At 52.8% G+C, this 60,948-nt stretch overlaps 2 protein-coding genes across 2 annotated transcripts; both read right to left on the bottom strand.

Annotated features, from left to right (window-relative positions):
- Positions 1 to 3,038: 3,038 nt before the first annotated feature.
- SLC22A12 (solute carrier family 22 member 12) lies at positions 3,039 to 11,188 on the bottom strand. Its single transcript, XM_059883154.1, is given in 12 exon segments — positions 3,039 to 3,216; positions 3,720 to 3,895; positions 3,934 to 4,037; positions 4,040 to 4,078; positions 4,566 to 4,804; positions 5,744 to 5,859; positions 6,031 to 6,154; positions 8,264 to 8,385; positions 8,387 to 8,421; positions 8,493 to 8,647; positions 9,135 to 9,238; positions 9,833 to 11,188. Coding segments are annotated over 12 exon segments (1,794 nt in total). The 5' UTR covers positions 10,235 to 11,188.
- Positions 11,189 to 39,673: 28,485 nt separating this feature from the next.
- On the bottom strand, positions 39,674 to 57,359 carry SLC22A11 (solute carrier family 22 member 11). Its single transcript, XM_015461318.3, is given in 11 exon segments — positions 39,674 to 41,437; positions 42,593 to 42,796; positions 43,692 to 43,800; positions 44,926 to 45,140; positions 48,026 to 48,138; positions 50,292 to 50,415; positions 52,353 to 52,455; positions 52,458 to 52,520; positions 52,637 to 52,791; positions 55,366 to 55,469; positions 56,910 to 57,359. Coding segments are annotated over 11 exon segments (1,647 nt in total). The 5' UTR covers positions 57,303 to 57,359; the 3' UTR covers positions 39,674 to 41,373.
- Positions 57,360 to 60,948: the final 3,589 nt, after the last annotated feature.

Raw genomic sequence — 60,948 nt, 5'->3', positions numbered from 1 at the left:
GCAGGCATTCCTTGGTGTCAAGAAGGGAACATCCTTACTCCAGAAATTTCTAGAGTGGCCTCGAACAGTCTATCGGAGTAGGGGATCAGAAAGAAGGACAGTGCAGGACTTGGAAGATGGACTCCCTTCTGAGTCATTGCCGTGTGGCTGTGCGATTGTGTTTTGCTCTCTGTGTGAGGCAGCTAAGAGCCCTGCCGCCCAAGGACTCAGTAGTGAGGAAAGACTCCTGGCCTCTGCCACTCACTCAGTGTGCTTGTCTGTAAGAGACAGTCCCCTTGGTCTTAACCCCTTCATCCTGTGCATCTGATGTTGAACTTACCGCCTGGGCCTGACCTGGGCTCCTGGTGTCTGGCTGGGCTGGCAGTGACCCCCAGGAGAGTCTGAACAGCATGGGGATGGGTGAAATTCTGCGTACCCTGCTCCTGGACACTGATACTTGCAGGGATGTGTCAGGAGATTCTAGGGGGTGGGAGGGGAGAACAAAGGACGGGGTTGGGGAAGAAGCTTACAGTGAAGCCTGGCTGACACCTTTGACTGTGAAGACCTGCACTGGCCAGGCAGGCCCCCAGGTGTGGGAACGCAAGCTCCGCCAGCGCGGGGGCTTTTTGGGCACGAGGCCCTCCTGGCAGTGGATGTGGGGCCTGTGTGGCCGGCGCTGCCCCTCTTCACACACCTCCCGGGTGAGCTGCAGGCCTGGCTGGAGGCAGGAGAATCGCCAAAGTGGGTCTTGAGGCATTTTCCTGTCCCCGCTGCCTGGGGCTTCTACTGCTATGATGGGGGGAGTGGGGGAAGGAGACTGAAGGGGCGCCTGGCAGGGGTGCCCTGCAGGGTGCCTAGCAGCTGCTGGGCCAGAAGCTCCCTGTGATGGATATCAAGAGGGAGGGTGCATCCCAGGTGAAGGCCTGCCGCTCGGGTGGCAGAGCCCAACTGATTGCAGGCCTGTGGTTGCTGCTGAGGGAGGCCCCTTTGCCCTTGGCAGGGCACTCACTCCGCCATGGTGATGACACTTTCTCCCTCACTGCCCCAGAGGGCCAGGGCCCTGGGCCTCCCAGCGTCCGGGTCCTGCTAAGTGAGGCTTCCCAAGTGGCGCTAGTGGTAAAGACCCTGCCTGCCAATGCAGGAGATGTAAGAGACGTGGGTTTGATCCCCGGGTCAGGAAGCTCCCCTGGAGGAGGAAATGGCAACCCACTCCAGTATTCTTGCCTGGAGAATCCCATGGACAGAGGAGCCTGGTGGACTACAGGTCATGGGATTGCAAAGAGTTGGGCACAACTGAAGTGGCTGAACACGCACACACGAGTTAAGTGAGGAGTGCCATGTGGGCACTAGGTGGGCCCCCCTGGGTCCTGGCAGGCTGAGACCACCTGGAAGGACCAGGAGCAAGGCCCTTCTGAATATGGGCAGACAGACGGCTCTGAGCACTTGCTGAGCTGGAAGACACACTCGGGGAGACGAGGAGTCATCTTCCACCAGCCCTGGGGTCTGCCTTCTGGAAGCCTCTGGCCACCCTGGGGCCCTAAGGAATGCTAAGCAAGGGGAAGTAAGGCGGCGGGGGCTCAGTTGGGCAGCAGGTGGACAAGACAGAAAGTCCAGGGCAGGGGGCACAGCCTCATCTTTGGGTATCTTTACCAATGCGATCCCCGCCCCATCCCCTTTGTCCTGGGGTCTTCACTGGAGGCAGATAGCTAAAGGTCAGGACCTCCCAGAGGCCCAGGCAGAGAAGACCAAGCCAGGGAGTGAGCCCATCTCCTGGGGCCAGGGAGCTGCTTCCTGATCTCCCGATAGCCTTCTCATGTGTGTGCCCACGTGTGCGTGTGTACACACCACTGATGTGTGTGTGTAGAGGTGTGTGGCGCTCTGCTGAGGCACCTGGAAGCAGAGACACAGGCAGACCAGAGAGCACCTGAGCTCAGGTCAGGGGAGGCTCAGCAGATGGCATGGCTGCTGGAGGCCTGCTGGGCACCCACGTGTGTGTGAGCTGGGCCATGAGAGCTCAGGGGTCATCCCTTTCCATCTGAGCCCTTGTCCCTGGTTTCCCTGTAAGTGGTGCCAGTGCAGGGGTTCTGGATGGTTCTCAGATGGTGTCTGTGCCCTCCAGAAGCTTCACCAAGCGCCGGGATTGTGAGGCCTGAGCGCAGGCTGGAGGGTAGTGGCCAGAGCTGGCTCCGGAGACCTTCGGACCTGGCTCGACTGCTGACGCTGCCCCCGTTTAGCTCGGTGTCACGGCAGTCAGTTTCTGTGAGCCTTGGTTTTCCCGCACGTAAATGGGGCCACATCTGCCTCAAAGGCTTCAGGAAAAGATGCAACGAGATGATGCCTTGAGGCGTCCAGCCTGGTCGGTGCCTGGTCCACAACAGAGGCTGGAAAATGCAGCCCCTGGCTGGCACTCAGGGCAGGAAAGCTGGCCTGGGAAAGGGTGGCCCCAGCAAGGAGTCCCCACTTCCCCTTCCAGGCAGACCCTGGGGCACATCACAGAGCCGGAGAGGGGCAGTTGTTCGTTCCTTTATTCGCTCTCTCATCTCCCTCGCACCACTGCCCCTCTGCTCTAGGGGAGCTGGGGACATGGGGACACCCCACCCTCTGGGAACTCACAGGCTGGTAGGCTGGGGGACAGGTGTGTGGTCACAGCCATGTGAGAATTTCACTAAAGCCCTGTGTTGGGCCCTGGGTCTGGGAGGAGGCGGGGGTTGTTGTCAGGGAGAGAAGGTGGCAGAGGCTATCCAGACAGAAGACATGGCCGGGTGGCTGGAGTTGGGAGGGCGTGGGAGGGACTGGAGCCATCTTTCTGATGAAGCTGAGGATATGAGACTTCACTGTTGCTCTTGCAGAGCCCCTGGGGTGCAGTGAAAAGCTGGCGAGGTTGTGAGGGGCTGGCGGTCAGCCTCCCAGCTCAGGGGCAGTGAGCGGTGAGGAAGCACGTGGTTGACTGCGGGCTCTGCTCCTCTCTGCGGCCTTGAGGGAGGGGCGGGTGACGGTGTACCGGGGAGACTCCTGCCAGTCACACCATCCTTTGCCCTTTCTGTGTTGGAGGCGGCTCCTTAGTGCCAGGCCAGGCTCAGCTGGAGGGGCAGCCCCCAGGCCCTCTGGAAAGGAAGGCCATTGCTGTCCTTCTGCCGAGAAGTCATCCCATCGCAGGCTTCCCAGGAGGCCCAAAACCCTGTGGATTTCAGGACAGGGTGTCCCTGGAAGCGTGTTGCCTTCTGTACCACTCTGTTCAGGAAAGACACGGAGGGGTTGTGTCTCGTGGGTGCAAGTTACTACTCCTGACCTGTGTCTGTCCTGAGGACTCGGGAGATACGGCTGCCCTGCTCTTGGGCACGTGATGGCGGATGGATGGGGAGTGACGCCCCCGATAGGCATCTCGGGGCTTTAGGAGTAGAGTCTGGGGCCCATGAGAATGTCCAGTACCACTACCACACCCTCAGCTCTCCACCTCACAAAATGCTGCCCCCTTGACCTCTCTCAAGGTGGAGCTGGGGATAGGTGGGCCACTCAGGTCTCAAATGGCGGAATGAAGGGCAGGGGAACCAAGTCCACACTGTCAGCTGGGAGACTGAGCCCTGGGTCTCTAGTCTCCCAAAGAGGCGCTGTGTGACTCCAGGCCAGTCCTGTCCCTCTCTGGGCCTCTGCTTCTCCCTTTGTCTGGCAATGGGGGTGGGTGGCCAGGCCTGCCCTGTTCTGGGGCTCCAGGGAGGGCGGAGGGAATGGTCGGGGATGCGTCCACTCACTGGATGGTGTTGGGCAGCGGCAGGTTCTGGGTTTCGGGCAGCACCAGCAGCGCAGCCAGGCCGCTCCGCACGGGTACCACCCCGCACACCAGCAGGGGCAGGGAGTCGCCATAGATGCGCAGTAGCCGGACTAGAGGCCCCAGGATGGCTCCTGCTTGGGTGGCCATCTGGCACAGGGCCCCAGGGGAGGCCACGCCCACAGCACCCTCCCAGCCCGGAAGTCCCGCTTCTGTGGGCCTCACCTGAGCACAGTGGGGAAGACCTCGGCAGTGTAGATGGCGAAGCAGGTGAAGGCAACCCCCACTCCCCGAGCCCCAGCACGGCGAGGGCTGAGCATAGGGCCCCCATCTCTGTGGATAGAAATGGGGTTGGCAGGCTTGTTGGCGGGGGTCCCAGGCTTTCCCCATGATCTTCCAAATGTCTGCTTGTCACCTCCACCTGGGTGTCCCCAGACCTCACACATGCACTGTGTCCTAAGTGACGACATTCCCTGCCCCACCACCCCCCGCCCAGTCTGCTCCCACCCAGACTCCCAGATCCAGACCCTGGGAGTCCTCCTCCACCCCCTCCATTTCTCTGCCCTTCCCAACACGCCTCCCCGCCAATCCCAGCAATCTATCACAGTTATTATTCTGTCTCCACAATTTTTCATGATGCTGTCCAGTGTGGACCGCCACCATCTCGTCCAGACGGCCCAGCAGCCTCCTTCCTAAGTGGGCCCTACTCTAGTCCAGTGCCCTCTTGATGGGGGAAAAAGAGGTCTCTTTTCGTGGCCTAAGCTCTCGCAGGTAGGGAACCTCTGGCTGCAGCCACGTGCATCCAGGCCCGCCTGCTCACCGTGGGGCACCAGCACATTGGCCAGGATGCAGAGCCCCGCCAGCACCAGGATCACAGCCTGTGTGGGCCGGCGGCCCAGGTGGCCCAGCAGCAGCAGGGTGCCGACCTTAGGGGGGATGTCCGGGACCACAATAAGGGCTTGGAGCAGGAAGATGTTGCTGCCTAGGGCCTGCAGGTCCAGGATCAGGCCATAGAAGGTGAAACCAAGGGCAAACTTGAGGGTGGGGGTGCGCAGGTGAATTCAGGCTGGGGATGGGGCAGCTGGTTTGCTCTCCGACCTGCTTCCAGCCTCCCCTGCTGGCTCTGTACCCATTGGTGGGGTGGTTGCTATGGACTACATTTCCCAGGTTCCCTTGCCAGTGCCGCGTCTCCTGAGCTTTGGCCAATGGGAGGCACTGGGGAGAGACTGGAGGCAGGACTAGGGCAAAGCTGAAGTGTTGCTCCCTCTCCGGGCACCTTGTTGCCAGTGGCTGCGTCCTCTCCATGGCTCCAGCTTCCACTGACCAGCCCCTTTCTCTGTGGTCCTGCCTCCTGGTCTCTGATAACCCCTCTCCCTCCTCTCTGGTTCTTCCAAACTAGGGTGCGTGCGTGCATGCTAAGCTTCATCAGTCGTGTCTGACTCTTGTGATCCTATGGACTTAGCCCACCAGGATCCTCTGTCCATGGGATTCGCTAGGCAAGAATACTGGAGTGGGTTGCCATGCCCTCCTCTGGGGAATCTTCCTGACCCAGGGATAGAACCTGGGTCTCTTACGTCTCCTGCATTGGCAGGGGGGTTCTTTACCACTAGCGCCACCTGGGAAGCCCCAGGGTAGATGTGCCTTTCTGCCGCTGAGTTCTCCAACTGCCTCCTCTGTCTGTTGGGCTCTGTGGTTCTCCCAGCAACTTTGCTATGTATCCTCCTTGCTAATCTCTCCTGTTGACCTGTCCCGGCCTGAGTCCTCCTGGCCCTGGGCAGTTTCCTGTGGGAGCCTGATGGAGGGAGTCGGTGCTGCAGGCCTGGTCTTAGAGGCCCTCTCAGCCAGTGGGGCCAGTAGAAGAGTCAGCAGAGCCAGTGGATGCCAGCAGAGCCCTGACTCCAGGCTCCCTGGCTGCTGGTGGCCCGAGGGTCAGCCAGAGGCGGAGGTTGGGGCCGGGTGGGGTGGGGGTTGTTAAGCGCACATTAGAGGGGCATCTACCCGCACAGGATGAAGACACAGGTCCAGAGGCCCAGTCCAGGAGTGTGGAGCAGAGCGACCAGGCTGCCAGGAGTCTGGCTCACACTCAGCTCTTCCTGCTTGGCTGAGCGCAAGACCTGGATGGAGGGTGGGGAGGGTTGTCAGCATGCGGTCAATGGCCTGGCCCTCCTCCCTACGACCCCCATCCTGGGGGCCTGGGGCCCTCCATCCGTCTGCCAGGGACCCTGTTCAGGGACAGGAGAGGGTCTGAGGGTTGAGCCCTGGGGGAAGGCCCAGCCTCGCCTCACCTCGATGGTCAGCGCGTCCCCCACTGCCCTCTTCCCGCTGATGGTGGCCACCTTCTGTAGCTCCCGCAGGCCCCGCTCCAGCCTGCCCATAATAAGGAGCCATCGTGCCGACTCTGCCAGCCACCTGGGGTTGGGGAGAGGGAGGAGAGCAGGAGGTCTCTGCCTGTGCCCCCCAGGGCCTGGCCTGCACGAGCCTCTCTGCCCCTTCTGCCAAAGGAGTGGCCTCACTGGCTGCCCCAGGCTCAGGGTGGCTGAAGTCGGGGGGCAGGGGGGTTGGCAAGCAGCAAAGGGCGCTGGCTGCGGGGGCCAGGTCCTTTCTGCCTCCTCCCTCTCTTGGGCTGGGGTTGGGGGTCCCTGTCCTTCCTTCCTGCCTCCCTCCTGACCCCGAGGCCCTTCCCCCGGCCTCACCTGGGAGCCAGGGCTGGGAGGGCCTGTGTGCAGTGAACACGCCCCTGATGGCTCCAGGACCGCCGTCCTGCAGGCCCACCAGGGGCCCCACTGTCCAGCCCTCCTGAACGTCACAGGGCCCTCCTGCCCGCCTTTCACCCCATGGCCACTCCTTCCTGCCTGAGCTGGCCCCTCCCCTGGAGCCCCTTCCTGCAAACATCCTCACACCCATGGTGGGGCTCAGACCCCCTCCACCTGCACCGTTAGTCACCAGCGCCTGTCGCCTCTAGCGCCCCCTGCAGGCGACCAGCCCACGGCCCTTGCCTCACTTTTGGCCCATTCGCCCATGCCAGGCAACAGTCACCACCTCCTGGGTGCCAGTCAGCCCCACGCCTCCCAGCACCCCCTCCCTGTGGCAGGACCTAACCCCTAACACTAGTTTGTCTCCCAGCCCCTCAACATCAAGCCCAGACCCCCTGCACCATCCAGGCTTCGGACCCCTTTCTGTGCCCAGCACCCTGCACGGGCTCCTGCCGCTGGACACAGGTGCCCCAGCCAGACACGCTCCCCCCGCAGCAGGTGGGGCCCTGAGGTCCTTGGGGGTTTGCAGAGCCAGAGAGGGGGATTAAAGCGCACATCAGAGGTAGAGTTGACAAGACCCCGTGACCTGCTGGACTAGGTGTGCGGGAGCCGTGAAGGAGAGGGAGGTGTCAGGGTGACTCTGACTCCAGTACCTGTGGGTGGGGGCTGCTGTCAACGCTGGGGAGGCCCCGGGGAGGAGCGGGTCTAAGGAGATGCCACGTTTGTGATGCTGAGACAGTAGAGATGGGGACGTCACCCAGGTGGCTGGAGGCCGTGGAGAGGCAGGCTGGGGCGGGGTGGGGGCCTGCAGCGTTTGGAGAAGGAGAGCCATGGGCACAGGGGCGGTCCTGGGAGAGGACAGTTGTGCCCTTTCATGGGCTGCAGGGCCCGAGCGACAGGTGGCCGGGCAAGGGTGGCGGGGTCATTGGCGTGGGTTGGCATGTGCAGACGTGTCTCACGATGAGAAATTGGGTTGGAAGAGAAGCAGAGAAGCTGGTGGGAACTGAGCGGCCATGGGGTCCCCTCCTCAGATGGGCCCCCTAAACTGAGTGGTCTGTGATACTCTGATGTATGGGATTTCTCTCCTGCTCATCGCTGTCTCCCCGGGCACAGCCAGGGCCCCGACTGTGCTGGTGCTCAGTGGCCATTTGTTGGAGTGATGAAGTAGCGGAGTCACAAATGCACGTGTGCCCATAGCCCCTGCGTGGGCCTGTCTGCCAGGGCAAGCGGGCCAGCATCAGCACCGGGCCCTGGAGTCCGCCTCACTGACCTCTGCCCTTCACTCTCGTGATATGGGGGCCAGTCTGCCAACCCCGAAGGCCGCTGGCTGGGTAGAGGTACCTCTGCTCAGAGCTGCTGCATGAGATGTGATTGCCTCCTGCTCTGAGGAGTGACTGTGTTCTCGGAGTGCTGTGTGTGGTGTGTGTGTGTGTGTGTTGTAGCTTTGCATCCCATCCGCCCCGACCTGGCCTAGTGCTGCCAGGCCTGGCACAAGGGAAGGGCTCAGAACACGTGCCCGGAGGCACACATGCCAAGGCAGGCAAGGACAGGGGAGGGGACGGGCTGAGAGGTGATGGGCAGGGAGGGGGAGGAGACGCCTGGGAGGAGCAGGGGAAGGAGAGGCCCTGCCTCGGGGTGTGGGGGGTGGGGGGAGCTGGGGCCATGCCAGGCTCCTGTGGCTCCCCTCTGGCTTTCTGCATCCCAGGCCTCTGCACCCAGGGTGGAGGGTGGGTCTCCTGCAGGGAGGGAGCTGGGCGGCACCCACCAGGAGTACACAAAGCAGAGGAAGCAGGGAACGGAGACAGCCAGCTGCTGCAGCACGCCATAGGCCACCGCAGCCAGGAGGACCCGGCCGAAGGTGTAGCCCAGGGAGTTCAGAGTCACCACTGAAGACGCGGGCTTGTGCTGACATCCACTCTGCCACTGCAAGACCAAGTGGGTTGGCCTGGGAGCCCGCACTAGCCTCCCCTGCCCGGCCAGGGTCGGGGACCTACGGAGAATGAAGGTGTTCAGCGTGGTGCCCACCACGGTGAAGGCCGTCAGGAAGCGGAAGAGGCAGTACATGGAGAAGGTGGGGGTGAAGGCAGCCGCCGTGGCTGCCATGGCCACCCGAAGGTGGATCCAGGTCAGCACCCGCCGGCGCCCAAACCTGCGGCATGCATGCGGGGAGGGCGGCTGGGTCCACGGGGTGCCACGGCGCTGGCCGTGGGGGTCTGGACCGCTGGAGCCCGCCCTCTGCTTGCCCACTGAGCGACTCCCGGGTCCAGACCCACATTCTGCATCCACAGAGAGAGGGCTTGTGAGCACAGGAAGCGGCCCCTGAGGCACTGGGCAGGGGGTGAGCTCCCCGTCAGCAGTGGCAGCCAAGCAGCAGCTGGTCAGCCAAGCAGCAACCTGTGGCTGAGCAGGCTTTAGCAGTGAATGTTTGATGAGAACAATGACCTTTCATGGCCCCAGAGGGGAGTCCGTGAGGCCGAGGCCCAGAGAGGGACTGAGCTTGCTCAGCGGCACAGCTGGAGGGTCTCAGGAGAAAGACCCACATCAAATGGAGTTTTCTCCCCAGACCCGCCAGCTCAGGGCCAGTCAGGGCCCGGAGTCTTGGGGCGCAGCGGCAGCGAGGGGACCAGGCACCTCACCTGTCAGAGACTTGGCTCCACACAGCCGCTCCCACCGGGTTCCCGGCCAGGTAGATGGACTGCGCCATGGGCCTCAGGGCCTGAGCGTCACACACCAGGTCCCACTGGTGGGAGAGGAGTGGACCGGGGATCTGAGCTCAGGAGGCGGGAAAGGGGCCGGCGAGGGTGCTAGATGGGAAGGCCCAGGGAGCTAGGGCTGGGTGTCCGGCCCGGTGACCTTGGGGGTCATCACCCCTTGCCTAAGCCCCTCCTTAGCTCCCTGTTGCCCCAGGTCCGGGGTCAGGCCCTCTCTGGGCTCATCCGCCTCCTTGCCGGGCCCTTCTACAGTAGCTACCCACGCTGGCGCCTTCTCCCGGCTTTCAGAGGCCGCTTCCCTCTGTTTCATAGAGTCCCCTTCCTGCTTGCTGGGTGGGCCGCCTCTCCTGTCTCCCACATCCGCTGGAGGTTGCCTCTGGGAACCCAGTGACTCTTTGTGGACTGCCCCTGAGGTTCCTGCAAGCTCATTCCTGCCATCAACCCTGGTAGGATGATGTGGCCAAGGAGGAACTGGAAGCTGCCTGTGAATGTGGAGGCCAACAGTGGTGGGACTCCCCCTGCCGTCCCTCAGGACTGGGCCATTTTGAATCCAGCCGACTGTGATCTGTACCTTGGCCTCTAGGGTGTCAGGACTTGGGGAGGGTCTGAGGGGAGGCCCCTGCCTTGGTCACGATGGTGGAGGTGAAGGCGCTGCGGTCGCAGACCCAGCTGTCCACACACGGCTCCGTGTCGGCCTCGCTCCAGTTGGTGGCCGTGGCGTTGGGGTCCAAGAGCTGCCACTGTGGGTGGCGGAAGCGGCGACACTGGTGGGGCCCACGGCTGGGGCCTGGTGGGATGGAGACAGCCAGGAGGGCCTGGGGGTCCAGGGCCCTGGGGACACTGGCCTGGGCCATGCTGTTGTCCAGGAGGGGCACCCAGCAGCGGTGGCTGGGCGCGGCGGCTGAGAAGTTCTCCAGGACATTCTGAGGGGCGAGCCACGTGATGGGGACCACCAGGGCCACCATCTGGGGAACCTGGAACCGGCCCCGGCTGCCCCCTCGGTCCAGGAGTTCAGAAAAAGCCATGGAGCCTGCCTGGATGCGCCCACCTCACAGAGGCTGCCCAGGGCATGGCAGCAGTGCCCGCCATGCAGATTCAGCCTGGGGGGTGTCTGGGCGCCGTCACTCAGGGTGGCTCTGGCTGGGACCTAAGTCTATGAGGTGTGACCTTGAAGCCACCAGCACCTCCCCAGAGACACAGCTGCCCCTGGACCTCTGGGAGAAGCTGGACTGGGGAAGTGGGGAAAGAGGAGGCTGAAGTCACTCAGGCTGGGGTCACTGTGACCAGGTGACGAAGAGGGCTTCGTAGTCACTTCCTCGGGTAAAGTTTAACCCAGCTCTGGGGGAGGGACAGATTCAGAGGTCCCGCAGCTCCCACCCTGCGTGGGCTGGGCGGCCTCAGCTCTGCCCCTCTGCACCCCTGCCGCCTCGTACCTGCCTGTGCCAGGGGCACTGAGGGCTGACCCAGGAGAGGCGCTGCCCGGGGTCCTCTCAACCTGGGGGCTGGCGTGAGGCTGGAGCGACATCCGTGCTTTGTGAGGACTCTGTGTGTGTGTGTGTGTGTGTGTGTGTGTGTGTAGCCCGAGTCACCAGCAGGCATCCAAACCCCATGCGTCCCAGCCAGCGCCGTGGCCCAGCCCCCCGCCCACGGCCCCTCCCTTCCACATGTCTGCCGTCATTAATGCCCTCCCCTCCACCGCTTTGCTCTCTTGAGTCTTTCAGTGTCTCCAGGCACCCCGTGGGTTCCTCAAGTTCAGCATCACCCCAAGATCTCTGCCCCCTCCTCAAATCCACTCCTCGATCCCTAATCTTATTTCACATCTCCCGCACCCCACCTGTCAACCCCTCCAGTGGCCGAGCCCTGCTAACTCCTCCTCCCTCACCTCTGTGTCTCTACAGCTGTCCCCTCCCTGGTCTCCCTGCCCCTGTTCCTGTCCCTTCAGCCCATCCCCACACTACAAAACCCTCCTGTTGAATCCTGCTTAAAAGCCAGGGGCCCCCCTCTCAGCAGTGCAGCAGGAGCTGGCCAACCTCCCACAGCCGAGGTGGGGTGGGGAGCAGTGCACGCTGGGTGGGGGACTCAAGAAAGATTGGACCCGAGCCAGGAGAGACCTCCTTGGTTGCAAGGGGGTTGATTGTCCAGGTTAAAGCCAGAGGCCACATTCCCAGGTGGTGTTAGTGATAAAGAACCTGCCTGCCAATGCAGGAGATATAAGAGATGTGGGTTCGATCCCTGGGTCGGGAAGATCCCCTGGAGGAGGGCACAGCAACCCTCTCCAGTATTCTTGCCTGGAGAACCCCAGGGACTGAGGAACCTGGGGGCTGTGGCCCATAGTGTCACAAAGAGTCGGACGTGACTGAAGTGACTTAGCATGCTTGCATGTATACACGAGTACACAGATGCATGTGCCTATGTGTGTACACGAGTGCACGGATGTGTGTGCACATCTATGTACGAGTGTATTCAAGTACGTGTGTGACATCTGGCAGGTAGATGGTAGGCAGTGGAGCAGCGATGGTGACCCAGCTTGTTCTCACGTGTTTTGGGTGTGAGACCGCCCCTCCCCCACCCACTACTTCTTTCTGTCTTGCCCACTCTTCCCTCTGCTCATTCATGTAGTTCACAGGTACAACCTCTTCACCTCCCTGGCCTCTGTGCCCCAACCTACCCACTCCCACGAACACCCTGTATTGGCCCAGTGGGCTCCTGCCATTGCTCAGACAGTGCCCCTAGCCTGAAATGCGGTCTCCTGGCTCACCCTGGGCCACATCCTGCCCGTACCATAAGACCCTCCTCCTCCAGGGAGCTCTCCTTGCTTACTCCTGCCTCCCCCTGGAGCTCAGAGTGGGCAGTGGAGCCCCATCTTCACACCGTCCTGCACTTTCTGTTATTGTCCAGCTGGCCTCATTTCCATCTGGTTCATGTTGGGCAGAAACCCTTCTTTAGAGCATTCTCGGAACCCAGGTTTGGACAGCAAACAAAGGTTCCATGAAGACATGCTTCAACTGGTTTTAAAAATAACTTCTTCCCCCACCCCCCATAATAAAATTAATGTATGCACCTTCCAAAAAATTCAGAAAATATTGAAAGGTAATAAGAAAACGAAGATCACTCCTAAAGTCACCAACCATGATCACCACTGGTAACACTTTGGTGTGAATACTTCCACACACTATTTTAATCAATGTGAGTTTGATCCCTGAGTTGGGAAGATCCCCTGGAGCAGGAAATGGCAATGGCACCCCACTCCAGTATTCTTGCCTGGAAAATTCCATGGACAGAGGAGCCTGGCGAGCTACAGTCCACGGGGTCACAAAGAGTCAGACACGACTGAGCGACTGAGCACAGCACAGCACGTTCTGCTTCAGAAGCTTGGAATGGAAACTAAGCTTAACATCTTTTGTAAAATCCAAGCGAAAGTGTTACGAAGGTTTTTTTTTTTTTTTCCATTTTCATCTTATTCATGATTAAAAAAAAATTATTGGAATATAGCTGATTTACAATGTTGTATTAGTTTCGGGTGTACAGCATAGCGATTCAGCTTCATATATATATATACTTATTTTTATACAGATTATTTTCCCTTACAGAATATTGAGTAGCGTTCCCTGTGCTGTGTAGCAGGTCCTTCTTGGCTCTCTATTTTATATGTACTAGTGTGTATGTTAACCCCAAGCTTCTAATTTATCTTCGGCCCCTCTTGCATTTCTTCTTAGGTCACCCTAAGTCTGTTTTCGAAATCTATGAGTCTTATCCATTTTGTACGTAATGGATAAGATTATGTACATCCATATACATGCATTGGAAACCAAAGTCCTAACTACTGGACAGTCCCAACTTAGCTCTTTTAAAAAATATTTATTTTTCTGCGATGGGTCTTGGTTGTGGCACACAGGATCTTCAGCCTTCATTGCGGCCCTGGGCCCTAGTTCCTTGATCGGGGGTGGAACCCGGGCCCCTTGCGTTGGGAGTGCTGCGTCTTAGCCACTGGGCCAGCAGGGAATCCCTTTTAGTGCTTTTCTAAATGTGAGAAGGTGCATGAGTTTGAGTTCATAAAAAATTCCTCCTGAAAGTAGCTAATTATCAGAATGCCTTTTCTGCAAGGTTTCCAGGGCATAAAGTACCTCATGTTGATCTTTGGCCTCAATTTTTTTTAGGACTATTGTAGGTCCGAGACTATAGTGGCTAATGACTTGATTCTTGTAGAACTGGACGGTAGGCAACATTCTTTATTTTACAGTCCCTTCCCTTTCGATCCTAATTCCGACCAAGGTTTAGGAGGCGTTCTGTGTCCAGTTTGTCCAGCCACGCTAGGAATGCTCATTTCAGGGTCAGGCAAGGATTTTGCTGATCGGCCTCTCAGTGTGCTATTCCTGGATTAGGCCCTTCTGGTGCCTGCATGCCCAGTCGTGGCCAACTCTTTACAACCCCGTGGACCCGCCAGGCTCTTCTGTCCATGGGATTCTCCAGGCAAGAGCACTAGAGTGGGTTGCCACTCTCTTCTCCAGGGGATCTTCCTGACCCAAGGACTGAAGCCCCGTCTCTTGTATCTCCTGTATTGGCAGGTAGATTGTTTACCACTGAGCCATATGGGAAGCCCTAGGCCCTGTTAACAGTAGCCAAAAGCCTCTGTCTTACTAGTTTCTGTGGTTCAGGAAATGGTTCTGCCTTGTTGCTTCTTCCCGTGTTTAGTCGCACTACCACTGATCTTATAGAGCTGGATATTTTATGTATCGTTTCAAGGCCTCTTGTGTGCTGTGGGTTCCGTCGTGTCTGACTCTTTGTGACCCCTTGGACTGTAGCCCACTAGGCTCCTCTGTCCATGGGATTTCCCAGGTGCTGTGGCCCCACAGCAAGTAGGCATCGAAAGTGGTCGACGCACAGTCTGGGAAAAAGAAACTAGAGACAGAAAGAAAGTTTTAAAGATGGGACTCGGGGACTCCAGACCTCTTGGATCAAGAGCCCTGTTCCTCGGAGCCACATCCCTTTTATTTAGTTTCTTGGCAAGCAGAAATTATCTGCAGTGCTACAATGAAGTCAGCCTCCTGTGTCCCCAGTCACGTCTCCCGTTTTATTGATTACTTTAAACTATCTTTGTTATTTTCTTGTACAAGGGCTATCACCTGGCTGGAGGTCATAGACCCGCACATGCCTTGGGCAAACATCTTAATGTGTGCACAAGCAGCGTTCTGAACTTGCGCTGACCCGGCGTTCCAAGGTCCACACTACGTTTTTCCTTAGCAGGGCATGACAACTCCAACTGATCAACCTGATATACTTTTATTTGGGTTATGCTGTACTGCTATATTTTGCTTTTATTCTTTTCCCATGGTGATTTTCTCATGGCTTAGCCAGAGCAACAGGCGGCTGACTATTAACCCCTGCATATCTCCCTTTTTGTAGCAGAAGATATGTTGATCTTGCAACATCTTTCTTCAATAGTTCTTGGAGGGTTTTTTGCATGCATCTGAGGACTAAAGACAAGATTATAGTGAAACAGCAAAACATAGCTAGTGTTCCAATGAGACCACCTCTGATACCTTTGATCCACTTGAGAAGACACAATGCCAGGAGTGTTCAGATTGGTTATATTCCTGGGGGGTTACACAGAAAGCAGTAATGTTCCAGTCACATTTTAATGTACTTGTAATTTAAGATTTTGTACTTCTTCTTCTAAGAGTAGGACTGCAGTTCCTAAATCCACTAACCTGTTGTTAATCTCCTTATCTATGTGAGATTTGTCTCCCCAAATGGAACTGGCATTTTTACACCATTTCTGCACAAAAGTGGTGGTTTGCACCATCTGACAGAGAGCCAGTTCTGCCACTGGCGCTGTGGTGGTGATGGCAATAATGTCCATTATGGTGGCAATAAGGAGCCCAATTTTCCACAGTTTGTTGTGATCCACACAGACAAAGGCCTTGGCAGAGTCAGTAAAGCAGAAGTAGATGTTTTTCTGGAACTCTCTCACTTTTTTGATGATCCAACAGATATTGGCAATTTTATCTCTGGTTCCTCTGCCTCTTCTCAATCCAGTTGAACATCTGGAAGTTCACAGTTCATGTACTGTTGAAGCCTGGCTTGGAGAATTTTGAGCATTACTTTTCTAGTGTGTGAGATGAGTGTAATTGTGCGGTAGTTTGAGCATTCTTTGTCATTGCCTTTCTTAGGGATTGGAATGAAAACTGTGGCCACTACTGAGTTTTCCAAATTTGCTGGCATATTGAGTGCAGCACTTTCATAGCATCATCTTTTAGGATTTGAAACAGCTCAACTAGAATTCCATCACCTCCACAAGCTTTGTTCATAGTGATGCTTCCTAAGGCCTACTTGACTTCGCATTCCAGGATGTCTGGTTTTAGGTGAGTGATTACACCACCTTGGTTATCTGGGTTATTAAGATCTTTTTTGTATAATTCTTCTCTGTATCTTGCCACCTCTTCTTAATATCTTCTGCTTCTGTTAGGTCCATACCATTTCTGTCCTTTATCGAGCCCATCTTTGCATGAAATGTTCCCTTGGTATCTCTAATTTTCTTGAAGAGATCTCTAGTCTTTCCCATTCTATTGTTTTCCTCTATTTCTTGGCATTGATCACTGAGGAAGGCTTTCTTATCTCTCTTTGCTATTCTTTGGAATTCTACATTCAAATGGGTATATCTTTCCTTTTCTCCTTTGCCTTTAGCTTCTCTTCTATTCACAGCTGTTTGTAAGGCCTCCTCAGATAACCATTTTGCTTTTTTGCATTTCTTTTTCTTGGGGATGGTCTGAATCACTGCCTCCTGTACAATGTCATGAACCCCCGTCCATTGTTCTTCAGGCACTCTGTCTATCAGATCTAATCCCTTGAATCTGTTATTTCCACTGCATAATTGTAAGGGATTTGATATAGGTCATACCTGAATGGTCTAGTGGTTTTCCCTACTTTCTTCTATTTAAGTCTGAATTTGGCAATAAGGAGTTCATGATCTGTGCCACAGTCAGCTCCTGGTCTTGTTTTTGCTGACTGTATAGAGCTTCTCCATCTTTGGCTGCAGAGAATATAATCAGTCTGATTTCGATATTGAACATCTCGTGATGTCCATGTGTGATTTTCAACAAACTGTGGGAAATTCTTAAAGAAATACCAGAAAGGAATACCAGATCACCTGACCTGCCTCCTGAGAAATCTGTATGCAGGTCAAGAAGCAACAGTTAGAACTGGACATGGAACAACAGATTGGTTCCATATTGGGAAAGGAGTACATCAAGGCTGTATATTGTCACCCGGCTTATTTAACTTATATGCAGAATACATCATGTGAGATGCTGGGCTGGATGCACACAAGCTGGAATCAAGATTGCTGGAAGAAGTATCAATAACCTTAGATATGCAGATGATACCACCCTTATGGCAGAAAGTGAAAAAGAACTAAAGAGCCTCTTGATGAAAGTGAAAGCGGAGAGTGAAAAAGTTGGCTTAAAACTCAACATTCAGAAAACGAAGATCATGGCATCTGATCCCATCACTTCATGGCAAATAGATGGGGAAACAATGGAAACTGAAAAACTTTATTTTGGGGGGGCTCCAAATCAGTGCAGATGGTGACTGCAGCCATGAAATTCAAAGATACTTGCTCCTTGGAAAAAAAGGTTGTGACCAACATAGCATATTAAAAAGCAGAGACATTACTTTGCCAACAAAGGTCAGTCTAATCAAAGCTATGGTTTTTCTAGTAGTCATGTATGGATGTGAGAGTTGGACTATAAAGAAAGCTGAGTGCTGAAGAATCGATGCTTTTGAACTGTGGTGTTGGAGAAGACTTTTGAGAGTCCCTTGGACAGCAAGGAGATCCAATCAGTCCATCCTAAAGGAAATCAGTCCTGAATATTCATTGGAAGGACATGCTGAAGCTGAAACTCCAATACTTTGGCCACCTCATGCGAAAAACTGACTCATTTGAAAAGACTCTGATGCTGGGAAAGACTGAAGGCGGGAGGAGAAGGGGACGACAGAGGATGAGATGGTTGGATGGCACCACCAACTCAATGGAGATGAGTTTGAGCAAGTTCCGGGAGTTGGTGATGGACAAGGAGGCCTGGTGTGCTGCAGTCCATGGGGTCGCAAAAAGTTGGACACAACTGAACGACTGAACTGAACTGAAAGAGCCCAATAAAACATTTGGATCTTTTCCAAATAGTATTTAGTACTGTGAGCAAAGTATGCATGTCAGGGGAGAGTTCCCAAGGCCTATTTTGAGATATTGGCAGCCAAACTCCTGAACATTTATGCAAAATCACATAGGAATGGTTTGAGTTAAATAATGAACTGTTCAATCAGGTATACAGTTTGCAATCTTGGCAGGTCAGGTTCCTTTCTGTCTGATTAATTGTTTTAGTGCCAATCATAAGCACGTACGGCTCCCTAACACAACCTTGAGTGTAGTGTCCAATTTGTTGATGTATTGAATGACAAAGTATAACTCATGGAGTAAGAATAATTTCCATCCCAAATCTGATATTTTGTCAGGCTTTGGCCAACTTCCACATTTCTGTTTGAGCCCTACCTAATTTGAGCTGCTGTTGTGGTGGAGACATGCCACTGTTATGCCAGATAATGGGATATTTGGAATGTGTAGTAATATTAGTGTAATTGTGTACATACATATGCCAATGCTAATTCCTATAAGGATTGCTGGACGAGTTATGGTGTGAGCAATGAGAGACTGCATACCCCATAGGGGGCCAGTTCCAGACAATTCCGTAGGAACCATTAAGTAAGATCACCCCTTCAATCCCGCGACCATTATCCCAGTGTATTTGATCTTATCGGCTGGCCCATATGTGTCTGCTCTCATACAAGGTTCTATCTGGCTTGGTTAGATTAATTTGATCAGTCTCTTGATATCCAGAGCTCAATCCAGAAAGTAAATGCAGTTGAGCCTTAGTGTGGTTTCTGTTCAAAGAATTTACAGAAAGCCAAGCCTGCATTGATAGGTTAAGACAGCCCTGATCAGCACTTAGGCAAACAGGTCAAGTGTCAAAATCCAAAGTACTATTAAAGGGGGTCCCCTCTTCTTTTTTATGAACGGGCAAACGCTTGGTCTTCTGGACCAGGGATCCAGGAGGAGTCATTAACATAAACAGGGATAGATCCTTCACCCTAATTAACAGGCCTTAGCAATGGGGGATTAGGTACATAGGCCCAGTAGGTATAATTCTTTGCTTCTGCTGAAGCCAGGGGTATACTCACTCTGATGGTTATCAAGGCAAACAACCATGATCAGGTTGCCTGGAATCACTGGTGTTTTCTGCTCGGTTTACTCTACGAGCTGGAATCCACACAGGTTCTAGACCTTCTTCTGGGGAGATACAAGCAGACCCTCTTCCCCATGTAATTAACTTCCCTGGTGACCAAGCGTTTGTTGGTGGATCTTGCCACCGGATCACAGCCTTAGGTGTATTTGTGGATGTAGCCTGAAAATGTCACTCAGCTGCAGTTTCCATAGTTTGTGCTGCAATATTTTAAAAAACTGAGAGTAAATAAAGCTTTATTAAATACTGTTTTTTGTCCTACGGCACCTCCCCCTTTTTGTTTTTGTATAATATGTTTCAGTGATTGATCAGCCCCCTCCACCATGGCCTGTCCTTGTGGATTATAGGGAATGTCAGTAGAATATTTTATAGACCAAATTTTAAGAAATTGCTGGAATGCTCTACTGGTATAAGCAGGACTGTTATCAGTTTTTATGGTTTTTGGTAGTTTTATAACAGCAAAAAACAGCATCTAAATGTCTTTGTATGTGTTTTGTACTCTCACCAGATTGAGTTGTGGTCTATATATATTGAGAGAATGTATCAATAGTCACATGTACATCAGTTCAGTTCAGTTCAGTTCAGTCGCTCAGTCGTGTTCGACTCTTTGCGACCCCATGAGTCGCAGCACGCCAGGCCTCCCCGTCCATCACCAACTCCCGGAGTTCACCCAGACTCACGTCCATTGAGTCAGTGATGCCATCCAGCCATCTCATCCTCTGTCGTCCCCTTCTCCTCCTGCCCCCAATCCCTCCCAGCATCAGAGTCTTTTCCAGTGAGTCAACTCTTTGCATGAGGTGGCCAAAGTACTGGAGTTTCAGCTTTAGCATCATTCCTTCCAAAGAAATCCCAGGGCTGATCTCCTTCAGAATGGACTGGTTGGATCTCCTTGCAGTCCAAGGGACTCTCAAGAGTCTTCTCCAACACCACAGTTCAAAAGCATCAATTCTTCAGCACTGAGCTTTCTTCACAGTCCAACTCTCACATCCATACATGACCACAGGAAAAACCATACCCTTGACTAGACGGACCTTTGTTTGCAAAGTAATGTCTCTGCTTTTCAATATGCTATCTAGGTTGGTCATAACTTTCCTTCCAAGGAGTAAGCGTCTTTTAATTTCATGGCTGCAGTCACCATCTGCAGTGATTTTGGAGCCCAAAAAAATAAAGTCTGACACTGTTTCCACTGTTTCCCCATCTATTTTCCATGAAGTGATGGGACCGGATGCCATGATCTTTGTTTTCTGAATGTACATAAGAGAGTTTACCAAAGGAAGATATATAGTTACATCCATTATAACTACGGCTTTCATGTGGAACTATATTACCATCATTATATCAGTGGCTCAGGCACACCCTTGACAATGTGAGGGACAACAATTTTGAAATAGGCAATACAGAAAACAGTATAGTTAACAGTAATAGTAAAATCGTAAGTAAGACCTTAAGTCAAGAACTTTCATTAGGTATAGCCCAGTGACATCTTTGAGTCACTGACTTAGTTTGTTAAATGACTATAGCTTGCTGTTAATTTCCTGGCTGTTCGACTGGTTACTGATATAAGCTTTAGAAACAATCTTAGAGTGTCTTTTTTAATGAAGGACCTTTTTAATTTAACTTAATGAATGTCCTTTTAGCAATGTAACATAACCACAGGGAACTATCTAAGTGAGTCTTAGTAAAAACAGACCTGAATTAACAAAACTAGAACTTAATATTTAGTGGAACATATTAGATATCATAGGCCTGACATCATTTAGGTGGATTTTTTTTTAGAGCTACCAGTATACTCTGAGATTTTTGTATATGTCTGGAGACAGTTCTTTTTTACCTTGGTAAGGCTGTTTAGAACTCAAATGTCTCCAATTTTAGGGGAGATGAGGCAGAGAGAAAAGAAAAATGTGTTAATTTTACCCACAGGCATAAATCACTAAATTGTTTTAAGCCATCAGTGACTTGAGGAGAAGATCTTTTTTATATCTGAAAACAAAGATTAGAAGCCAGTAATACATCAGACAAAAAGTCATGAAAATTGTAATCATATTTAGCAGTCTGTTCAATCTCATGTAACCAATCCCTTTGTTTTGTGATCCTTGTCTGACGACAAAGGACATCAATGAATGTGACGGTTTCCCAGAGGCTCATGAAGCTTTTGCCAGTGTCTGTATGACCGGTCCAGCAAGGTGGGTGCCCTGATCACTGGATACTGAAGAAAGTGCATTTTAACCATTTTTTCCATTGTGAGATATTAACCCTGCAGCTAGGAAAGGCTTTATCCTATCAAATAAAAGTGAGGTTTGTAAGGGAGCCAGGAAAAGTCAAGCGGCCATCTTGGACTTCCCATAGCCTTGACTGTTCGGTTTATAGCCACTGTTTATCCGTTTTAAATTTCCTGATGAGGGTTAATTTTGTAGAAGCAGAATGAGCTTTGTCTATGTGTGCCATAGTTTCCACAGATCGTTGTGAAATAACAGTTATTTTATCAAACTAACAAAAGATTTTAAAAGCAAGTATGAATCATTAAAGACAAAGAAATTTACATAGTCTGTTATCAAAAGCTGTATTCCAAGAAAACTTTTTTTTAATAGAAAGAGAAAACCAAATTTCAGATTGATACCAGCTTATATTCATTGTGAAACAATAATTATTTACTTAGTCAAAGTAAAAATAAGACTTCAAAGGCAGTTTAATGTCTTAAGAAACTTGTACCATGCACAAAACTCTTTTTTCACTTGTCATAAGCCCTTTCTTACATTTTCTGGAGTCATCACTTCATTTATCTATTTAGAGAATAGCCACCTATATGTATAGATTTACTTTCTTTTTTTTTAATAGACTGTAATTTTATTTTTCATATATTTTTATTATTATTAAAAACATAAATCTTATTTTCCATAAACAACCATGAACTGTCTTGTATATTACCATTTTCTAGGTTGGTGAATATAAATACTAGTTTTAATTTTTTAAAAACATTTGCTTTTTTTTCTTTTTTAATAGAGAATATCTCAGGATGACACCGAACATATTTATTAATAGTCTAAAATCTCTTTAGTTTCTCTGTAAGAGGAAGTTAGTGTTTAGTAATTAATGTTTCAAAATCTTATTTTATTTGGAAATGACCTAGCTATTTAATAAACTTTTACCATTTCAGTTCAGTTCAGTCACTCAGTCGTGTCCAACTCTTGGCAACCCCATGAATCGTGGCATGCCAGGCCTCCCTGTCTATCACCAACTCCCGGAGTTCACCCAGACTCATGTCCATCGAGTCAGTGATGCCATCCAACCATCTCATCCTCTGTCGTCCCCTTCTCCTCCTGCCCCCAATCCCTCCCAGCATTAGAGTCTTTTCCAATGAGTCAACTCTTCGCATGAGGTGGCCAAAGTACTGGAGTTTCAGCTTCAGCATCATTCCTTCCAAAGAAATCCCAGGGCTGATCTCCTTCAGAATGGACTGGTTGGATCTCCTTGCAGTCCAAGGGACTCTCAAGAGTTTTCTCCAATACCACAGTTGAAAAGCATCAATTCTTCTGCGCTCAGCTTTCTTCACAGTCCAACTCTCACATCCATACATGACCACAGGAAAAACCGTAGCCTTGACTAGACAGATCTTTGTTGGCAAAGTAATGTCTCTGCTTTTCAATATGCTATCTAGGTTGGTCATAACTTTCCTTCCAAGGAGTAAGCGTCTTTTAATTTCATGGCTGCAGTCACCATCTGCAGTGATTTTGGAGCCCCCAAAAATAAAGTCTGACACTGTTTCCACTGTTTCCCCGTCTATTTGCCATGAAGTGATGGGATCAGATGCCATGATCTTCGTTTTCTGAATGTTGAGTTTTAAGCCAACTTTTTCACTCTCCTCTTTCACTTTCATCAAGAGGCTTTTTAGTTCCTCTTCACTTTCTGCCATAAGGGTGGTGTCATCTGCATATCTGAGGTTATTGATATTTCTCCTGGCAATCTTGATTCCAGCTTGTGCATCTTCCAGCCCAGCATTTTTCATGATGTACTCTGCATAGAAGTTAAATAAGCAGGGTGACAATATATAGCCTTGACGTACTCCTTTTCCTATTTGGAACCAGTCTGTTGTTCCATGTCCAGTTCTAACTAACTGTTGCTTCCTGACCTGCATACAAATTTCTCAAGAGGCCGGTCAGGTGGTCTGGTATTCCCATCTCTTGAGGAATTTTCCACAGTTTATTGTGATCCACACAGTCAAAGGCTTTGGCATAGTCAATAAAGCAGAAACAGATGTTTTTCTGGAACTCTCTTGCTTTTTCCATGATCCAGCGGATGTTGGCAATTTGATCTCTCGTTCTTCTGCCTTTTCTAAAACCAGCTTGAACATCTGGAATTTCAATATAATTTCATTATAGGGGACTGGAATGCAAAAGTAGGAAGTCAAGAAACACCTGGAGTAACAGGCAAATTTGGCCTTGGAATACGGAATGAAGCAGGGCAAAGACTAATAGAGTTTTGCCAAGAAAATGCACTGGTCATAGCAAACACCCTCTTCCAACAACACAAGAGAAGACTCTACACATGGACATCACCAGATGGTCAACACCGAAATCAGATTGATTATATTCTTTGCAGCCAAAGATGGAGAAGCTCTATACAGTGAACAAAAACAAGACCAGGAGCTGACTGTGGCTCAGACCATGAACTCCTTATTGCCAAATTCAGACTGAAATTGAAGAAAGTAGGGAAAACCACTAGACCATTCAGGTATGACCTAAATCAAATCCCTTATGATTATACAGCAGAAGTGAGAACTAGATTTAAGGGACTAGATCTGATAGATAGAGTGCCTGATGAACTATGGACTGAGGTTCATGACATTGTACAGGAGACAGGGATCAAGACCATTCCCATGGAAAAGAAATGCAAAAAAGCAAAATGGCTGTCTGAGGAGGCCTTACAAATAGCTGTGAAAAGAAGAGAAGCGAAAAGCAAAGGAGCAAAGGAAAGATGTAAACATCTGAATGCAGAGTTCCAAAGAATAGCAAGAAGAGATAAGAAAGCCTTCTTCAGCGATCAATGCAAAGAAACAGAGGAAAACAACAGAATGGAAAAGACTAGAGGTCTCTTCAAGAAAATTAGAGATACCAAGGGAACATTTCATGCAAAGATGGGCTTGATAAAGGACAGAAATGGTATGGACCTAACAGAAGCAGAAGATATTAAGAAGAGATGGCAAGAATACACAGAAGAACTGTACAAAAAAGATCTTCACGACCCAGATAATCATGATGGTGTGATCACTGACCTAGAGCCAGACATCCTGGAATGCGAAGTCAAGTGGGCCTTAGAAAGCATCGCTATGAACAAAGCTAGTGGAGGTGATGGAATTCCAGTTGAACTATTCCAAATCCTGAAAGATGATGCTGTGAAAGTGCTGCACTCAATATGCCAGCAAATTTGGAAAACTCAGCAGTGGCCACAGGACTGGAAAAGGTCAGTTTTCATTCCAATCCCAAAGAAAGGCAATGCCAAAGAATGCTCAAACTACCGCACAATTGCACTCATCTCACACGCTAGTAAACTTTTACCATTTAGTTTAGTACAACTCTAGAAATTTAAGTTACCCTAATTCTCAGAGATTATTTTAAGTAGACATTTCTAAAATATAATTATTTTTAATAGAGTTTATCTAAAAGTTTTCATCTCATTTATATATATTTATATATATAAAGAGTTACTTTCTTTGTTGGCAAATTTAGTTTACCTTAAACCTCGGCACAATAAAAGTTTTACACAATGTTGATGACTTATGACATGTCTTAATTAGATTAGCAAACAAACATTAATGTTAGATATTTAATATTGAATATTTTTCAGTTCACATGAACCTGAATTTAAATAAGGCTCATTTATAAATTAACCTCATATTATCCAAAAACAAAGACACACACTGAGATACAGATAAATTTAGACAGACAGACAAAGATCTCATAGTTTTCCGCTTGAAATTTGAAATGTCTCTTTGCCCCTTCTTTTTTTTTTCTTAGTTTGAGTTCTACCAATTTGTTCAGGGCTGGAGTCCCAGACAGAGTGGGCTGTGTATCCCAAGGACATGATAAGAGTTAACTTCAGGTGTCTTTCCCAGGCCTGTTTTTGTTTTTCAGGCAGAATTGGAGCTCCAAAAAAGTATTGTAACAAGTCAAATTTTATCTTAATTGTATACGCAAGAAGAACTGGTTTTGCAACGTCAAAAAATAGTTTATTTTAAACAGTTTTCTCTGGAGCCTAAAGAATATCATGGCCATTCAGTGTCAAAAACGTCATCTCTGTTTTTTGTAGTCATAGTTTTATAGCTAAAAATTAAACCAGGGAATGTTCAAATTGGTTCTGATGACAGGGGTGGCCTGACTGATAAGATGTTGTCCAAGCAGGGATTGTCTCTCTGGGGAGGTGAGGTCTTCTTCTAAAGTAAAGAAAGCCTGTCCTTTAACCTCTATTTTCTCCCAGGCTCTTATACAGTGTCGCCTAACCTGTTCTATAGCCTGGTCTTCCATAAGCACTTGATCTTGAGTTCTCCCCCAGTTTCCACTGCCTATCAATTGATCTAAAGAGATGGGAATCTGCCTGGCTTGGTCATGAGCCACCATAGTCCAATGGGAACCCTCAGCTAGTCCCTGAACTATTCCCAAGGTAAAAGGAGAAAGTGTTAGTCGCTCAGTCGTGTCGGACTCTTTGCAACCCCGTGGACTGCAGCTTGCCAGGCTCCTCTGTCCGTGGGATTTTCCAGGCAAGAATACTGGAGTGAATTGCCATTTCCTTCTCCAAGGGATCTTCCCAACCCAGGGATTGAACCCGGGTTTCCTGCATTACAGGCAGAATCTTTACTGTCTGAGACACTAGGGAAGCTTACTCAGTAATTCTGAACAGCTTGCTTAAGTTCTTTTAGTATTTTGAAGGGAATCTGTGTACAGCCTCAACACAGCCCATTAGGATTATTAGGATCTGTCGCAGGAGCTATCCGTTCATGTATTGTCACTGGAAATGCCATAGTCATAGCCTCCAAATCACCGTTCTGCCGAGTCTGACAAATGCCTTTCTGGAGGGGCAACAGAACTGCTGTCTGTTGTAAGGAAGGAAAAGCTTGAGCCTCTCCAGCAGTTAAGACAGGAGGGGAATGATGACCCTACATGCGAGACAGCAAAAGAGACACAGATGTAAAGAACAGACTTTTGGACTCTGTGGGAGAAGGCGAGGGTGGGATGATTTGAGAGAATAGCATTGAAACATGTATATTATATGTGAAACAGATCACCAGTCCAGATTTGATGCATGAGACAGGGTGCTCAGGGCTGGTGCACTGGGATGACCCTGAGGGATGGGATGGGGAGGGATGCAGGAGGAGGGTTCAGGATGGGGGACACATGTACACCCATGGCTGATTCATGTCAGTGTATGGCAAAAACCACCACAATATTGTAATTAGCCTCCAATTAAAATAAGTAAATTAATTAAAAAAAAAAAGGCGGAAGAGGGGGAAGAGGAGGTAAAGGAAATTCATTTTCCTGAAAAAAAGGTGCAGAAGGAACTGCAGCTTTAAGAGCCTCATGCTTTTTTTGTTCTGCCTCCTTGGGCTCTGCATCAGAGGGTCCTCCCTCTAATGGGGTTTCATTTCACATTCATCTTCACTCCCTTCTGAGCTTTCCAGGGTCTGAAGAGGTTCCTAAATGGACTTTATCAGTGTCCAAATTGACCAGAGAGACATAGGCAAGGGCACTCCCTTGCGAAGAGGTTTCGCTAATTCACTACCTACCTTCTTCCATGTTCCTGAATCTAAAGTACCTAGAGGAGGGAACCATGAGCAATATTTCTCAATGGTTTGTAAAAGCTCCAATAGCCGGCCCTCGTTTGTTTTTGTTCCCCCTGCTTTCAAAAGCTGCCTTAAGAGGCATCTATACAGCCGGTATTGTTCGGAGCTTTCTGAACTTTCCATGTTTAACCCCGGTTTCAGTGCCTGAGAGTATTACTTTCCACAAAGGGGGATTTTCAGAGGCCTCACCCCACTCTTCTCCAGGACCGAGTGCTGTTATTTCAGCTGCAACTTTGCTCTCGGTGATCCTTCACTTTTGAGCCCCACGTTGGGCGCCACTTGCTGCAGCCGGCACAGCAGGTAGGGATGGAAAGTGGTCAACGCACAGTTTGGGAAAAAGAAACTGGAGACAGAATAAAAGTTTTAAAGATGGGACTGGGGGATTCAAGACCTCTCGGATCAAGAGCCCTGTTCCTCGGAGCCACATCGCTTTTATTTAGTTTCTTGGCAAGCAGAAAGTATCTGCTGTGCTATGATGAAGTCAGCCTCCTGTGTCCCGGTCACATCTCCTGTTTTATTGATTACTTTAAACTATCTTGGTTATTTTCTTGTACAAGGGCTATCACCTGGCTGGAGGTCATAGACCCGCACATGCCTTGGGCAAACATCTTAATGTGTGCACAAGCAGCCTTCTGAACTTGCGCTGACCTGGCATTCCAAGGTCCACACTACGTTTTTCCTTAACTTAGGGTATGACCACCCCAACTAATCAACCCAATGTACTTTTATTTGGGTTATGCTGTATTGCTATAGTTTGCTTTTATTCTTTCCCATGATGATTTTCTCATGGCTTAGCCAGAGCAATGGGCAGCTGACTATTTACCCCTGCACCCAGACAAGAATACTGGAGTTGGTTGCCATTTCCTTCTCCATGGGATCTTCCCAAGCCAGGAATCGAACCCACATCTGCTGCACTGGCAGATGAATTCTTTACCATTAACGCCACGTGGGAAGCCCATCAGTACTAATTTTATCAGAGGCTCAGTTATACATTTGGGAAAGCAAGTAATCTTATAATATAGGCAGAATATGAGTAATACAGTCAGTAACCTTAATAAGGTTGTAAGTAAGTATTTAAGCCAAGAACTTTCCCTAGGTGCAGCCCTGTGTACCCCCACAGGACATCTGACCAGTCTGTTCTGGGCCATACAAGGTGAGTGGTGGGTGATGGTGACTTCTTACAGAGTTGAGAAAAGAATGTTGTCTTCTACAGAGTTACATGGCTGGTGCCAGAGGAGAAAAATGGATCTTCATAGTTCAGCAGTTATGTCTGCCATTGGGGAGGTCTGGTTAAGGCGTAACGTGGATGCACAATGCACACCAGAGGGGAGAGGGGAAGCCAAAGGGCAGAGACAAAGTTTTATGTTGATATTTTTCCTGTCTTGCCTTAAGATGTCAATTTTTATTTTGTCGACTTCCATTAGACTGTGTCACTTCTGTGCTTCCTCAGCGTTCACAGAGTGAAAGCCAAAGTCCCTTTCAGCCTCTGCAGCCTCTGCAGGCTCCTCTCCTGTCCCTGCTGCTTCCACACCAGCCCCATTGGCCTCCGCTTGTTGCTCCACGGCTCTGTCTCAGGGCCTTTGCATCTGCTGTTCCTTCTGCTAGGAGCCCTCTTCTCCCAGAGACCCACATGGCTCACTTAATCCAAGTCTTCGTGAGGAAGTCTCATTCTCTTTTGACTTCCCTGGTGGTACAGTGGATGACAGTCCACTTGCCAGTGCAGGGGACCTGAGTTCGCTCCCTGGTCCGGGAAGATTCCACATGCCGCAGAGCAACTAAGCCCTTACACTATAACTGCTGAAGCCCAAGCGCTCTAGGGCCCTCACGCTGCAGCTACGGAGCTCACATGGTGCAGCTCCTGGAGCCCCTGCAACGAGAAGCGTATGCACTGCAATGAAGAGCAGCCTCCACACAACACAACTAGAGAAAGCCTGCGCACAGCAGCGAAGACCCAGCACAACCAAAAATGAATAAAGTCATTTTCACTGAGGCCCTCCCTGGGCCTCTATTTAAATGTTAACTGCCTTCACCTTTACACTCCCCAGTCCTTTTCCTGAAAAGAGAGAAGTCCCTGCTTCCTCTTCTCTCCATTGCACTTCCTATCATCCAACACCTTTTGTCTTCCACTCATAGATTTCCTTGTTATCTGTCTTCCCAGCACTAGGATGTAAGTTCAGTGGGGACCTGGTCAATTTCAGTCACTGCTTATTCACATCACCCAGAGCAGGGCCTGGCACTTGGGAGGTATTTGTTAAGTATGGTTTGACTGAATGAATGAATCAGAAAATACTTGGAATGCACGCGACAAACGCACTCCAGAATTCATCAGAATCGGACTCCTCCTGATGGGAGGTATTCCCCTCCAGCATCCATCTCACTAACTTTCTCTTTCATTGAATGCATTCTGCTCTTCCGCCCTTCAGCAGAGACTCCGATTTTCCAAATCATGGGAATTTAAATTTCAGGATTTATACTTCTTATTTCAAAATTACTAGTTGGTCCTTCCTACAACGGCCTGTTCTTGTTTCCTAACTTCCACTTCTTGTTTCATGGGTGGCATCATTTCCTTGCTCTCCTGGGGCATGTGTGCCTTAGTCTTATTATTGTGGAGATTCATTCATTCACCAGGCAGATTTTACCAAGGGCTAATTATGCACCAACTACTACTTTTGGCAGTGGAGACAAAGCAGGGAACAAACAGTCTAAGTCCTTGCCCTTGTGGTCTATAGAAGCCATGATGGTGGGGGAGGGGAAGCAAACCAAGAAATAGATGAGTGTAATCCAGTGATGAGCAGCGATCATGCCATGGTGAGAAACAAGGTGGCAAAAGGGGTAAGACTGAGGGGGCTCCTTTAGACACGGCAGTCGGGGAAGACTTGGAATATATAGGTTTGGTTGGGGTTGGGTGTGGTTGCTGAGAGGGAAGGCAAGGATGACACTGGTCTGGTGGGTGAATGAGGGGCAATCTACCGAGATGGAGAACACTGAGGTGAGCGAGCTGTTGTTGTAGAGTTGCTAAGTCATGTCCGACTCTTTGCGATCCCATGGACTGCAGCACACCAAAATCCTCTGTCCTCCACTATCTCCTGGAGTTTGCTGAACCTCATGTCCAGTGAGTTGGTGATGCTATCTAACCATCTCATCCTCTGCCACCTACTTCTCCTTTTGCCTTCAATCTTTCCCAGCATCAGGGTCTTTCCCAGTGAGTCGGCTCTTTGCATCAGGTGTCTGAAGTCTTAGAGCTTCAACAAGTGTGGGGGCGGTCAATCCTTTGGCTTTGGGTGTGGTGAGACCAAGCTGTCTGTTGGCAGAGGCGTGTGGAGTGAGTTGGTCTTTGGGGATCAGTAGGGCTGAAAGGCATTACAAACCCAGGACACACTGAGCTCGCCTAGGGAGTGACCTTTCACAGCAGGGAGAAGAGGTCTGAGGCTGAGCCCTTGGTCTCCAGTTTTTAGCAGCCAGGAAGATGAGGCTCCCATGAAAGGGACTCTAGATCATGACCATGGGGCTGAGCAGTGGCTGGAGAGAAGGTCAAGAAGAAGAGAGGTTGGGCAATTGGGCCGAAAGGCTTGGGGTCTTCTCTCCAGAGCCAAGTCCTGGTGAATATCAGGGGAAAGGACCAGTGAGATTGCGCACTTTCCAAAAATGGGCACAGACAAGCTGTTCAGCAACACGTTCTGTTTTGTGGACCTGGGGAGGCACTGTGGACCTTTCTGGCCGGATGGCACAGGAGGGCTTTTGTGATTCTTCCCAGCCCCTCCATGTCCTGTGGCGACAGCAGCTGCCTCTGGTCCCAGGCCAGGCGGGAGAAAGGCCGGTAGACATGCTTACCGTCAGTGACTCAGCAAAGTCTCCGGTGGCCCACAGGGCTGGCTGCGTCCAGGCAGGCGGCTGGAGGAGGCAGCAGCCACAGCCCGGGTTGCTCATGCCTCTGGGGTCCCCCAAACTCGGAACATAGTATGAGGTAACATCTGAGCTCTGCTGTGCTCCCCTCCTCCCTCATCTGCTTTGAGACAAGATGACCGGGAGAGCAGTCTGGGTTCGTCCCTCTGAAGGTATCCGCCAGCCTCCGGCTCATCGCCCTTACTCAAAGCCACTGATGACTTCCTAGAGCTTCAGGAACAAGGCCAAGCCAGCCAGAGCCCCCCTGTCCCAGCCCGTCTTCAGGGCCTTCCCTTTGCTACTTCCTTCTGTCAGGGCAGTGTAGTCTCCTTGGTTCTGTCTCATCTCAACAAAAATTTGAAGTGACGGACGTTAAAGCCCTCGGCATGTCACAGCTCTCAGACAGACCGTGTTATAGCTTTCGGGTCTCGGACAGACCGTGTTATAGCTCTTAGACAGATCAGTGTTACAGCTCCGTGTTATAGCTCAATTTTATTTAGAAAATAGCAGGAAAATACATCCTGGTATGAGGGCATGCCAACCCAAAGTCGCGAAGAGGAGAGAGAGCCCCGGCCCTTTGGCTCTTCTTTTTATGTTTTTCCTCCCCTGGGCCTGCCCTACGTACATTGGGCCAGCCAGGAGTGCTGTTTGTCCCACCTGAGGTCTTCCCTCCGGTCCTCGGACCTTCCTTTGTTCTATTTTCCCGGGCTTTTCCCTTTCTTGTCTTTTAGCCACTGCCATTCTGGACTCCTGTTTCCTGTCCTAACTACCTAGCACTTCATGTGGCCCATCTTTCCTTTTGGGCCATTTCTTCTGAGGGCTGTTGCCACCATCCCACCAGTCCAAACCCACCCCTCCCACTAGGCTTCTGCCTCTTGTCCCTGCCCGTCTCCACCACAGCCCCGCCCATGGGCGGAGCCTCGAGCTCTTCCCTCAGTTGGGTGATGGGCTGCAGGCGTCCCAAGGGCTGAGCCTGTGTCATCATGTCCCCCACGGTGCCCAGAGCTGGATCCAGCATGCACACCAGGGCCCAGGCAGGACATGGGGGTGCCACGCAGTCTTCATGGTCTCAGTCTGAACTGGAGATCTCAGGGGTTTTTTCCCTCGTCTGTAAATAGAGCATCATAATCCCTGCTTTGCAAGGTTTTTTTTTCAGGACAAGAAGTCATGGTTCTCACCTTCCCCAGTCACCCAGAGAATCCAAGTAAAGATAATTCCTTACTTGTTCCCAACACACGTGATGCCTGAGTTCCAACTCCTCCAGAACCTCTGAAGAGCTGGTCTCCTGGGTGTTACTTTTTCCAAATTGTTCTTCCAGGCAATTCTGAAAGTCTCAGCTACCACCTTCCTAGAAAAACGCACTGGCCCCCACTCTTCATTGCTACCAAATGTGCCCCAAATGTGGCCACAGGCTCAACTCAGAATTCCCCTAGAACAGCTGAGGGATGCCTCAAGGCTGAATGAAGATGATGAGGGTGATGGTGGTGAGGCTGGTGATGGTGTTGGTTATGGTGAGCAGGATGATGGTGATGGAGAGGATACCTAATGGTCATTGCTGCTTCCCCTCCCACCAGCTTCATGGAAATATATCTGACAAATTACATTGTATAAGTTTAAGGTGTACAGTTTGATTTGATACATCTGTAAATTGCAAAATAGTGACCATGGTATATTAGCAACCACCTCCATCCCATCACATAATTACCATTTCTTTTTTGTGTTGAGAAAGTTTAAGACCTACTCTTTTAGCAATATTCACATATACGATACAGTATTTTCAGCTATATCACCATGCTGTACCTTAGACCTGAAAACTTGTTGATCTTATAACTGGAAGTCTGTACACATTTAACCAACATCTCCCCTTTCTCCTATGCCCCCAGCCCCTGGTAACCACCATTCTATTCTGCTTCTCCAAGTTTGTCTTTTTTAGATTCCACGTATAAGTGATATTCTGAGTCTTAAAAAAATAATAATTGTATTTGTTTATTTTGCCTGTGCTGGGTCCTCGTGCAGACTGTTCTGTAGTTGCTGTGGGCGGCGGCTGCTCTGCAGTTGTGGTGAGAGAGCTTTTGAGTGTGGCAGCTTCTCTTCTCTAGGGCACTTGGGTTTCAGTAGTTGTGGTTCAGGAGCTCTGTAGTTGCAGTTCCCAGGCTCTCAAAAAGCATAGTCTCAATAGCTGTGGTGCACAAGCTGTTCTGCAGCATGTGGGGTCTTCCGGGACCAGGGATTGAACCCTTTTCTTCTGCCTTGGTGGGCATATTCTTTATCACTAGGCCACCAGGGAAGTCCTCTATTGAGTCTTTATATATGTTGACCAAATCTTGAGTCCTCTTCCTGTAATAATTCCTTTAATCCTTTTGACAACCCTTCTAAGTAGATACATGCTTCTTATACCTATTTTTGCAGATGTGGGAACTGAAGCTCAGAGAGGTGAGTCTGGGTCACGCAGCTACTCTGTGGCAGAATCAGGACTCCAGTCCATGTCGGCCCAGCTCGTGTTTATGTTTATCGACTCCTGGAATAGGCTGAAGGCTTTTGGATTGCAAAGAAGGACTCCAGGGAGTGTCCCTGCCTCAACACCCTTGCCTCTCTCCCTGGGCTCCTGCTCCATCAGGTCAGAAGCTCCTTCCCTCACATCCTCTTATCCCTGAGCCCAAGGACCCCTTACCTAGCTCAGAACCTCTGTAGAAGGAGCCCCAAGTCAATCATTCTCACAGCCCTTCAGCGCCCAGGAAAGAGATCCATTTACTTCCTGATGCTGCCAGCTCACCCTCTCTCCTTCTGGACCAGATTCTAGCTTTCCCTGTGTGTAGCCAAAAGGCTCCATAAAAGGTTTCACCAGACAGAAAAGCAGCCTACCTGCCAGGCTAACTTCCAGAGTCACATGTTCCCACCTCTGGGGCACCGTGTGTGGCACCTGCCAGGAACCCAGTGGGCCCTCATCCACAGAACCCCTGCTTCCTTCCCCTGGCATACCTCCAGAGCAATCACGGGCATTGGTTACATTTTCCTCTGGCTTCAAGGCTGCTGACCCCTGGGAGCAGGCAAGACCAGGCCACCTGTGTGTACCCACCGCCCACACAGAGGCTGAGCAGTAGCAAGGGGGGCGATCGTGAGTGGCGGGCTCAGCGGTATCTCAGGCAGGTGGCCGAGGTTTGGGGGTGAGTGTATCATGGCTTTAATTGGCCCCCTCGTGCAGGCTGCCAAAGCCCTGGCCACAGCCCCCTTTGTTTCGGCTTCCCAGGGCCCCCGCGCCCGGGTTCCTCTGGCCCATTGAACAAATCGGCTCTAAGTAGGTCAAGGAGAGTGCTGGGCAGCCACGGCTCCCGTTCCTTCCCTTTCATGTGCCTGGCGGCTCCTGCAAGCCTGGCCTGCCTGCACCAAAGGGACTGCACTCTCCTTGCTGCGTCAAAAAGATATTTCATGTTAAAATTCAACAGAGAGATGTTAACCAGCCGTCAGAATAAGGCTCGTCAGAACCCGAGCTGCTCAAACAGGCTGAACTTTGCCCCACTCTGCAGAGGGTCTCGCCCACAGCTGGCAGCGACCACCTGGCACATTTTAATAAGGCTGGATGCAAATGCTGCCCCCTCCCTCAGCCTCTGCACCCTTTCCCTGGAACCCATGCCACGGGGCCCCTGTTCTGGGGGTCTGGACGCTGTGGCTGGCCCCCCTGATTCTCGGCCTTTAGGATTTCAGCATCTTTGCAAAGTCGCATGCTGGTTTAGCTGCCTGGTCCTCTGGCAGAGCGCTCCTCTCTTTTTGTGAGTTTCAGCCTATTGTTAAGAGGAGTAATTTTAGGTGGATGCATGGAAAAGCTGGGGGGGAGTGTAAAGGGAAAGCATGACGTGGATTTTGGCAGAATCCCTCTCATTTCACCGGAAAACGCAGCAGCAGGATTTGGCCGGCGGTATGCAAACAGCCCGTGTGATCAGAAGCTTTCCTTTCCGCTTCTGTGGTTGAGACACGCATGGCCTGGGTTCGTAGTACCCAGTGCCAGCCACAGTTTAACAAACCCACAAACTCTTCCTAAATGGGAGGCCCTGTGGCTCTATGGTTACTCACACAGACTCAGGAGAGGCTGTCTAGATTTGAATCCCTGTGCTGCCCAATCCATGTAGCCTTAGGAAGGACATTAAGCCTCAGTTTCCTCCTCTGCAAAATGGGGACAATAATAGTTCTAATCTCATAAAGCCCCTATGAGGACTGTGTGTGTGTGTGCTCAGTCATGTCTGCCTGTTTGCAACCCCGTGGGCTGTAGCCTGCCAGGCTCTTCTGTCCACGGGATTGCCCAAGTAAGAATACTGGGGTGGGTGCCATTTCCTTCTCCAGGGGATCTTCTTGACCCAGTTATTGAACCTGTGTCTCCTGTATTGGTAGGCGGATTCTTTACCACTGCGCCACCTGGGAAGCCCCCTGTGAGGACTAAATAATTTTATTAATACCATCATCATCATCATTTTTTTTTACCATAAGGACTGTGGGAGACACAGAGGAGCCCCCAGACTGACTTGAGGAAGTCCAGGGTCAGGTCAGGCAAGGATAGATGTTGTCTGAAGGACAAGCACCCAACTGTACACCCCGGAGTGAGGCTGGTGCAAATCCGAGTCAAAGTGTGATTCATCTTTTCACAGATGATTGGTGGTGCTTGGAGGTTTTAACAAAGCGCTCTTAGTGTTCAAGGAAGAACACCTGTAACACAGATATCAGGGGGGCAGGGCCTCTGGGCTGTATCCCCGTCCATGTGATTTGAGCAAAGCGTAGGAGTGTTTTTACGGGGAGGGTAAGGGGGGGTGGCGTCCGGCCTCCTGGTTACTTCCCATCCTGCTGGAGTCTCAGCTACAGGCTTGAGATTTCGTGTGGTTCTGTCCTGGCTGGATCTGCACCTGGAAACTGAACGTCATCCCCTAGCCTTTATTTACACAAACACACACACGTGCACGCGCACACACACACACACACACACACACACACATCATTTGCCTAAGTCCTAGAGGCTTAAGGAGACAAGGCAGTCGTGAGAACATCCTGCCTGGATGTAACAGTCTTGCTCGCTGGATGCCTCTGGCCTCTGGTTCACCAGGCAGCCTCCACCCTACCCTCCCTCCTCGACTTTCTCCTGTCCCAGGATCATTCCAGGCTCTCCTTTGCTGCAAAGACTGATAGTGTGTTCAGGTCTCATTTTGGCCCAGGTGACCTCGCCAAAGGAGTTTCCTAAGCCAAGACAGTGGTGCCCCTGAGAAGTCAGTTCTCAGTGGTGAGGACTGTGAGTGCCCCATCTAACTGTGCTCTGCTAGCACCTCCTCGGGGACCCAGGCAGACACGAAGCCTCACCAGGCCCCCTGCCAGGCACCGAGCCTGAAGGCTCGAACGTGGCTCCTGTGCGTGCTCTGCTCCCACCCTCTGTGCCAGGCCCAGGACCCCAGCGCAGCATCACCAGGCCTTGGGTTGAGATGGACACTGTCTCAGCTTGCCTGAGATCAGGGGGGTGCATTGGGGCCGTGGGGGCGGTGCCCCTCCTCTGACCCTCTCTTGGCTTCATTCTTGCTGCAGACCTGATCTCCTCCACACAGGGACTGCCATCGCCCCAAGATGTCAGTTCTTGCTGCTCCTGCCCAGAGAGTCTGCTTTTCGTTATCCATTTTCCTTAGAAATGTCAGGCAGGGAGGGCGGGTAGCAAGAGCAGGTAGCAAGGTCTGACATCTGTGCATGGAGGAGGGGGTGGGAAAAGGAGTGTTCGTGGCTGGGTGGAAGGCCCCCCTCTAACCTGCAGGGGTGCTCAAGCCTATCACCACAGACCCAGGAAGGGTCGAGCTTTTGGCGGGTGGAGATAAATGGAATGGAAATACCACTGGACGGGGGGCTCTCTCTTAGGCCCCTTTACTCTCATCTCTCTCATTCATTCATTCGTTTGCTCCTTCTGTCATTCACGCACTCCAGCCTGCCGAGTGCTTATCAACAGGCCTGCCCACCACCAATTTCGTGGAAACAGATCAAAGGGTGATGAAGGAAATCAAGAGGGCGTGGGGGCAATAAGGAGGAGTGGGAGGGACCCCCCAGCCGGTGGTCAGCATGGCCTGGCCTAGGAGGGATGAGCCTTGTGTCCAGGCTGTGACGGAGCTGAGCGTCAAGGCTGGTGAGGCTGGCAGGAGAGTGGATTGGCCCCTCCAGACACCTTTAGCCCGAATGCTGTGTTTTAAACAATGGAGCTGGCATTGAACATTTTGGAGATTTTACATAAAAATGCTGGCCTCTGACTGATTGACACCCCTGGGCTCACAAGCTCCAGTGGTTGGGCCTGGTGGCTACTGCCTCCACCCCCTTGGGGTCTCCTCAGGTTTGTGAGTTTGCCCTCCCCTTGGGGAAGAGACATCACCTGTCTCAGTAAAATGTCACCAGGGGGTCATTCAGACCCAAAGTCTCCTGGGCAATTCCTCTTTCAAATTCCACCCTAACCTTTCAGCAAATCCAAAGGATTCTTCTCACAAATCAACCCCCTGCCAACTTCTCCCTGTGGGGTACTGGGTACCCCTGGCACCCAGCCAAGCCAGTCATCTCCTGCCTGACATAAAACATCGAAGCCCTGAATGGGTCTCCCTGCCCCAGTCCCCCGCCTGTCATCCATTCCACGCTCCCAGCCAGAGCATCTTTCCAAATCAGGTCAGATCCCATCAGCCCTCCACTCAAACCTTGCATGGCCCCTTCCTACCCAGAGTAACTAGAAAGTTCTCAGTCTTTCACCATTAAGTATGATGTATTAGTCTTTCAGTCGTGTCCGACTCTTTGCAATCCCACGGACTGTAGCCTTCCAGCCTCCTCCATTGAATTCTCCAGGCAAGAATACTGGAATGGGTTGTCATGCCCTTCTCCAGGGGATCTTCCCGACCCAGGGATGGAAGCTGGGTGGGTCTCGGGCATTGCAGGCAAGCCATCTGCTACAGTCTATGGGGTTGCAAAGAGTCGGACACACCTGAGTGACTTTCACTTTTGTCTCAATAGATAATAGAATATCCATTAGACAAAACTTAACATTCATTCCTGATAAACAACATTCAGCAAACTAGGAATACAAGGGAACTTCCTCAACCTGCTAAAACCTAGAGGGAGCATCATACTTAGGGCTTCCCTGACGGCTCAACCCAGGGATCAAACCCAGGTCTCCCGAGTTGCAGGCGGATTCTTTACCAGTTGAGCTACTGGGGAAGCCCTCTATTGAGATGATCATATGGTTTTTCTTCTATAGCTTGTTAATCTTGACTTTGAACATATATTGTTGGATTCAATTTTCAAAATATTTATTATGAATTTTTGTGTCTATGTTTATAAGAGATACTGACTTATGTTTTATATGCTCATCATGTCTTTTTCTGACTTTGATATCAGGGCAATGCTAGACTCACATGAATTGGGAAGTTTTATAATTTTCAGTTTGATGGAAGCTTTTGTATAGAATTGATATTATTTCCTGTTTAAATGTTTGGCAAAGTTAACCAGCAGAGCCATCTAGGCCTGGAATTTTCTCTGGGAGAAGGTTTCCATTTCCTTAATAGTTACAGGGCTAATGATGCTATCTATTTTTTCTTGAGTGAGTTCTAGTGGTTTGTATTCTTCGAGATACCTGTTAATTTTATCTGTGGTCAAATTTATTGGCCAAATATTCCTCATAATAGTCTTTTATCATTTTAATATCTGTAGGATTTACAGTGCTATTTCCTCTTTCATTCTTGATATTTTGTGTGTCTTTTCTCAGTGTGTGTCTTTTCTCTCTCTCTTTTCTTTTCTGATCAGTATGGCTAGAAATTTATAAGTTTTATTGATATCAAAAAAACAGCTTCAGGTTTCAATGATTTTCTTGATCATTTTCTATTTCTCTGATTTCTGCTATTATTCCCTCTCTTTCAGCTACTTTAGTTTTAATTCATTCTTCTTCTAGTTTCTTAAGCTGAGGTATTTGATTTGAGACTTTCTTCCTTTCTAATGTAAGTACTTGATGATATAACTTCCAACAAAGGTCCGTCTAGTCAAGGCTATGGTTTTTTCTGTGGTCATGAATGGATGTGAGAGTTGGACTGTGAAGAAGGCTGAGCGCTGAAGAATTGATGCTTTTGAACTGTGGTGTTGGAGAAGACTCTTGAGAGTCCCTTGGACTGAAAGGAGATCCAACCAGTCCATTCTGATGGAGATCAGCCCTGGGATTTCTTTGGAGGGAATGATGCTGAAGCTGAAACTCCAGTACTTTGGCCACCTCATGCGAAGAGTTGACTCATTGGAAAAGACTCTGATGCTGGGAGGGATTGGGGGCAGGAGGAGAAGGGGACGACAGAGGATGAGATGGCTGGATGGCATCACTGACTCAATGGACGTGAGTCTGAGTGAACTCTGGGAGTTGGTGATGGACAGGGAGGCCTGGCGTGCTGCGATTCATGGGGTCAAAAAGAGTCGGACACGACTGAGCAACTGAACTGAACTGAATCACTGCTTTACCTTCATCTCACAAATTCTGATACATCATGGAGAAGGCAATGGCACCCCACTCCAGTACTCTTGCCTGGAAAATCCCATGGGCGGAGGAGCCTGGTAGGCTGCAGTCCATGGGGTCGCTAAGAGTCAGACACGACTGAGTGACTTCACTTTCACTTTTCACTTTCATGCCTTGGAGAAGGAAATGGCAACCCACTCCAGTGTTCTTGCCTGGAGAATCCCAGGGACGGGGCAGCCTGGTGGGCTGCCATCTATGGGGTCGCACAGAGTCGGACACAACTGAAGTGACTTAGCAGCAGCAGCATACCCAATCTTTGGGTATTCATGAGTTCTTGACATGTGTACTCAAGGAAATGGGCACAGAAAGCTTATTGCAATAAAATATTTTTAGTTGTAAAAGCCTGGAACCAATGTCCATTGGAAGAATGAGTAAATAAATTGTGGTTTGTAGAATTTGGCTGTTAAAATGAATTAATATAAGGTATGTGTATTAACTTTACATCTCAAAAAAAAAAAAGACTTAAAAATGGCCAACTGATATGTATTGTGTAAGATTTAGTAGTTTGAGAACATGAAAACAAAGTTTGATGTATATACATATTAAAAACCTGTATGAGAATGATAAACCCCCAAATCTGGCTTGTTTACCTCTAGAGAGGTAAAAGGAAAATGGATTGAATATCTGTTAACTTGTTACCTCATTAAAAAGCATCAAACTTGAAAAAAAAAATTCTGATACATCATTAAAAATTTTTTTTCATCCAGCTCAAAATATTTTATAATTCCCTCTGTGATTTCCTCCCTGACCCATGGGTTATTTAGAAGTGGGCTTTTCAGTTTGAATGAGTTTTCTAGATGTCTCTGTCACTGATTTCTAGTTTAATTCCATGATGATCCAAGAACACACTTTGTGTGATTTGACTCCTTTAAAATGTATTACATGCGAAGTAACGCTGGGAATCCACAGGGGCCTGTTGGCGGGGGAAGTATGATCTTTATTACGAGCCACCAGAGGGATTTAAGCAGACAGGGAATTTGATCTGCCTCAGGTCTGATGTGCATCAGCTGTGAAAGAGGAGAAATGGGGTGCCTGGGATGGGGAACCTGGGGCCTGAAGTTTCTCTGAGTTGCCCCAGAAGAGTGGGGAGTCCCCTAAAGGGTCTGGATCTCCAGGGAGGGGTGGGACTTTATGACAGTGCTGTAGATATCAGAGCATGGAGAGGTGCAGCTGAGGACCAGGAGCCTGGTGTTCTGAAAAGAGCCCTGGCCTGGAGTCAAGCCGGGGTTCAGCTATGTGTCTCTGGGCATGTCACTCTGCCTCTCTGGGCTTTCGTTTCCTCACCTCTAAAAGAGGTGGTCAGCCTCAATGATCCCACTGTTTTAACAGCTTGAGCTGTTGCTTGCATAGGGAGGGTCTGCGTAAATGAGGACACGGTGACTCCTCAAGACGGACGCACAGAAGGCTGGCCCTGCAGCATGAGGCCTACAATTAAGGCCTGATGTTCTGTGCTGCCTTGATATCTGGTGGAACCTGGAGGGAATCGGGGGCTTAACTCAGGTCCCACTCTGCTTCTGCAGGTGAGGTCCCCAGCCAGCAACACTTACAGGGGTTGGGGAGAGGCCAGCACAGCTCCTGTCACCCCTCAGCAATGGGGATCGGTTCCTTGCCAATTTGGGGAATGACTCAAACAAGGCAGTCCCACGCTCCTGTGGAACCAGGCATTGCCCTCACCCCACCCTGCCTCCAGCCTTTGGTAAGTCTCTCTGCCCCTGTGCAACCCTTGTGACCCTGCATGGTTGTCGACCTCCCAGGGCTGTGAGTACGTGTGAATAATAAACTGCGTCCCTCCATCTGTGCAGTGTTTGGTTGGCCCTTCCCTGTAACGACGGGACCAAAGGGCAGGAGGCCTCCCTCACCAGCGGGGTTAACAGAAAGTGACTGAACAGCCACTTGCTCAGAGTGAAGCCAGCCTCTCTTAGGGTAAGTGGCTGGGTTTGGGCAGCCTGGGCTGGGTTTCAGCTCCATGTGCCTGCTCTGCTGGTGCCCAAGGCAGGGCACACCTGAACACCTATACCTGCCTCCTCTGCTGGTGCCCAGGGCAGGGCACACCGGAATGCCTGTTCCTGACAGCTCCGGTAGCAGCTTCTATCTGTTGGACTCTGGTCTGTGCTAAGATCCACTAACTTTTGGGGGAGGCAGTTTCCTTGAGCCCTGTTTAACTGATGTGGCCGTGTGAGTAGCAAGGGGAAGGCTGGAATCCAGGTTGGTCTGGATTCCCTACGATCTACTTTGGAAGCTGGGAGGTGAGAACCCGCAGCACCAGATTCTGAGAAGTGAGGAGAAGGGGATGGCTGAGTGAAGGTGTGAAGACAAGACCCTGGCGGGGAAGGGAGAGGACCCATCGTGTTAACGAAGAGGACCTGGGACATCCAGGCCGGGCGTGTCCATCTGCCGGGGGCTCCTGCAGGGCTGAGGTGGGTGGGAAGTCTGGCAGGGCTGGGAGAGCAGAAGAAAGGGGTGATTCTGCTTTCAGCCTCAGCAGACAGCCATGCTGCTCGCTCAGCCATGCCAAACCCTCGAGGCTGCCCAAATCACTTCTGCTTTCTGATCACAGACGAGGCGATTCCCTCCGGAGGGGATCTTTGGCCCGTGGGACTCCTGCAGGCTGAATTTCTAGAACCAGGTGCTTTCTATAATGACCACCTCTTGCTGGCCTCCCCTGGCTGCTGCTGACCTCCTAGAATAACAAAAAAGGAGAGGGGGTGGTGTGTGGTGATGGCTCCAGGTCTGCGGTTTGGAGGGCAGAAATGGGGGTCAAGTCTTATGGGAATGTAAGCTCTACAAGATTAGGGTTTTATTTACAGCTGTTGCCGAAAGCATGGGACAGTGCCTGAAATGCAGTAGATACGGAACAAAAATGAATTAAGTGAAAGAATAAATTAGGTCTTGGCTTCTCTGCCTCTTGGCTGGGTGTCCTTAGGCAAATTGCATAACCTCTTTGTGTCCCCATTTTCTTGATAGTGAAATTGGACAGAACAGCACCTCATAGGCTTGTTGCATGGATCAAATCAGGTGCTGTATTAAAACAATAAGGGCCCACTAAGCCCCTGCTGTTATTATTACTACTATCATGATCTTGGCTCCTGTTCAGTGAGGGAGGCTCCCCACGAACCCTATCACCCCAGACACAGCAGCCACACTTACTGAGCATGAGCTGCAGGCTTTCATATAATTATCCACTTAAACCCAAATACAACTCTCTGAGTACACTGTTTTGGTGTTTTTTTTTTAAACACCCATTGTACCAGGACGAAGTGGAAACCTAGAGCTGATTCTGGCTATAAAAGGAAATTGAGGAACGTCCCTTCATTCCTATTCTCGGCACCTGATAGTCTATCTGGACCTGGGCTTCTTTGCAGGAAGCCTTAAGGAGGAGAGTTGAGGCTCTTCTGTGTCAGTTTGATAAGAGAGGGATGGCGCTTGCCCACGTGGCCAGGGATTCCATCTTGGGCAGTCTGGCTGGAGAGCTGGGCTCTGGACCACTACGTTTTCCTGCCTAAGGTACAATCACCTTCAACCTGTGAGGCCTCGAATAAATCACTTCCTCTCTCTGAGCCTCTTGTAAACAGGGAGAGCAGTAGTATCTTTCTGGCAGGGTTGTTGTCAAGATTAAACGGTTTCAGAAACACACTGCCTTCAGTGTGACATGGGGGAACTGACAAGCTCGAGCTGCGGGAGTCGTCGCTGTGACCACCCAGCCTGGTTCCTGCCCCTCTCTGCACAGGATGCCTCCCAACCCTTGAACTCTCCTGTCCCCGGGCTGGGGCGGACCGGCCACCCGTCCGAGCCCCGCCCAGCTGCATGACTCCCGGGGTGGCCGATGGTCACTCACTGTCTCTCCAGGTCCTGGATGGTGTCAGGGAGTAGAAGTCCACGGGTCTCCGGGAGGAAGAGGACGATGAGGCCAGCAGCGATGGGGATGACACCACAGGAGAGCGGGGGCAGCAGGGGCAGGACCTGGCGGGTCATCCTGATCAGCGGGCCCATCACAGACCCTAGCCGAGCTGCTGAGTACAGGAAGCCTTCTGCGATTATCCTGTGAGCGGAGGGGAGGGCCGGGACCCTTGTCACAGCTGCTGTTATGGTGGGGGCCGGGGTGGAGCTTTCCTAGAGGAGGGCACTTTGGCTGGGCCAGGGAATGCCAGGGGAGGGAAAGCTGGGCTGAAGGAGTCACCTTCCTTGAGGTCTCTGCTAACATCACCTCCTCCATGGAGCCCACCTGGATTTTCCCATCAAGAGGGGGTTTCTGCTTTCTGGGACCATCTGGAGTCCTTCACAGGAACTCTCCAGGCCCAGGCCATTCTTCGTGGTCTTGGGTACTTTGGAGGCTTGTCTCAGGGGTCCTGCTAGGCCGCTGAGCTCCCAGTTCAGGCTTCCCATAAAGTATCAACAATACCAATAAATGTGGTTTCTATAGGCTTTTCATAAAGTATCAATGATATATAAAAAAAGAGTGAACGAGTGAGCGAGCGAGCACCATGAGTAAAGCTGGGCCAGGCCTGTGGGGGCTGAGGTCCACCCCTGCTCTTCAACTGAGTAAGTCCTTGGCCACCCTAAACCTCAGTTTACCCAACTGTACAGTGTGGGGCTTGTCTAACTCTTGACAAGGGACAGTGGGAGGCAACCCTCCGGGCTCTTATAAGATTTCACCTGAGCAGCGGGCTCTGCGGCTCAAAGTGGTTCCCAGTCCGGAGGCCTCCAGGAGCCCTCCTTGGGGCTGCCTCCGAGCCTGGACTCAGCGGAGGGGCTGTGTGTGGAGGCCCTGGCTGAGCTGGGGCCTTTGCGGGGAGGACTCCGGGGCGTCTGCTCGGTTCCACGTCGGCGCCTGGTCCTCTAGCCCTCCACTGTATGTTCCTGGGTGCCAAGCCCCTGCCCGCCCTCCCCACGGGCCCTTGTGGGGGTGTGCCTTCCACAGCTGCAGCCCAGCCTACCGCAGTGAAGTTGGGAAGAGTTCAGGCTTGTAAATCATGATGCAGGTTAAGCTGAGGCCAAAACACCCCTTTCCCAGCACAGCGAAGACCACACGCAGGGTCTGCAGGTCTAAGGCAGAGCAAGGGGTGAGTTGGGGTCTGTCGGGAGGGTCCCCGGGAGCCTGGAGCAGAGGGGCTGGGTTCTTCCACAGGGCTCCCTTGAGCTGAGAGCAGGTAGGTCCCAGGCGGTGTGCCCCAGGGCCAGGCTGCCCTGGGCTGGGGCAGGGGGGGTGGTGTGGCCAGGGGATGTGGCTTGAGATGTCACAGTGGGGGGTGGGCGGGGGGGGTGCAGGTCCAGAACCCAGCCAGCTCTGGGGTGGGTGAGCCTGAGTGGGTGGCACTCGAGGGGAAGCTGCGACAGGGCTCCTGCAGCCCTGAGGGTGCCTCTTCCCTTGAAAGAGATGGTCAGGCCGGGCCCAGGCCCACAGCAGCGCCCCCGGGCCACCCAGCGACCCAGAAGCTTGCCCACAGTGCCTCAGCCTGCCCGTGGGGACCCTGTTTCTGCGAGGAGCCTCAGCGGGAAGCCGAGGTGAGGTCGCACTCCCTGGGGGGGGCTGGGCCCAGCTCCCCTTCCCGTAAGTCGTCCTTGTAGGAAGAGTCTTAGAAACTGTCAAGAGCGCTTAGAACTGTCTCAGAAGCTTTCCTTGGGGCGCGGGTCTCACTCAGAGCTTGAGCTCACAGTTGGGCCTCCATCCTCACACTAACCACCCCCCGCCCCAGCTTGGCAGCCAATGGGGGACACCTGTCCCTGCCCCTCCCCGTCACCCACCTTAAACAGTAAATCGAGACCCAAAGAGGGTTTCTGGGGCCTCAAAGCGTCTGTGGGGAAGGAGAGAGCTGGGCACCCTCCCCACCTCCCCAGTGCTCTGTGAAGCACACCTGGCTTCTTGAACACGAGGAAACACCGCTCAATGCTTCTCCTCCTCACCTGGGGCCCCGCTCGGCCTCCCATACCCGTCCCCGCTCCGCAGACTCGGTCTCCTGCTTCAAGTCCTGTCCAGGCCTGGCTCCGTCCCTCACCGCTGTGGGATCTCGGGCACCGGGCTTCACCTCTCTGAACCTCAGCATCACAGGGAAATGGGTGGGGGGTGGGTGGAGCTGTGGCAGTCAGGGTCTTGGGCGGAGCGGGGTCGGTGGGGAGGAGGCCGGCAGCCCCTCGGTCCCTCAGCCCCCAGCTCCGCTGCCCTGATCGCACCTTGCGGGACCAGCGTGTTGGCCAAGACGGCGAGGCCGGCCCCAGCCAGGGAGCCAGCCAGGGTCGTGCGGCGGCCGAAGAACCTGAGCAGGAAGGTGGTGATGGCCCAGGCCAGGAGGTCCACGGCTCCAAAGAGGACCTGAGGGAGGAAGATGTTGCTCCCCAGGTTCTGCAGGTCGAGGACTATCCCGTAGTATGAGACGGTGAGGAAGAAGCTGTAGGGGGCATCCAGAGTCAGGCCCCTGCCCCAAGGAGGAGCGGGCACCCCTGGGGGGCATCCAGAGTCAGTTCCGTGCCCCAGGGAGGAGTGGGCACCCCTGGGGGGCGTCCAGAGTCAGGCCCCTGCCCTGGGGAGGAGCAGGTGCCCTGGGGAGGAGCGGGCACCCCTGGGGGGCATCCAGAGTCAGGCCCCTGCCCCGTGGAGGAGGGCTCACCCTGGGAGCATCTGCCCACATGGGGTCTGTGCCAGAAGAAACGTCAGCCCAGCCCCTGGGCAGCCTGCAGGATCATCTCCCCGGGGTCAGGCTGTCCCAGGAAAGGGTGGGGAGGACAGTAGCCCATCCAGTCCAAGTGTGGGCCTTGGTGTCAGCCACGGCGGGCTGCGCGTCGCCTCTCAACCTCCTGTCCACCAACCAACCAGCAGGAAGACGTGACCCTCTCTGGGCAGACAGGGCAGTGAGTCAAGCTGACCTGCCTCTCTGTCAGGTTCTAGTGGATTTCCCTGGTGGCTCAGATGGTAAAGAATCTGCCTGTGATGCAGGAGACCTGGGTTTGATCCCTGGGTTGGGAAGAACCCCTGGAGAAGGGAATGGCAACCCACTCCAGTGTTCTGGCCTGGCGAATCCCATGGACAGAGGAGTCTGGTGGGCTACCCTGGTGGGGTCGCAAAGAGTCGGACACGACCGAGCGACTAACACACATACACTGCCCTCTGGCTCTGCTTCCTATATCCGGTCGTGGCCAGAAACCTGCTCTACTGGCCAGGAACCTGGGCAAGTCTCTGTCTGCCCCTCACTGGCTGCCAGTTTCTTTGTCTCGAAACATGGGGTTAACAACAGAAAGGGGTCTCAGTGGAAGATGCTGGGCTGTCCACTTCAGGATAGAAAGTCTTATTTTTGCAGCTCTTGGGAGTGCTATGCCCCAGCTGGGCAGAGCATCCCATGGCTGGTCTACGCTGGCCAGAGGGATGACTCGGAAGGGCTGCCCCAGCTCCCAGGTCCCCAGGCTGGGGCCTGGCTGTGACAGCACCTGTCCCCTGTCCTGGCTGCTTCCTGCCCTCCCTGCCCCCACTCCCCTCCACAGGAGGCGACCCCTGGAGCTCTCTCCATGAACTTCATGCTCCCAGACCTCCATCTCAGAGTCTGCCACCCAGAGGGTGTCCCCTGCCCCTACTCAGGAGGGTGGCTTCTGAGTAGCTGAATGTCGTTATTGTTTAGCTGCTAAGTTGTGTCCACCTCTCCGCCAGGATCCTCTGTCCATGGGATTCTCCAGGCAAGAATCCTGCAATGGGTTGCCTTCTCCAGAGGATCTTCCCAGCCCAGGAATGGAACCCATATCTCCTAGATTGGCAGGTGGATTCTTTACCGCTGAGCCACCTCAGTAGCTGAATTTCTGCCCCTTGGAGATTGACTCTGGCTCCACAAGTGGCCATGCAGGTAAATAATTCTTGACCACTTTTCCAATCCACCCCACCCCGCTCTTCACCTGGACAGTCCCCAGCCCTCCCCTTCAGCAGCGCCTGATTGCTGCCCCCAAGAGGCTTCATTCAGGTGCCAGCTGCAGAGAAAAGCTGCAATTCCTGCAGAAACAGGTGCTTCCTGAAGCTTGTGAACAAGACTGGGAGAAAAGCTGGGCTGACTTGCGGGCACAAGCACCTAGAGTCTTAGCCAGTAATAACTGGGTTAACAGTCAAAGCCAAGAAAACCCAGGAGGGTGGCCGCCTCACAGTCTGTGATTTGAATGACAAAGGGTGCAGAGCAGCCCCTGGGAGAACTGAGGAAGCCTTGATGGCTTTTGAAAGAACAGCCCTGGACACTCACTGGCCCCCGGGCACTCCTTCTAATTTATCATCAGAAAAAGAAAAGCAAAAAATACAGAGAGAGGCATTTGATGCATTCTTTGCTCTAAGATGCAGCACATATTTGCCATTATAACCCACATGTGCTAAAATATAGCATAAAATTAATGTTTTCCTAATTTTGAGTTTTATTTCCAGATCGAGTCCCAATCAAACCTGACCCTCGCTTTTTGATCCGCTCTTCAGGAAGTTGCTTAAACTGACTTTGTCTTAAGGAGTCTTTGCCTGGTCCCAGGTGGAAAAGACCCTGATGCTGGGAAAGATTGAGGGCAGGAGGAGAAGGAGGCGACAGAGGATGAGCTGGTTGGATGGCATCATTGACTTAACGGATGTGGGTTTGAGCAAACTGTGAGAGATGGTGAAGGACAGGGAGGCCTGGCGAGCTGCAGTCCATGGGGTCACAAAGAGTCGGACTCGGCTGAGCAACTGAACAGCACTAACAACAAAGGCCGCCCTGGGGGACAGGGCCTCCTTGGGCGGGGAGTCCACGCTCACTGCGGGGCCGGAGGGTCTAGCGGGGAGCTCAGCCAGGGTTCAGATGCCCACTCTGTCATCTCGGGCACGTGTCTTTCCTCCCCTGGCCCCTCTTTCCCATCTCTAAAGTGGGATATAAATGAACTCATCTCATGGGATGGCTCAGAGGGGGCCGTGTGTGGCGAGAACGTGGTCGCTTCCACACCCCAGGAGTCCAGCTGTCAGGGTGAGTCTGGTGCTGACTTTCCAGCTCCTGCTGGTCCCTTGGCTCTGGGGACATCATGGCTCTGCCCTTGCCCTGGGCTTCAGTCTGACCCGGCCCCCGGCCCAGGACCATATCCCAGCCCTGCTCTCTGGCTGACTTTCTGCACAAGCCAGCCTCCTGACCACATCTGTGCGTACTCCGTCTCCCCCACCTATCAGGCTCCTGACCCCTGGGGGAGCTGCCTGTCCAAGCCAGGGATGTACCCCATGAGGCTGTAGGGGCTGTTTCCCCCTGAATACTGCCCCCCAAGCCCTGTACCGGGAAGGGTACACAGGACGGCATACTTCACCACCAACAGGTTGCAGGTTCTCCAGCGGAGCACAGGCAGGCGGAACAGGTCCAGCACTGACTGGCGGGACTTCGCAGAGGCCACCTCCTGCATGCTGGACATCAGTACCTCTGGGGGCAACGGGGCAGTGAACGCTGGGACCATGGCCCTGCCCCACTCCCATGCCAGACATGGTGTCCAGGTGGGCAGAGGGTTGGGGAGAGCCTGGCCTTGGGCCCTGGAGATGGAGAGCCCTGGGGGTGGGTGGGGCTGAGGGCAGAAAGGCTGCTCTTTGGCCCAGCCTGAGCTCTCTTCTGCAGACCCAGTTCCCCTCTAGGAGCCAAGGCATGGTCTTGTGTCCCGTCTCTGGCTGCTAAGCTGCCTGCTGCAGGGAGCCCTTGGCAGTTACCCCGAGAGGCCCTGCCATCCGTCTTCATTCCTCTTGGCTGGCTTCAGGGCACAGCTGCCCAGTCACACTGGCTCCGTACTGCATCCCAAGTGCCCATCCAGTCTACACCTGCGCCCGGGCCCTGCCTGCCCCTGCTCAGCTCAGTCCTGGCCAGCTCTAGCTCACCTCCTCCTGGAAGCCTTTTCCGATCCTTCTGCCCTCAGGGAACTCTGAGTCCTCTTGTCTCTGTCCGCACATCCTCTCACACCTACTTCCTTGAAATAGCTACCTTCAGACAAGCACATCCCATTTCTCCAAATACATTGAAGAGCCTTATGAGGTAAGTGGGCAATATATGTGGGTTAAGGCGGTGACTAATAGATGTGGTGATGTGGGTGCGTGGTTGTTGGTGGTGGTGGTTGTTTTGTTGCTAATGGTGGCTGTGCTGTTGATGGTGGCTGTGGTGGAGCTGGGGCTAGTGATGACGGTGACGCTGACTGTCTTGGTGGTGTGGGTATTGATGGTGGTGTTGATGGTACTGGTGGTGCGGATGATCATAAAGATGAAGTTGATGGTGATGGCATTGCTGGTAGAGGCGATGGTGGTGGGAATAGTGATCATGGGTGTGTGGAGAGTGTAGTGGTGTTGATATTAGTGGTGTTATTATTGTTGGTGGTGGTGGTAGTGACAGTGGTATTTGTGTAGAAACGATGGTAGTGGTGGTGACTGTGGGTGTGGCGGAGGTGGGAACGGTGGTGATAATGGAGATGTGATGCAGGTGTGGTAGTAATGGCAGCGGTGCTGACAGTGGCGGTGCTGACTGTGGTTATGAGGGTGGTGCTGACAGTGGGGATGGGGATGGTGATATGGACGATGGTGGCGACGGACGTGGTAATCATGGTGATGGTGGTGATGGTCGTGGTGGTGGGGGGGATGGTGATGGTGGTGGGGATGGTGGTGGTGGTGGTGATGGTGGGGATGGAGGTGGTAATCATGGTGATGATGGTGATGGTCGTGGTGGTGGTGGGGATGATGATGGTGGTGGGGATAGTGGTGGTGATGGTGATGGTGGTGGTGGTGTGGTGGGGATGGTGATGGTGGTGGGGATGGTGGTGGTGGTGTGGTGGGGATGGTGATGGTGGTGGGGATGGTGGTGGTGGTGTGGTGGGGATAGTGGTGGTGGTGGTGATGGTGGTGGTGGTGTGGTGGGGATGGTGATGGTGGTGGGGATGGTGATGGTGGTGGTGATGGCAGTGGTGGTGGGGATGGGGATGGTGGTGGGGATGGTGGTGGGGATGGTGATGGTGATGGTGGTGTGGTGGTGGGGATGGTGGTGGGGATGGTGATGGTGATGGTGGTGTGGTGGTGGGGATGGTGATGATGGTGGTGGGGATAGTGGTGGGGATGGTGATGGTGGTGGGGATGGTGATGGTGGTGGTGGTGGGGATGGTGATGGTGGTGTGGTGGGGATGGTGGTTGGGATAGTGGTGGTGGTGGTGATGGTGGTGGTGGTGTGGTGGGGATGGTGATGGTGGTGGGGATGGTGGTGGGGATGGTGATGGTGATGGTGGTGTGGTGGTGGGGATGGTGATGATGGTGGTGGGGATGGTGGTGGGGATGGTGATGATGCTGGGGATGGTGATGGTGGGGACAGTGATGGTAGGTTTGATGGTGATAATTACGGGGATAATGGTAATGATGATGCCAGAGATGGCTGAGATCATGAAGGTGATGATAGTGATGTTGATGATGGTGTTTTAATGTATGAGTCTGTTGATGGGGGTGGTGCTGGAGTGGATACAGGTGATGTTAGTGATAGTTTAGATAAAACACCAGTACAGGTCCTTTCCTGGGTCATATCTCACACTCTGGGTCACAAACAACAGCATCTCACCTCTGTGGTCAGTGTCTTCCGGGCTTCCTTGTGGCCATTTATCTTGGCCACCTTTTTGAGTTCCTGAAGCGCTTGATCTGGTTTGCCTACGATAACATGCCATTGGGCGGATTCTGGCAGCCGCCTGTTAAAGAAGCAGGTGCTTGACTGGGTCTTTGCTTTCTTTGCTCAGACTGGTGACCAGGTGCCCAGGTCAGGTGGGGAGGGGGTGGTGGGCAGCAGACCCTCTGGCTACAACAGGAGTGGGGAGAAGGCCGCTGCTTCTCCCTCTGCCCTTCTAATGCTGAGTTGGGAAGTCCCTGATGGTTGCAGAATAAGGATGAGTCCCAACGCCTGGCCACCCTCTCCACCAGCCCCCACTCCCTGCCACCCCATCTGGCTTCCCTGCTGCCAGGAGCCTGCCCGCCCAAGCCCCACATTCAGCGAGTGCCCAGGTTGACTGGATATGGGGTGATTCTGGGGCCATTTTTATGACAGAAAGCTTGCATCATGCTGAATTAAAACACACACACACACACACACATTTAAACATCCCCAGCCAGAACCGAGAAGGCAATGGCAACCCACCAGTACTCTTGCCTGGAAAATCCCACGGGCAGAGGAGCCTGGTAGGCTGCAGTCCATGGGGTCGCTAAGAGTTGGACACAACTGAGCGACTTCACTTTCATGTTTCACTTTTCACTTTCATGCATTGGAGAAGGAAATGGCAACCCTCTCCAGTGTTCTTGCCCGGAGAATCCCAGGGACGGGGGAGGCTGGTGGGCTGCCGTCTATAGGGTCGCACAGAGTCAGACACGACTGAAGTGACTTAGCAGCAGCCAGAATCAAGTGGTTTTATAAAAGTAGTCAGCTTCTTTCCAGCCTCAGGGGCAGATGGACAGGGAGAAGTATCTCCCTGGTAAAAGGGTCCAGAGTTTTCCCAGCCCACAGGAACTCAGCTGGGTTCAGGGGGAAGCTAAGAAGAATTTCTGGAGGCAGTATGTCACGGTTAGAAGAGCTAGCCCACCTGGGATACAAATCCTGCCTCTGGCACAAAACAGTGGTGTGGCTTTGGGCAAGCCACTGAACCTCCGTGGGCCTCAGTCCCTCATCTGAAAGTAGCAGTAATAACATCTCCCTTCCTCATTAGAAGAAGTGTTGATGGACCTCCATCGTGGTCCAGTGGTTAAGACTCTGCTTTTCCACTGTAAGGGGTGCGGGTTCAATCCTCGGTCAGGGAACTAATATCCTCCCTCCAAAATAAAAACAAACAAATAAAATGGTTTAAATGACACATTAAAAAAAGCAGTGTTGATGCACATCTGGTGTTACAAAGAGCGCCTGGGATGCACCCAGTCAGTGTGACCAGGGTGGCTTAATCAGTGTAACTATGGAATGGTCTTCCTCCTTTCTTCCTGGTCCTGTTGATACAATAAATCTCCACATTGTCAGCGACTTCTGGTCTATTGTATTTTCCGATGGATCCCCAGTGCCTAAAGCCAAGTCTAGCACAGAGCAGGAGCACAATAAACACTTGAGAATGAATGAATGCGTCCTTATCCTTCTCTACCTGCCCACAGCAGACCAGCTTGGCTCTGGCCCATTGGCACAAGAGAACTTACGAGGACAAGAATTTGTGATTATTTCCCTGTATCTCTTCCTCCAGTCCCCACCCAAGCAGGTATTTTCAGACCTCAGAGATTTTCGAAGCGTCAGAAATAGAAATGATAATATCTTTCCATATCCGATGCCTGACTTGGATGCCCGCAAGCTGGGCAAATGGTGTGAAGCAGTGAGGCTGGTGGGTGTGGGGGAGCTGGTGCCAATGTGAGTGAAGGATGGAGCCCTCAGCCTTGGGCCAGTGGGCTGGGCTGGAGGGAGCCTCAGAGCCCTGGCTGCAATGCCCACCCCGGAACTCTGAGCCCCCAAGATGTCTGTCCCCAGTGGGGTCTGCTCGCATCACTCTTCCAGGGTCTCGGCATCTTGGGAGCCATGGCCAGCCAGAGAGGTAGGGGTGAGGGACCCCCTCTTGGATTCCCCTCCTGTTTCTCCCCAAGGGAAAAGGCCCCACACTGTACTGACCAGGATATCAGGAAGATGACAAAGAAAGGCACCGACACGGCCAGCTGGAGGGTTCGCCAGTCCCGCAGGGTGAAGGCCAGGCCACCCACGGCCATCTGGCCAATGCGTAGGTGGACCCCAGGATCGCCATGGTGACGGCCCTTGTGCTGGTCGTGGTCCACTCCACCACTGAAGGACGGCACAGACACGCAGGTGAGGGCCCTGTGCGCTGGGCCCTCAGGCCCCCTCTTCCCCATGCACCCCATCCCCACACCGTGGCTGGGGCCGGCGATCGAGAGGCTCACTGAGCATCGCGGAGGTCAGGAGGATGCTGGACAACCCCAGAGCGCTCAGAAACCGGAGGCCACAGTAGACGGGGAACCTGGGGGCAGCGATGGTGCTGATGCTGGTCACGGCCACCAGCACGCAGCACCTGCTCAGAACTGGCTTCCGCCCAAACCTGTTTTGGGGAGACAAGCATGGTGGGCACCTGGAGAGGGGCCTGGGGACTTGAGCACAGAGGCAAGGGCTTGCCACCGGAAGGCCGAAGGGGCTCCTGCTGGAGCCTCCCCCAGGCACAGGCAGGCAGCACCTCCTCAGATCTCCAGGGACCATGTTCAGAGTGCGCTTGTTATAAAAATGGCAGACGTCTTGCTCTCGTGGGGCGGTGTAGCCTCGTGGTCCAGAATAGACTGGCATTGGGTGCCTGGGTCTGAGCCCAGCTCTGCCCTTCCCCGGTGACCTTGGGCACCTGGCTCAGTGTCTGTGGGCCACAGTTTCTCTGTCTGTAAAACGCAGGCATTCATGATGAGATGCCAAACAAGGGGGCAGCATCGCAAGCGGCTTGGGGCCCGTGGCCTTGGGCGAGCCTGGTGACCCACCGGAGCCCACACGCTCGTGGTGCCACTGCCGCCCCGAGGTCAGTTCAGCCTGAACCACGCAGGCATTGAGCTGAAGTCTGTGTCAGGCAGGGGCCTTTCCTGGTGGCTCAGCAGTAAAGAATCCGCCTGCCAAGGCAGGAGACGTAGGTTCGATCCCTGGGTTGGGAAGATCCCTTGGAGGAGGAAATGGCAACCCACTCCAGGATTCTTGCCTGGAGAATCCCATGGACAGAGGAGCCTGCTGGGCTACGGTCCATGGGGTCACAAAGAGCCGGACATGACTGAAGTGACTGAGCATGCACGCACGTGTCGGTCAGACTGGAGAGACGTGGACCAACCTCAGTCTCGCCTGTCTGGGCAGTGCCCAGAAGCAGGAACACGTGCCCCAGATCTCGGGGTGAGACCAGGAGGCTGAAGCCTGGCACTGACCCCAGGCTCACCAGGCGGCCACAGACGGATTACGATGTGGCTCCCGGTGTGGGCGGCCCCTGGGGAAGGAGCGGTGGCTTCCGGGTGCCCGGTCCTCTGAGAGTGCAAACTGGAGCACCTCCTTCTCCGGTGTTCAGGCTCCCTGCCATGCTCAGGATACTGTAATATAAGGCCCATGAAGAGCCGCCACTGGCCCAGGCTCTGCATGTGACTAACTTATTTCATCATTGCAGCCCCACGGGCAGGTGGCAGGGTGCCCACTGACAGGAGGAAACCAGGGCACAGAGAAATAACACACCCACCTTCTAAGAAGCTGGGGCTCAGGATGCCCCAGAGCCCGAGCTGCCAGGCATAGCGGGGACACCATTCGTGCCTTCAGCATATTATGGGCTATATGCTGTGTGCTGGGCACCAAGGATGCGACCCTAAGGCCCCTGCCTCCTTAGAGCTATGGTCTCGTGGGGACACACACAATCAATGAGCTAACGAGAGCCGGGCACCGGCAGAGACAGCCAGAAGCTGTGAGTAGACAGCGGCCAGGGCCGTGGGACCTATGGGCCTGAAGCTGGGAAGGCCTCTGCAAGGAGGAGACTGGAGCAGAGTGACCTGCACGCTGGACACAAAGGGGCTATGGGCAGAAACCTCTAGGTGAGGTGAGGCTGCCCGCTGCGGTGGGTCCTGTGGGCTGGGCGGGAGCAGGGCTGCTCCAGGAGGGGCTGGCGAGGCCACCAGGGAGAAGCCAAGTGCTGAGCAGGGGTGGCGGGGTGGGTGGGGACTGTCCTCGGCGTGGGGGCCTTTGGAGAAGGAGCCCGGTGAGTGTGGAGGCTGAGGGAGAGAGCACGGGGCTGGCTCCTAGGGGGGCTGTCCTCCAGGATGGAGTCTGGTGCGCAGGGCTTGGGCTGGGTCGAGGTGGGGATTCAGAGGTTCAGCGGGGGGCCGTGGTAACTGTGAGGTCCATCCAAGTGGAGACTCCAGGTTGGCAGTTGGGTTTACAAGCGGAGGCGGTGCAACGTGGGCGTTTTCAGCACTGGACAGAGGCGCCCGGGGCAGGACCTGAGCACAGACCGAGGAAGGTTCCCAGAGAGGGTCCTGGGCGCTCCACCTCAGGAGGGGCGTGGAGGAGAGGGGAGGGGGCGCTCAGGGAGGGGCGAGAGCGGGGGTTCTCTTTCACTACACTTCACGTCGTTGTCGTTTAGTCGCTCAGTCATGTCCAACTCTTTTGCGACCCCATGGACTGTAGTCTGCCAGGCTCTTCTGTCCATGGGATCTTCCAGGCAAGAATACTGCAGTGGGTTGCCATTTCCTCATCCAAGGGATCTTCCCGACCCAGGGATCAAACCTGTGTCCCCTGCCTTGGCAGGTGGATTCTTTACCGCTGAGCCACCAGGGAAGCCCTGGTTAAAAGAAAGAGGAGTCTGTCTCTCTCCAGAAAGCCATCAGCTCCCCGAGGGTAGGGACTGTGCAGTGTTTGGCGCACAGTAGGTGCTCAGTAAAGTTGGGTGCAAAAGCTGAAGAGGGGAGTGAGTGTTCAGGGTAATTTCTCAGCTCAGCCCAGCATCAAGGTTCAGATGGCGGTTCTCAGCCCCCTGGGAACTTGGGACTCAGACTCCAGATGGGGGTGACTCTCTCCTAAGAAGCATGAACATCCACTGCACGCTTACCTCTGTCCTCGCAATGCTCATTCTGTTTTGAAGGAGCTGGAGGACAGGAGAGGAGATACTCACCGGTGGGAGAGGAAGCCACAGACGATGCATCCCACCATGGCCCCAGCCATGTAGATGGACTGGCCTAGGGGCTTCAGGCCTTGGTGGTCACACACCAAGTCCCACTGGAAGAAGAGGAAGGTGTGTCAGCCTGGCTCAGGGGGTGTGGAATAGTGGGGTCAGGGTGGCAGAGGAAGGTCCAGAACCCCCAGAGGGGATCTGGCCTCCCCCAGTGGGGTCCCTAGAATCTTAAATTCAGACAACCATGGTGGAAGGGGTACGTGGGCAGCGGGCCTCAACCCCCTGCCTCCCACTAATGATCAGCAGGGCAGGACATGTGGGACAGGGTTCTGGGTCTAACGGTGGGACAGGCCTCTCCTAGTGGACAGTGGTGTGCGGTGGCTAAACCACAAGGCTCAAATTCCGAGTCAGCTGGTGACTGACCAGCTGGTGACCCCAGCTGTGTTCCTGCACGTGGCTGAGCCCGTCTCCTCCGGGAACGGGGCTGTACGGCTGCCTCTCTTACAGGACGGTGAAGATGAGCACGTGTCACTGTGAATTTTTCCTGCCATCTGCTGGGGGCCAGGCAGCCGTTGCCTGAACATCGCCTGCCCCCCCACCCAAAGTCAGCCCTTCCCTTCACCAAGGCCTGCCTGCCTCGCCCACGGCTCTGCCCCTGTTCCCACCTCTGTTGTCTGAACCACTGCAGGAAGAGCGCTCCCCCTCCACCCCTAAACACACACACACGTGGCAGGGCATTCTCCACCCTGCAAAGTCACCCCTGAAAATGCAAATCAGATCACAGCGCTTCCTTGTTCCAAAGCCTCTGGTGACTTTTCTTTGCACTTAAGGACAAGCCAGCCTCCTTCCACATGCGCCCATCCATCTCCCGACCCCTTACCCTCTGTGCCGGGTACTGCTCTCTCAACACCCAGACACGCTCCCACCTCTGTCCTGACCCGGCTCTGCCCCAACCTGCACGTGATTGATTCCTTTGCTTATAATCCAGGTGTCGTCTCTCCTTTCCCTGCTTGCGGGAGCTGTTTCTCCCTTGCGCTCATTGATGACGCAGGGGCCTTGAGCCTCAAGGCAGGACAGAAAGTGAGGGAGACGTTCCGGCACCTGGATCCCTGGGTTGAATTGGAGTGTACTTTAGCTGTGTGTCCTGGGGCAAGTTACTTAACCTCTGTGGGCTTCTGTTTTGTCTCTCATTAAATGGGGTCACTCATAAGACCCACCTCAAGAGACTGCTGTGAAATAGTGACAACAGGGAAAGCATCAGAGCAGCGGCTGCCACTTAAGGGCACAGGTGTGGGCTCTCTACTGTTATTCCTGGCTTAAAGGCTGACTGATTCTGAACTCTCCTGCAGAGTGTTCGCTCCCTGAAGTCTCCTGTAACCCTAGCCCCAGATGGGAATCCTGGCCATCCCAAGCCATCAGTAATTAAGTGTCGAGGGAGCACACATCATTTAACAGCGCTGATGGAGGCGTTCTAATCCTCTCAGTCGTTGGGAGGCTGGGAAGGGGGAAGAAATGGTGGGCTTGGTGGTGGGGGGGACCCTCACCTCAGTCACAATGGTGGAGGTGAAGGTGCTGTGGTCGTAGATCCAGCCGTCCACGCACGGCTCCCTGTCTGCCTCGCTCCAGTTGGTGGCCGTGGCGTTGGGGTCCAGGAGCTGCCACTGTGGGTGGCGGAAGCAGAGACACTGGTGGGGCCCACGGTTGGGGCCCGGCGGAATGGAGACAAGCAGGAGGGCCTCGGGGCTGAGGTTGGCAGGGGCCCCGGAGCCATTTTCCAGCAGGTGAGCCCAGCAGTGATGGCCTGGGACAGCGGCTGAAAAGTTCTCCACGACTAACTGGAAAGGCACCCAGACCGAGAAGAGGAAGAAGGTGAGGATCTGGAGGGCCTGGAAGAGCCCCACGCCCCCCGCCTGCTCCAAGAGCTCAGTGAACGCCATGGACAGAGCTGCAGCCCCCAGGGTGGGTCTCCTGGGAATCAGGGAGCTAGTGAGCACCTGGCCTGCTGCCCAGAACCACGGGCAGGCACAGGATGGCCAGACCTTCTACCTCCGCTCGCCGCTCGGCCCCACGGGGGTGGGCCAGCCAGTCCAGTCTGTCCTAAGATGCCCGAGAGACTTTGAAGAAACCCCTCCTCCTCCCCCTATTCCCAAGAATGACTGCTCGGATGCCCCTCTGGTCTGGAGTGGGGACAAAACTCACTGGGGCATCTGGGGCATCCAACACCGGGAGTGAAAGGTCAAGAAAATTAACAAAAAATGAGTCTGTGCTGCGATGTTACTGAATTACAGCTGCGGGAGAAACATCACTCAGGCTGTGGCTTCATTGCTCGGGTTAAAGTTAAATCCCAGAGAGGAATTCCAGGGTAGAAAGGTGGGCTCAGCCTCTAAGGAAGACTTCGGCGTCTCCTTGCGGGCCATCCTTCAATCTAACTTTTTTTCACTTGCTCTGGATCCTCGTTGCTCCGTGCAGGCTTTCTCTAGCTGCAGCGAGTGAGGACTGCTCTCCACTGCGCTGCGTGGGCTTCTCGTTGAGGTGGCTTCTCCTGCCACGGAGCACGGGCTCCGGGTGCGTGGGCTTCAGTAGCTGCAGCACCTGGGCTCAGTAGTTGTGGTGTGTGGGCTCTCGGGCTGACGGGCTTCAGTCGCTGCAACGCACAGTCTTAGTGGAATCTTCCCAGGCCAGGGATCAAACCTGTGTCCCCAACATTGGCAGGCAGATTCCTAACCACTGTACCACCGGGAAAGTCCCCGGCATGCTTCAGTCGGAACTTTCAGAACTCTCTGCACGTGTCCCTTTGAATCGGGAGACTGTTGGCCCAACTTTCACCCATCCTGGGCCATTTCACTTCATCTTGCTAAAGCACAGAGTGCGGATTGAGCAGCACCCACCCGCTGCCCCACCAGCTGGGGTCCAACGCCCTGAGGTTGCAGGGAGGCTGGGGGAGGTGGGGGGTGGGTGTGCAGAGGACCCAGGCCCGGGCTGTTTCCATCCCTACCACGCATCTCCTACTAGACCTCCCGGGAGACCAGCTCGCAGACGCACTATTTCGGGAAGTTTCTATTTCAAGGTTCCAGCTTGCCTTTATTAGATTGTAAGCTCCCCCAGGGTGGAAACCATGGCTACCATTTCCTGGCATCCCTGAGAAAGCCCTCGTGGGCCTTGGAGCTGAGCAGGTGTGCAGACTGGGGAAGTGAGTAAAGTCAAGCCTGTCCGACCCAGTGTCTGATGGCAGCCTGGGTGTGAGGAGGTGGGGAGGCCCCGCCCCGGCGCCCCAGCCTGTGTTGTGCCTCCTGGTAACAGCTGCTCCTGGCACCTAGGGCTCACCGTGTGCTCAGCTCTATGCTGACCACGCTGTTTGCAGGCTCTCACTCATGCCTCATAGCAGCCCAGGAGAGAAGCAGTGCTGATTCCCCCAGACAAGGAAACCAAGGCTCAGAGTGGGCAGGCAGCTTGCCCAAGGTCACACAGCATAGCCAGGATTCGAACCACACACCGCAACCCACGCTCTCTCTGATGCCCCTGGCCAGCTGCTAGTTGGCCTCTAGCCTGTCATGGACCAACTGCTAGCTAAAGGTTGGAATTCAGAATTTGGGTCAGAATTAGGGCCAGTCACTCCCAGGATGCAAGAAGAATTGGCTGAGTCAGTTCTGGAGAGAAGTCTGAAACTTGCTGGAAGTGTGGGTGGGTGAGGTGTGGGTGGGTGTCTGGACCCTAAACTTCCCAGAATCTCCCCAGAGGGCTTGGGGAACTCAGCCAAGATGGCGCCCAGCCAGCACGCTGGGAGTCAGGGCTCTGGGCCTGGATTTCAAAGTCTGGGCCGCTGCCTCTCTGGCAGGAGCTCATTACAAATTTTAAAATAGCAAGTGGAGAGACCTGGGGAGAGAGACAGCTCAAACTAAAGCCCAAGGAGGCCAGGAGAGAGGGGCTGATTGGGAGCAGCCCCCTCTGGAACTGCCCTGGACTGAATCTGAATTTTGCATGAAAGACCTATGCTTCATGCTTGGGTTTGTGCAAACACCATCCTCACAAGGGAAGGCTGTGACCTTGAGCAGTGACCTCCCCTCTCTGGCACCCCATTTTCTGACCCGGGAAAGGAAGTGTTGCCCTGTTGGTACTTCCAACCTTAGCACGGATCAGAAACCACAGGAGTGCTGGTGAAAATGCAGATCCCCAGCGAGCCCAGGGATCTGCATTTAAAAGCACGCCCCAGGGGCTTCCCTGGTGGTTCACTGCAGGTGACACCGGCTCCAGCCGTGGTGGAAGCTGGGAAGCAACTAAGCCTGTGCACCGCAACCACTGAAGCCCACACCCTAAAGCCCAAGCTCTGCAACAGAAGAAGCCACCGCAATGGGAAGCCCAGGCACCACAACTAGAGATCATCGTCTGCTCCCCACAACTAGAGAAAGCCCGCTTGCAAAGCCCCAGTGCAGCTAAATATAATAAATTAACTAATTAAAAAATATATAGCCACTCTAGCCTTCTTTCAAAAAAAAAAAAAAAGTCCCCAGGTGATTCCGCCGCACTCGGACCCAGGCTCGCTGGGACAGTGGCTGAGCAGAGGTGGCTGCTGAAATCCCAGGGTCCTCGAGAGAATTCTTTTCTCCTTCTACCTTCTCCCTCCATATGGTTTAAAAAATGTTCTCTTCCTCCCTGCCCTTTGCCTGTCATGGACGCCCCTAGGCTTTGCTTACAACAGAAGGTCAAACCTCCTGGATTTGCCAGAAGGCTCCCGGAATCTCCAACTGACTTTCCGCTTCCAGGCCAAAGAATTTTTAATTTGTTCTTTCTGTTTTTCCGGGGCTGCTGGGGGCAGGGCTGGGTGCGGCAGCGGCGCCACCTAGTGGTCACACCCGGGACTGCGGCATGCCCGGCTTCACCCTCATTCTCACCTAGGTGCCCATCCCCCAGGAGTTCCCGGGCCCAGGGGCGAACAGCGTGGCTTTGGGGTGGGATGCAAGCAGCCTCAGACTGTAGCCGCCACGCCCTCCAGAACGTCTCATTAAATTAATCCATGTAAAGTGAGCCCCTGGGTCTTGTAGAACCAGAATTGCCCTTAGGGTTGACTTTTCTAGCCAAGAGCTCCATCAATGAAAGCCAAGGCCACACCTGGCTGCCAAATGACCTTAGACAGCCCACTTCCCTCCCCTGAGCTCCAGGTTCTCCAGATCTCTAAGGTGGAGGCCTTCTGCTTCTAGTGAGATTAGACGAGTTCGTGAGTGTCCTGATGGTGGGTATCAGCCACCACCATCATCACCAGCACCATGCTGCTTCTTCCTTTGCTCTGATCTCTTCTTCCTTTGCTTCTTTTCCAGTTGAAATCACAGCATTCAGATCCAGCTGGGCTCCCTGGACTCGGCCCCTCCCTGCACTCGGCCCCTCCCTGCACTCCTTGAAGAACTTGGGACAGGGAAGTGAGGGTCTTTTCTGGGCTCACACAGCAGGGCAGGGGTAGGGCCTTGTCACAGACAAAGGGGGGAACAGAATGAAAGCCCCTTCTCTGACATTCTGACTCCAACTCCCCCACTTCCCCAAGGAACTCACTCAAATGCGTTTGTCTATGTTTTCAGAAATACATCAACATCA

The sequence above is a fragment of the Bos taurus genome, chromosome 29 (assembly GCF_002263795.3).
Source record: "Bos taurus isolate L1 Dominette 01449 registration number 42190680 breed Hereford chromosome 29, ARS-UCD2.0, whole genome shotgun sequence".
In the NCBI taxonomy this organism is placed as follows: domain Eukaryota; kingdom Metazoa; phylum Chordata; class Mammalia; order Artiodactyla; family Bovidae; genus Bos; species Bos taurus.
This window is presented reverse-complemented; position numbering and strand designations above follow the sequence as displayed.